We start from the raw sequence: 72,089 nt of genomic DNA, 5'->3' as shown, positions 1-72,089 counted from the left end.
GAGCAGGGTGTGTTGGATTTCATTTTATTTCCTTAATTAAAGCAAAATCTAACCTCAAAAGAACCCTCAATGGTTCAGACAAGATGAATCCGGATGATTTGAAATTCCTTTTCCATGACCAGATGTCATTCTGAGCCCTACCTCCTTGGGAAGGAAGGCTTCAGGAAGGCCTGTAGTGGCCCACAGTTGATATGTGGCCCTAAATAGGACCCTTACTTCAATCAGAGCAGCAGCTGGCATCCTGCTTCGTAAAGAGGGTGGCTGGCCCAGTAAACCAACAGAATGGCTTCCCTCCCATTGCTGGACTTTGTGCACCCACTGAAACTGCTTGGTCCTCACACTCCCTACCTAGAAGAAAAGCAACTGCATCAGGAAAAAATAACCAAAACCACAACCAGACTCCCTGGGCCATCTGTCCACACAGCAATAAACATCTGGTCACCATGGAAAAGTCCTCTCCATCCCCAAGATGATGTCTTACTTACCTCCTCTGTGTACCCTGCTGTAGATCCTAGAGGTTTCAAGGTACATGCTTATAAATGCAGCCAGGTCAATTGGTCTCAACCAAATTTCCAATAGAATATATGACATACTCCATAATCTAACTAAATTCTTCAGTTTGTACCTAAATTTTTGGAAGCAGGTATATCAATGATAATTCATTTTCCTTCCACCTGATTTCATCATAAATTCCACCCACTCTAATAACATACATAATTCAAGCTGGATTGACATGGTATAATTATGCCGTTCAAACTATCTGATGAGAAGTTTTCTCTGATGATGTCAACAATGGACTAGATTAAATGGGTGTGGAAACTGGAAGGAATAAGATTATTTATTTAGTAAACAGCGTAAGAAAAATTGATTATACAGAGAAAAAGAATGTAGCTTCTTATTTCACACCAGACACCAAAATACATCACTACGGATTCAAAAGAAAAATAGATAACTATCATTTTTAAAAAATTTATTTACTTATTTATTTTAGAGAGAGATAGAGAGTGCAAGCGGGGGTGGAGGACAGAGGGAAAGAGACAGAGAGAGAGAGAGAGAGAGAATCTCAAGCAGACTCCGCACTGAGCACAGAGCCTGACATGGGGCTCAATGCCAGGACTCTGGGATCATGACCTGAGCTGAAATCCAGAATCAGCTGCTTAACCAACTGGGCCACCCAAGCAATCCCAAAATAGATAACTATTATATGTGAAATGATCTGATTGGGAATAAAGAAGCTGCTTTAAAGGTAGAAAAGTAAAGAGTTCTTTTTTTTTTTTTTTTAAGATTGCTATACATGAACATTTAAAAATGTTAATATCTGTAAGTTAAAAGTAACTTATGCATGGAGTTGAAAGGTAAGTCACAAACAGGAAAAAATATTTGCAAGAAAGGGTTGCAAATATGTAACAAGAAAGGGTTAACATTTAAATGTAAAAAGCTCTCACAAATCATAACACACACACAAAAAAATCAAGAAAACAGGGCATAGGATGCAAACAGTTAATTTCTGTGAGATGAAATGTAAATTGCCAATTACCATAAGGGAGGAAAGTCATCTATAATCACAAAGCAGCAAATTGAAGTAACAAGCAGATACTTTTTACACCCTAAAGTAGGCCCTCTTCTACATGATGGTAATAGTAAAATTCAGTATATGCCTTGTGGATGTTAGTTTGATAAATGCTTCCGATGGCTCTAAAGTGTACATGCACTTGACCCAACCAAGCTGTGAGTGATGGAGCACATGCTACTAAAAAGGAGATCACTGACCCAGGGGAGGTTACAGCAGTGTCACAGAGCCTGCTGGCTGTCCTGGCCCTGCCTCTCATGCTCTGCAGGATGACACTGCCAGCCTGCACTGTGGGCATTCTCAAAACCATGGGGCTGTGCCTTGGTGTCTCGCAGCTGGACCTGGGGTTAGACTGATTGAGATGTGGCTGAAGGAGCAGGCGGGAACTGGATACCATCTGCCTCTATCCTCCCATTTGATAAATGAGCGAGGGGGTGTGACAGTAACCTGCCCAATGACTCACAGCCAATGCACAGCAGAGCTTGGATCTGCGTCCCAGCCTCTGCGCTTCTAACCCTGGCTCCTGCCACTCTTCAACTCTGCATGCTTTGTTCCAGCTAGTCAATCATCTGAACGATGTGGTTCGTGGTCCATCATCTGGTTTTCATTAATAACTAGCCAGTGTGGTATTTTGTAATGATCTGTCATAGTGTCCATGGCTGTTTCTTGGCCCTAGTCACTTCTGGTGTGGAGTAACAGGGAGGGGCCTGACCAGCAATGGTCTGGAGATGCCACTGCACAGCAGACTATATCTGGGCAGGTCTTCTCCTCGTAGGAAGCAAGAAGTTCAAAGTGACAATTTTAGATATGCTTTCCATATCTGTATTGCTAATGTAAGTATTTTCTGAAAGTCTTGCTATTCTTCAAAAGAGCATAAACTACTTATGCAGACTGCATAGAACGGTAAACATGCAAGAAAACTCAAGGATGCCAAAGCAATTGTCATCCAAATGCAGATTCAGAAGATGACTCAAAGAATAAAGCTAGAGGTTGATGCATTTTCTTCAGCTGATGTGGGGTTCGAGTTAAAACCTTGAACCCTGTCATAGGGATGGCTAGGCCCAGGGAGTGGTCATGAAGCAGGCAATGGTATACTTTAGATCAGTCTTGCTCAATAGAAACATGATATGAGCCATATTTGTAATTTTTTTAAAGATTATTTATTTATTTATTCATGAGAGACACAGAGAGAGAAAGAGGCAGAGACATAGGCAGAGGGAGAAGCAGGCTCCATGCAGGGAGCCCGATGTGGAACTTGATCCTGGGACTGCAGGGTCACACCCTGAGCCGAAGGCAGATGCTCAACCGCTGAGCCACCCAGGCATCCCTGTAATTTTCAATGTCTTAGAAGCCACATAAAAAAGTAAAAAGAGGTGAAACTAATTTTAATAATATATTTTATTTCACTTGATATATCCAAAATATTGTCATTTCAGCATGTAATCAATACAGAAATCATTTATCAAATATCTTACATTCCTTTTTCCTACTAATCTTCAAAATCCGGTATGTATTTTATACTTAGAGTACTTCTCAATTCTAAAGCCAAAACCTTTTTAGAAATACTTGAGCTGTATGTAGAGCTTCATAAAATTTACAGGTGAAACATGATCAAGTTGTTTCAAATATACATAAAAGCTCTCCAATAACTGAAATGCACGTCAGTTCTTAAAATTTAAATTAAGTTAAAAATTCATTCCTCAGTTTCGTTCACTACATTTCAAGTACTCAATAGCTACATGTGGCTGGCTAGTGCTATCATTTTGGACAGCCTTAGACAGAGTCCTGTGATTTCTGAGTCATTTGACCGCCTGCCTCCATCCTGAGAATATTCAGTTCTGTAGCCCAAATCACCAGCTTATTCTAGCAGAGACACTAATGCTGAAAGATCTGAAGAACAAGAAAGAATGATCAGTCACCTTGTGGTGGGGGTAGGGATGGGAACCCTTGAATAAAAAGAAGTGAAGTTTGCATGGCCTGGGAAGAGAGGAGTGAAAGATTAGCTATCTCTCTGCTCCCAGAGAAAGCTATTGTCCCATCCTGCTGAGTAGAAATAGATATGAAGTATTTGATAAATTCGAAAGTCCCAAAGCTCCAGCCCTCTATAACTAACCCATTCTCTATCTGTAGGCAATATACATCAACCTGGTATGTCCCTACTTTCAAGAAATTATAGTCTAAGAAAATCTGATCTCTGAAAAAGAAAAGTGATTTTTATTTTTTTATTTTTTTAAAGATTTTATTTACTTATTCATGAGAGACATAGAGAGAGAGGCAGAGACACAGGCAGAGGGAGGAGAAGCAGGCTCCATGCAGGGAGCCCGATGTGGGACTCGATCCCTGGACTCCGGGATCAGGCCCTGAGCTGAAGGCAGATAGACGCTCAACTGCTGAGCCACCCAGGTGTCCCAGAAAAGTGATTTTTAAAGCTCTAATAGGGGGTGCCTCGCTGGTACAGTCTGTCAAACAGCTAACTCTTAGTTTCTGCCAAGGTCATGATTTCAGGGTCATGTGATTGAGCCCCACATTGGGGTCCACACTCAGCATACAGTTTCCTTGAGATTATCTTGCCTTCTCCCTCTGCCTTTCCTGTTCATGTTCTGTCTGTCTCTCTCTCTCTCTCTAAAATAATAAATCAAAAAATCTTAAAAATAAAATCAAATTCTAAAAGGACTTTGCAATGAGATCAACTACATGGTTTCTTTAAATATCCAGCTTCTCTCTTATATTTAGACTGTGATTAGATTAATGGGGAAAAAAAATATTGACACTCAACTTTTCAAGAACACACCTACTACAGAAAGCAAAGAACACCTGTTGTTGACCTTATCTTTTGAATCTTAATTTCAAAAGTTGTTTTCATAGTTAAGACTCTGCTTATAGAATGGTCCCTCCCAATGCTCTTGGGTTTATGTAGGTGATTACTTAAAAGCATCCTGCCTTGATCTCAGTGTCTGGACAACTACCCTGATTCTCTACTCTCCAGGCCCATGTCAAATTAGCAAGAATATATTTTACCAGAGAAATAATTTCACTTATGAAATGTTGACATTGTGTCATTTTGACTTAAGTCTTCTGTGTATACTGAAACTTTCCAATCTTGTGGAATTTGGAGTTTGACATTTTAAAAAGTCTACTATTTGCGCATTCCCTTTACATTCATCCACATCTAGTCTGCCTATTGAGATAAACTTCAGAAGGTGTAGGACTGGATTAGACTGGCTCACTTAGAACCCCTGGCACTATACTCCATGCCAATGGTACTTTAAGAAAGTTTTCTCAATGGCATGGGAGAGTGAGAGGGAATGCACCAAAAAGATTTGGCATAGTAGAACCTTATTTGTTAAATAAAAACAGTTGAAAAAGGAAACCAGAAGAATGGTAGATGACTCAGAGGACAACGTTTGGGGAAAGAAGGTGGGCAGAAGCTGCCTAATTCACTTTATGTCTTCAATTGTCTTCATGTCAACACTCTTGGTCCCAGATTAGTCCAAGAGCAGCAGCAAAGCCAGGAATGGTGGACGACAAAGAGAGCCAAGTAGGAAATAAGATGAGAATTAACTCACCTGCCTCCCTCCTTAGGAAGCCATTTAGTTCTCTCCCCAGAGCACAGGCTCATTCTGACATACGTTGCTTAGGGTAAGTTTTATAAAGCAAGTGATTCAGGAAGTGAGTTGTCAAATGACTTCCAGACACGGATACTGTGGATTTTCACGATCACCACAGTGTAACCTGGAAAAGCTATACGTGCTTCTCATAGGTGCTTTGGGACGCTTCTGCTAAACTCATACAAGGTAGTAGGTTAATGGTGCAGCAGATGGGGGTAAGATGCAGCAGGTGCCAAGATCGGGGACCCGTACTTCAAATCCCGCAGGCTGCTGATGTTCCCTGCCTCACCCCAGCTCACAACTCTTAGCCAGGCCTCCCTGCATAGATTCCAGAGGAAGAATGAAATCACCAAACAGAGATTGGGGCAGCACTAACTTGAGATAATTGCTAGTTGGTGTAGAGGTGAAGGGAGGATGGAAAGCAGATTAAAAGTTGTCTTGCGAAATAGATAGGGTTTCCATCAGGAGAATATCGCACTGTTGGCTATCACTATGGGCAGCTACACAACAGGAAATGCTATTCATTCGAACAAGAAGAAAGAGGGGTTGGATGAGGAGTTTGGGGGAAAAGAAAGACAATTTACCTGGGAGTGAAAAGAGCCATATTTGGTCCTGGCCATGCTACTGGCCACCTCTGCAGACTTCAGCAAGTCACTTCCTCTCTTGACTTCAATAGCCTATAATATATAACAATATAATCATCTTACTACGTGTTTTAAAAACATGGGATTTTAGAGGTGTTTATTTATCGGACCCTAATGTGGCACTTGAAACCGAAAGCCATTGTTCTAGGCATCCTATAAATATTAACTCTGTTGATTCTCAAAATGACCCTTACCCTTTGGGGTAGATGGTTTTTGTGCCCCCGTTTTACAGATGAAGAAGCTGAAGCACAGAGAGGCTTAGAAATTTGCCCCAGGTCACTCAGCTTGTTAAGTGGCAGAGCCTGGATTCAAAGGGACGGCATACAGAGTTTCTCCAAGTGTCCTCCATGGGTCACCTCCCCTGGAATCATCCGCAGTCTCTTAAAATGCAGGTTCCTGGGTGTAGCCAAAACTTACTGAATCATGCTGTCTGAGGGGTGGGGCTTAGCACTTTTTATTTAGGCTGGTCCCCCAGGGACTTGGATGCATACCTGACTGTGAGAGCCACTGGACTCACACTGAGTCCACCGACGCTGACAGGAGAGCGTCATCACTTGAAGCCCTGCTTCTCTCAAAAAAGCACCCTGAGAAAACAGTTGAGCCTTAAACTCAACTGTGCATCTGGGCCAAAGGAGTAGAAAAGGCAGTGCACAACCACGTTGGGGCCCCAGAAAGGTCTGTGGTCCACATGGGCAGTGAACCCCAGGGGACACCAGCCCCACCCCACTCCATTCCACCCCCAGCCTGGAAGGAACCACTCCCGTGGAGTGCCACCCAGGTAACTCACACGGGCTGTAGACCAAAGGGAGCTCAGGTGATAAAAGTCATTGCAAACTCTGCAGCAGTTGGTGGGGGCTGCTGGACTCGAAATCCCACCCAAGAGGTGACAGCAGGCAGACCCCAAATCAAAGGAGACAACGTCTGTCCTCCTTCCCCCAGGTCTTTCCATCTTCCCAGGTGTTGCTGGTTGACCCTGAAGAAAACAACAATGGGAGGAGTCTGCTTGACGTCTGACCTCCTGGGGGTCACTGCTCAACAGTCTGACTCTCCGTCTCATGCTGTGAGCACGAAGGGGCTTCGTGCCACTGGGCAGTGAATAGAGGAAAGCACCCGATGCTCATGCCAGTTGTGCCATTGGGTGTGGGTTGCCAGGAGGTCACATCAGTCTTCTGGGTGCCTGGTGTCCTATATGTCAAATGAAAGCACTGGAGATGTTCTCTCCAGGTCTCTTTCGTCTCTAACACCATCTGGGTCTAAGCAGCCTGAGCCTCCAGCAGGAATAAAACAACCTTCCAAGGCAGGAGGAACTCGGTTCAACAGACATCTCCTGAATTTCTACCACGGCAAAGCAGTTACCCTCTACTCGGCCTCGGGATCCTCTGGGGTCCAGGCCAAGAACATAGCACAAAACCTTTAGATGTTGCCCTTTCGTCCCTGTTTCAGGGTAAAATTACCACCAGGATCTGGGGAGGAGGGGGAGCTGCTGATGGCATACCTTCATCCTTCAGAAGAGAAGTCGGGTGCAAGGGTGACGGGTGCTGTGACTCTAGCAGGGAGCTTCTCTGGGATCCCGTCCTCCACACACAGCAAGAGCAGGTCCCCCAGGTTCCTATCCACACCCAGCAGAGGTTAAGGGGAAAGGAGCTGCACAAATGAGGAAAAGCAAAGCAGCTTTCACACACGAAAGGGACAGCCTAAGAGGGAAACACATCTATATTCCAGCCTCGTGGCCGCAGTGTCTGGGCCAGGGAGCTAACACATGCATCCCCCAGGAGAGGATCTCCCCCTTCCAAGCCTGCCTGCCTGCCTCCTCCCCCAGCCTCACCTACCAGGGGCTCAGCCAATGCCTCTGGCCCTGGGGCTTCTAGGGAAGTGGGAAAGAAGCACCTGCTCTGGTCATCGAGCCACATGATGCTGTCTCTGGGTAATTCCTCCAACCCTCCCCTCTTTGAGCAATGATTTCTCTACTGGCCGGTTGCAATAGCACCACAGAAACCGTTTCATCTGCCAAGTATTTATGTTGTCAAATGTTGACTGGGCCCTTCCTTTGTACACAAGACCTTCCTTTCTTGGAGGGAAACATGGGAAATGAAAGCATTGTCTGGAGTCGAGAGAACCTCCGAACTTCTCAAGAGACCCCACAGATCTCTTTAAAGGCCCCCACCTGCTTCACTCCTCTCTCTCCTACCCGGGGCCGGGATCCCTCTCTGTGGCGAGATTGTGTGCCGCTTCCTTTCACCGTATGTGGTGAGGGTAATTCTGTTTATCTCAAAGACCCCAACTTCCCTGCCCGTTTTCCCAAAACAGTGACAAATCACTAGACGGCCCCAGGTGCACCTGTTCCTCTCCCCAACTCAAGCTTGGGCTAACTCCTGAGGAGTCTGCAGCACGGTGTGCTTTGCAGGATGGTCCCCATCTTTCAGCGGATGACAGAAGAGACACAGATGGGAAGCTGTGTTCTTGCAGAGCTTTGTGGGCGTCGTGGAGAAGGGCCCTGTCCTTAGAGGACAAGGCTGTGAGATCCTTTCTCAAAAAAGAGCTGTTGGAGGACTCTGAGGTGAGGGGAAAGGTAGACGAACATGGCGGAAAATGATAAACGAAGGGAAAGAAGAAGAAGCATTTTCAAAAATATAATGAAGTCAAGGAAAACAGAGGGGTTGACCCTTGTGTCCACTTCAGTGCCTGGAAAAGGAGAGTGTGGAATTTCATACGCCTGTGCCCTGGGAAATCTGTCTTCAGCACGGCAGAGAGTTACTCAACTGGCTACCTCACAGAGCCAATCTGTACACTTGAAGCCAAAATCAGTCAATCCAACAGTCGATATAAATCATATTGTCCCACAACAGCTGGGACAGATTCAGAACTGAATCACCAGGGTATTGGTTATAAGCCTGGAAAGCATTTTGCATCTGGGTAGGCACCATCGTACACTTGTTATGTTTACTCTTGGCCTCTGATCATACCCAAAAATTCATCCAGATCAGTCAAGTACATACACAGCTGAACCACCAGAGACAGCATCCAGTGTTTACCCATGGAGGCCCATGATCCTATCTGACTCCCCGGAAATTGTGGTTGGCCCAGGAAAAGGGTTTGGAGACATACATCTGCTTGAAGAAAGCTTGACCTTTGGGGCCAAGTCATGGCAGCACGTATCATGAATATGCCTTGTATTCATTGTGTAGATCCCTGTGAAACAACCCTGAATGGAAGAAATAAGTCCCTTTAAAAAATGAAATTAATAAAGAAGACCCAAGGAGCAAAATCCAGAGATGCCTAAGTGAGAAGGTGTGGGAACTGATAAAAGTCTAAAGAGAGGAGAGAATCCTTTACCCAGGCAAGGGTAGCTGCTACCTAGAAGCAAAAATCCAGATTAAATGCCTTCCGAAGGCCCCTTTCTGTCCTGGGGTTTTAGCTCTCTGATTAATTTTCCAGAAGAGAGGTGATAGGAGCAGGATAAGTGGGAAGTGTTTATGAGGAGGGGTGGTAAAGAAAGTAAAAAGGGGGGAAAAAAAGCAATAAAACATTTCCTTATCCGACAAGAAGCATGTGTGTTGGGGTGTGGTTGGGAAGGAGAGAACCTGTCATCTGAGTGTTGAGCAAAGGTTCAAGGTCATTTCTGAATTCATCCAAACAACCTCTCCCGGCACTTGTTGGCACATGGCAGATCTGGGATTTGGGGTTTTGGCAAAGACAAGCGCATCAGGAATTCAGAAAGAAAGAAAGAAAAAAAAAACCCTTCCAGTTTCTGAGAGAGAGAAGATGAAAAAGGCTGAATTTCTTGGGGTGGCTGCCAAGGGCGAGGCTGATGAAGAACAGAGAAAGGAGGAGACCTAGCAGCCTGTGAAAAGCAGGAAGGTCACCAAAGCTCAGGAGGCGTGAGAGCTGGAACAGTCTAGAGCTTCAGTGGACACGGAGAAGGGCAGCCTTGCCCACAGCAGTGTCAGTGGCCTGGGCTGGAATCGAGCTGTCAAACAGCCGCTGGGGTTGGGGGGCAGCAGCCTTCAGGTTCATTAGTGACCCCATGAGCCGGCCAGACAACAGGTCCTACAGGCTGAAGGAGCCCCAGTTGGAATTTTGATAGAAAAACAGCCCCTGTGTGCTGCCCTGGACCCTAGAGAGCTTTAACTTGGTTCACCATTACCCCCAAACCTTCCGGAAACTTCATCCGTGAGAAAAGGAGAGGAATCCTCATTTCAAAAGGCAGCATGAAGTGATTTTCAGACTTTACTTGAATGGCACACTATTTGGTTGCTGCTGTTTCTTTTTTTATGTTTTTAAGCAGAACCCTAGTTCAGAAGACAGGTCAAAGGAAATCTTGTCAAAGCAGAATGTGAAGCACTAAGAACTGGCCCGCCCCCTCCTGCCCCCCAACCACACGCAGTTACACAGTCTCGTGGGCCCCGAGACCCTGGCCAATTCCTGGGCTATTCAGGACACAGGCAGTCTGAAGGCTCTTGGGGTAGGGAAGTATCACAGTACAATTAGACCACCCTGAGTTTAAATGCCAACTTTACCACTTAATTTCCTATATGACCTCACCTAACTGCTTAATCTTTCATACCTTAGTTTCCCCATTTGCAATTAGAGCCCCACCTCATGGGCTTCTTGTAAAAATGAAACATCTTACAAATATAACGTATGTGAGGTTCTCATTACAGTCTGAGTTCCCCTTCATGTAAATGATCTTATTGTCGGGGAAGCCCTAGTAACTCTGCTTTCAGGTGGCTTAGATTCAATGTAAATATTTATTCTTCCTAGTTTTAAACCAGCAGAAAAGGTAATCATCCTGAATATCTCTGTGTCTGTGCTGCATAAGCTGAAGCTCCATCCCAGGACTCTAACCCATAGTATAAAAACCAGTCAAAAGCTCAGAGAAATGAGTCACATTTGATTCAATATCATCACAGGTTTTTTTGTAGGAATTGACAAGTTGAATCTAAATTTCTTTTTTTTTTTTAAGATTTTATTTACTTATTCATGAGAGACAGAGAGAGAGGGGCAGAGACACAGGCAGAGGGAGAAGCAGGCTCCATGCAGGGAGCCCAATGTGGGACTCCATCCCAGGACCCTGGGATCATGACCTGAGTCAAAGGCAGATGCTCATCCCCTGAGCCACCCAGGCGCCCCTGATTCTAAATCTCATACATAAACACAAAGGACTGAGAAGAGCCCAAACACCTTAGCAAAAAACAAACCTTATTTTAAGCTTTATTATAAAGCCACAATAATAAAGGGAATAAGGCACTGGTACCAAGATAGACAAGTAGATCTATAAAATATTGAGTCTAGAAACAGACCCCATAGCCATGGTCAGATGATTTTTGACAAACATTTAAAGATAATTCGGCATAGGAATGACATTTGTCTACGAATTTGTTGTGGAATAGAGGGAGTTCTGCCTCAATACAAGAAATTCAAAAGTCTCAAAATTACTACACAGCTTAGTCATTTAATCTACATGGACCTCAATTCCACTTTCTTAGTAATGAAAAGAGTTAATCATGTTTAGGGTCTACTGAGAACTTGATGACCTTCTTCCAGGAAATATGGTCCCGGGTTGAAATACCCTACAGGACAAAGATGTTACTCTGTTTCATTTATACTATTCCCCTGCCTTCCAGATGTGTGTTCTGAGCTGCTCTTCTGGTCAAGAACTTGGAACTGAAGTGACTTATCCACACCTTGTTCCCACATCCCCATGGAGACCATGATAGTATGCCATATGCATCACAAGACATCTGGCCAGGACTTAGTGCATGGGTTGTGGCCACAGAACAGAGCAAAGCTGAATGACCACACACAGGGTCAGAGCCTCTGACCACAGTCCCTTAGCTCGGCCTGCAAACCAACCCCACTAAATGAAAGCTTCCTTTCCACCTTATGCACGTCAAATGTGTTCCAAAGGAAGCTTCTCACCACTTACTCCCAAGTTGCTGCTGTGGAAAGAATCCTTCACTTCTTGCGTATCCCCTTGCTTAAAGAGGGCAGCCAACTTAACCACAGCCTGCTGGACTGCTTATGGTGACTCTGTACTTCAGAGCGAAAGACAGCTGTGATGGTGACAGAAACTCCATCAAACACCAAGGTCAAGTACAAGCCAATTGAGAGAGAAAGTGATTGTGTCAAGTTTGATTGGTGTTCTCCACCACCTTGCTATCTGTATCATGGGTCTCCTTAGCTTTTCTTTAAGACTAATGAATAATCCATGAATGTTCCCAACATTAGCTGCCCCTGGTTCTTCACCTCGTCCCTGGCTGCTTGCCCTCTGTCCAGGTGTGAGAGGATTGTGCATGGTGGTAAAGAATGTAGGCTTAGAACAACTGTCCGGGTTCATATTCGGGCTCTCCAACTTGCTGGGCAACCCTAAGCAGCTCACGTGATGTCTGTTAGCTTCAGTTTCCTCCTTCATAACAGTACCTGCCTCCTGGAGTTGTGATGAGGGATAGACGAGATAGTAAGAGAAAGCCCTCAGCACACTGTTTGACACTTACTTAGTACTCAAAGACTAGCTGATATCATTATTAACATCATTATCACCATTGTGGTTGTTGTGATGATAATGATGATGGGGATATGTGTTTATGGTGATGAAACAGGCTGCTCCTCCAAATGGAATTGTTGGTGTAGGAGAGATCCCAGGGAGAGGCTCTTGACAAGGGGCCAGACTGGCCTGCATCCAAAGCAAAATGTGAAGCACTAAAGACTTTTCTATGTAATGAAGGCCAGCGGGGAGCTGATCTGAAAAAGCAGCTGTATGCTGTGTGATCACGAAGGCGGGGCAGGTAATGATACTTGACAATATCCAGGATAGTTAAATCCAGAAGGTGAACATTTATGCAGGCCAAAGGTTTGGGAGGCCACTGAGATTCGGTATCTGGGGAATCACGAGGGAGACACAAGCAGTGGAAGAGACAGTGAAAACCCCTCAAAATGGAAATAGATGGGAAGCTCAAGAGAGAGAGAGCCTAGGCTTTGAGTTTCCAAAGTGGTTGGTCCAGAAAGAGAGGAGAGGGCTGGGGGAAACATGATGGGAGAGCCAAAGGGACACAAAAGGCAGTGGGCTTTACCAACCCAGCGCTGTGCCTTCTTAGCCCATCTTTGCTGCTGAGGGCAAGGAAAGAGAGTGAATAGATCCAAGATTTCCTAAGACTGAACCCAGAAGTACACCAGATGCATCCTAGGCAACTGCCCAAAATAGTATCAGCTCAAAAATGAGCCAAAAAAGTAAATTCTGAGACAAACTAGAAGAACAAAATTGATGAAGGTGTAGGGCATTGGAAAAGACAGATCAACCTAGGCTGAACAAAGGAAGAAAGATTGATGAAAATGTGGGGAACTCAGGCAGTTTAGAAAGTGTGTTTCTAAATCTCAGCAGCATGGATGAGGAGCTTCACTTTCATCAGAGGATCGATAAGAAAATAAGAACCTGGATATTATTTCACAAATGTATATATTCATTCCCCCAAATTTTCCAAACCTCAATAATCCATTGATAATCAGTTTTAGTTAAGCATGGAGACGGAGTGTGTGTGTGTGTGTGTGTGTGTGTGTGTGTGTGTGTTTGAGAGAGAGAGAGAGAGAGAGAGAGAGAGAGAGAGAATCTTGCAAAAAAGCTGGGGGACAGGGATACTGTCAGAGAGGCTAGAAAGTGTCAGAGCAAAACATTATTTCCCCTTAAAAAAAAAAGATTATTTCCCCTTGTTACTCCCATGGCCCTGCCTGAAAGATCTAGCCCTGAATGTAGAATAAAATTAAGAACTACCTGCTGTGCTGGGTGATACAGTACTTCAGCTTCATTGCACATTATTTAGTGATCACCCTGATAATTTTTCAGAGAGATCAAAATTTGGTTTGGAGACCAATCACTGTCTCTTTTAGTGATCATAGCAATGGGTGCTTTAACCTCATATTTGCGCAATGCTTCCTGAGTATAGGAAAATGGAGAAATTACCTTGGTAAGGCTCTCCCAGCCCTCTATCTGATGGCCATGAAGCAATTCATCTGCCTTGGAGATTTCTCAACCCTCAAATTTTTACTTGAGTTGCAATTAAATATGATGGGTAGGGTATATTTGTGGTCTTCACAAAAAAAAAAAAAAAAAAAAAGGATTTCATTGCAAATCCCAAAGAAAGGATTCTTGAGTTATTCTGTGCATGATGTCCTACCCTCTGCCAGCCCAACTCCATTGGCAGTGATGGACAGGGCAGATGATAGGTTTCTCTGCTAGTAAAAGGTTCCTTGGTGAAGGGACATTTCCTATATTGTATCCCTTGGCACAAGACTGACACTACCCCTCCCTCCCTGACATTATGCAAAAGGACATTATGTCCTACTTTCCTCTCTTTCGCTCAGGTACCTCTTCCATCTTTAGGTTGGCAAACAAGTATGATTTGGTGGACGGAGACTTGGCCACCAGCAAAGAATTATGTGATGTTATTCTGTGGTCAATTCTGTTCTTTCTCTAAAGTGCCACATGATCTCCAGTGGATAAGTCTATTTTTTCTCTTCTCCTGGCTCTTTTTCTTCACCACATTCTCCCTCCACCTTCTATCCATATAAGCATCACAGTGAAGAACTAGCAAAGAAGTTAAGAAAGTGTACCAAGAGTCAGAGCTGCCATTAGGAATCTGTTCAGAGAGGCATGTGTGGGGCAGGGCAGCCTCCTCCTCCTCATCCATTTATAATGCAATTTCTATACAGATGGGCCGGGGGTAAGGACCTCTTATGGTCCTCCATGGCTGGGGATACTGACTCAAGACTGAGGTAAAGATAGGCAAAGAGCTACATGATACGGGGAGGACAATCCTGGGAATTAAAAATGTAAGAAAGAGGAAAAGAAGGAAATAGGCATAAAGGAAAGAGAAGCAAAAAAAGGGAAAATCAGTTCAAAAGTGAAGAGTGGTATCATCCATTGAAAGTTTACTATCCATTCTTTCCATCATTCACTCAATGAGCATGTTGAGTGCTACTGTGGGCTGGGTGCTCCATTGGACATGTTGAGGCACATCATTCTATTTAATTCTACTAACAACTCCATGAGCTAGCCATGGTTCCCCTTCTATAAATGATTCAACTAGGACCCAGAAAGTTTGAGAAGTGAGCCCCATTTGCACAGGTAACAACAATGGAGCAGGTGGACCTCAGATCTTCCCGGCTTCATGACGTTGGCTTTTTCGTCACGGAGCTTCCATGCCCAACATCCTAGCTAACAAATATTTTGAATATCTCAGGATAATGGACAGTGGCAAACCCCAATTTTTGGAATCATCAGTTCTATCTGACCAGTTCTGTCTCTTCTTCTTTTTTTTAGCTTTAAAAATAATTTTATTATATTAAGAATTCTAAAATTACTATATGTTGAGATAATATGACAAGTCCAGATAATGAACACATCTCTCAAGCTTCCTTTATCCATATTCATAAGACATCCTACTATTTGGTTATACTATATTGTGCCTCAAGGTCACAGTATTTTATACTTGTTACTACTATTACCAGTTATATAACTATTGAATTATTTTTCTTTCAAATATTAAAATCTAATTTTAAACAGTAGCTTTATTGAGATATACACATGCTATGAGTTTCTTTTGTTTAAATAATAAATTTATTTTTTATTGGTGTTCAATTTACCAACATACAGAATAACACCCAGTGCTCATCCCGTGAAGTGCCCCCCTCAGTGCCCACCACCCACTAACCCCCACACCCCGCCCTCCTCCCCTTCCACCACCCCTAGTTCATTTCCCAGAGTTAGGAGTCTTTATGTTCTGTCTCCCTTTCTGATATTTCCCACACATTTCTTCTCCCTTCCCTTCTATTCCCTTTCACTATTATTTATATTCCCCAAATGAATGAGACCATATAATGTTTGTCCTTCTCCGACTGACTTACTTCACTCAGCATAATACCCTCCAGTTCCATCCACGTTGAAGCAAATGGTGGGTATTTGTCGTTTCTAATGGCTGAGCAATATTCCATTGTATACATAAACCACATCTTCTTTATCCATTCATCTTTCGATGGACACGAGGTTTATCATTCTCAATGGGGAAGCACTGGGAGTTCTGTCTCTTCTTGACACAAACGAGATTCTTGATTCCCTCACAACTAGAGCAGCTTTGGATTCTAACTACTGTAAGAACCTTCTGCATCCTTCCTTTCTCTTCCCACTTCTCCACACTCCTCAAATCAGAACTCATTTCCATTCCTCTCCAACCACATCCCTGAGCCCAGCTTGGTTCCTCTGAGCACGAGAAGGGGAAGGCTGTACCTCCTAACACTTGTCACGTCCCCAAAGAATTCAGAACATAGCAAAATGAAAGAGAGGGAAGTACTGTTGGGTGTGTCCACCATGCTGTGCACTGTCTACAGCACTTGACGTGGGTCATCTTCTTGAACCTCACATTATGAGGTAAATATAAAGACCTCCGCTTTTCAGATAAGGAAATGCGAGACATTGAGTACATTTGTTAAGGTCACACAGTTAGGAACTAGTGGAGTTCAGACAGGAATCCAGGTGGTCTGCTTCTAACTCGTTTCCTTCACCCAAAGTAAGTGTGAAGATATTCAGGGGGTGAGAGGCAACCCCTGGGCCCAATGAGAGCTAACTCTCACCATTATTAAGAGATGCAGCAGGCAGCAAGCCATCATCCAAGGATAAGAAGGCTCAGAGGAGCCTCATGATGACCCCCTGCAGGGACCTCTCATCCTGTGCTCTGTGCATAGCCCTTAATGACCTGACAAGTCCTAAAGCACTGCCTACCACCCCGCCTTTCTACATATTTCAAGCCACTTAGCCCCAAAGGTTAGAGAAAAACCTCTGTGAAAAGAACAACTGTGATGACCTTTTCGAGAGTAGAAACTAGGGAGAGAGCAAAAGAGAAAGAAGGAAAGAAAGAAAGAGAAAGGGTGTGTGTATTTTCCTTGAGGCTGGGAAGGGACCCAAGGAGCCTGGAGATGTAATGGGATACGGTGCAGATTACAAAAGTTTTGCTACAGCTGTAATAGCCTTTCACAAAGGCATGGCCCTCCAGAGGGCCATATTTCATCTCAGCTTTCCCCACCACATAAGACAGAGGGTGAGGAGTTGGAAAGCAAGATTGGAAACTCATGCCGGATCTGAGCGAGCCCTGACGTCCCCGTGACACTCCCATACAAACCAAAGTGAACTGGACCCAAACGTTCTTATCCTAGCAGGCATTGGATCTCACCCTGTCATCTGTTTATTTTTTTTTTTCTTCACACTCTCCTTTCTGGAAATGCATCACTTAGCAACCTGCTGTCTTATTCTAAACAGTCATGCACACAATTGTACGCACGCGCTTGGAGACATTGGATAATATTTGAGTGTCTCTTATGGCCTCGCTAGGACCAACGGATCATTTACTTGGAAGACTTAGTTCCTAGTCTTTTTTTTTTTTTTTTTTTTTTTGCGTTAGTCAGAGTTGGTCCTTGGGCAGTCCCTGTGACCATCTTAGTCCCTCGAGAGACGGAGGAAGGGCATGACTCTGTCTGATGGTAAGTGGGTAGAGACAGCCACAGAGGGGTTCATGAGAGGAAGGCAGGCACCAGCATTGATCTGACGGAGAAGATCATGAGCTCCCTCATGCAGGTAAGTTACCCATCAGCTACAGAGAATGTTCTGAAGGTGTTCCGTTCGCTTCAGACAAAGAAGAAGAAAACTCACTGGAATCACTTTCCAGTTCAAAGGGATGGGGAACAGCCTTGCTTCCTCTCTGCTTTGCCATGCCTGTGTACCCCTCCTCAAAGGGTTACCCTTGCCAAAGTCCGGGTGGAGATACTGATGTCCCCATGAAAGCTACTATAATGACATGGCTATGTCAACTGGGAAGAGGCACATGACAGGGATTCGCATCCCAGGAAACTGGTAAGTTATTTTAACCCTTTTATCTAAAAAGAAAGCACAGGTACAGAAAACCACGCAAAGCACATGTATAACCTAATGGGTTACTACAAGGTGCACTGTACTGTAGGCAACACGGAGGTAAGAAATAGACCCTCTCCATAGGTCCCATCTCACTCGTGACCCTCCTCCCATCCCTCAAGGTCACCACTCTCCTGGCTTTTATAGTAATCACTTTGTATCTTTTCATCATGTTAGCACCAGGTTAGCATTCTCAGGTACTATGTGGTTTGATCTTAACACTTTTTAAAAAGGTGATGAGTCTGACAGATGAATGGATAAAGAAGATGTGGTACACACTCACACACACACACACACACACACACACACACACACACACACAGAGACACAAGAATATTACCCAGCCGTCAAAAAGAATGAAATCTTGGCCATTTGCAACGACGTGGATGGAACTAGAGGGTGTTATGCTGAGCAAAATAAGTCACTCAGAGAAAGTTATCATATGATTTCACTCATATGTGGAATTTAAAAACCAAAACAGAACATAGGGGAAGGGAAGGAAAAATAACATAAGATAGAAACAGAGAGAGAGACAAACCATAAGAGACTCTTAACTCTAGGAAACAAATTGAGGGGTCACTGGAGGGTTTGGGGGTGGGGAGATGGGGTACCTGGATGACAGGGCATCAAGGAGGACATGTGATGTGATGAGCATTGGGTGTTCTATGCACTGATGAATCACTAAATTCTACCTCTGAAACTAATACTATACTATATGTCAATTAAATTGAATTTAAATAAAAAATGTTTGAAAACGTGATGAGTCTTTTTCATCTCTTTTCATCTGTGGTTCCCCCTTTTACCCTTTTCATTTCCTTACAACTCAATTGCTGAAGAATCTGAGGCATTCAAGCCAAGGGTTTGAAAATGGGCAATTAAAAACATGACAGACAGGGGCAGCTGGGTGGCTCAATCTATTAAGTATCCGACTCCTGATTTCGACTCAGGTCATGATCGCAGGGTCCTGATATTGAGCCCTGCATGGGGCTCTGCCCTCGGCACAGAGTGTGCTTGAGGGTCTCTCTCCCTCCCCCTCTGCCCCGCTCTCCACACTCTCTCTCTCAAATAAATAAATAAAATCTTAAAAAAAAAAAAAAAGGAAAGAAAAACAACAGAATGAATGGGCTGGGTTTCTCCTTCAGCTTTCCTTGGAGTTCATTTTCCAGGAGATGTTAGGGTTGGGGAGAGAAAAAGTGTATGAGTGGAGTAGTGTTAGTAGGGCCACAGGACATTTCTTAGGCATGTGACCGTATTTTCCAAGGTCCAGAGTCCCCTCCTCCCCTGCCACTCTGTTGGCAGGGCTGTATTAACAGGTGTGGCTGGGGAGGCAGGGGAGGAGGGTGACTGGCCCAGCCCCCACCCCAAACAGTTAGGGAGCTTCAGCTTCAGCTTGGAGTGGCGGATGGGAAAGCTACTACAATCCAAAGTGAAAAGCCCAAAGGCTTTATCCCTGTCAGGAGCAGGGCTGACAAGACAAAGGCAGCCTAGTAACCAGAGAAGCCAGTGGGGAGTCAGAACACCTGCCTGCCCTTCCGGCTCCCATCATTGGTTTGCTAGGTCCTGAAAGCCTTCCTTCCCCTCTCTGGGCCTCAGTTTCTCCCCTTGGCAGCATGCAGATGTGAGCATCCATCTTATGGAAGCATGTGGTCACGCATGTTTGCAAAGCCCCACTTCCCTGGGGAGGGAAGACACCTGTGTAAATAGAGCAGCGAGGCGCCATGTGCTTGTTGGCTGTGTTCTAAGGGAGGCACCGGTCCCAGGCTGCGGCCTTGATGCTGCGGGGGGAACAATGCAGGCTCTGTTTGCCCAGCTGCAGCTCTCACCTTCCCCTCTGCTGCCCCATTCTCCATCCTCACCCACTTTCTCTGCCAGGGGCCCTGGGCAAGGGACTAGGTTCCTATCAGAAAGCACCAAGGCACCTTTGGCAGCTTTTGTTTGCCTAAAGTTCAGTGTGATGATAAAAAATTTTAAAACACCAAGTTGGTGTTTTTAATCCCACCAAGTGGGATTTTTCTTTTCTTTTAAATTTCCAGGATCACCCACCACCATGTGTGCTTACCTGGAAAAGGAGAGAGCCAAGAGAAGACAGTGGTCCACCTGATGCTAAGCCAGCCCTATATTTCCCAGTGATGCTCAAGAACAAGGCATCGCCCTTTCTCCCTACTTCACACTGGCCAAGAAGCCCACATTGATGGAGAGGAGTCCTTCAAGCTCATCTTAACTTCCATACATTTTGGCGTATGTACTCAGCAAAGAGGAAGAGAGACCTAACTGCCCCTCATTTGACTCAGCCAGCGGCAGCTTGGGAGGAATGAAGGATGAATTGGGAAGCCACGTTTCCTTAGGTCAGCTCAGAACTGCTTGACTCTCAAACTCTTATCTGGCTGGGATGGTTTTTTCAATGTGATCTCAAACTCGGACCAACATAACATAAAGCCCTGAAGATCAGCCTTTTTTTTTTTTTTTTTTTTTTTTTTTTAGTGTTGGAGCAGACCACTGCTTCTGCTGAAACACTTGAAGTAACTGTGCTGCAAAATGTTATCTTTCTAAGGAATTTTTGAGAATAATTTTGATAACATACTGTCAAGCCTAAGTGGTTTGGCCTAAATACTTCTCCCTCACCAGCTGACTCTTGGCTGGGCTTGCTCAGATCTATTTACTTGGTTTAAAGCTCAGGGAGTTCTTAGGAGAATTATCATTACCTGTTGACTAAGTGGGCTGGACACAGCTGGAGAGCTGATAATAGCTAGCAAGTATTTTCTGCTCAGTGTTAATGGAGTTATACTTGATCTAAACTCCAGAGTTTTGGAGTCATTAGGGAGGCTGTGTCTGTGGATCTCTGGAAAGAAGACGGGGTGCTGAATAAGGGGGAGCATATTCCAGAATAAAAACCTTAAAAGTTTTGCTCTTATCATTACTGACTTTAAGTCAGCCATGCCTCCGGGGGAACCATTCCAGCTCTAGTCTCAACAGTGTGAGGAACTCAACCATTTCCTGGAGAATCCCTCTCACTCTATTCTAGATAGCATAGGGAAGTCTACTATTTTCTGGAGAACCCCTCCAGCTCTATTCTAGACAGTATGGGGAAGTCTATAATTTTTTGGAGAACCTCACCAGCTCTATTCCAGGCAGTACGGGGAAGTCTGCCATTTCCTGGAGAACCCCATCAGTTGTAGTCTAGACAATGTGGAAACATCTATCATTCTCTAGGGGCCTGAGGGAGATAGGAAGACCCCCTGGCCTGAATGTTGTCCTTTGGAAAGCTTAGAAGGTGGGAGAATCAGCGTTCCCCATTTCAGCAACATGGACTTGAAAGCCAAGGGTTTAACAGGCCAGATTATGAGAATTTTTCAGGACTTACAGAGAACGACTTTGAGAAGTCCAACACTGTGAGCTTCAGACTTAACCTAACGTCAGTCCCCAGCTAGCCCTCCACTCCATTCCAATCCTCTGCTCCTGCTTATCTGGCCTCGTTCTATACCCTGACTGTCTTTCCTTATGGTTTTTTTACTACAGTTTTCTGGACTGTCTCCTATGCCCTTTTACTACATGCAGCTTAAAGCTGTCTGCTTGGGTTTTCATGGTTCTTTCCATTTTCACTCCCACTTCTACTGTTGGTCTTGGATGGGCTCTCCTCTCAAGTTTCAGTAACTTCCTGGCATTTTCCACTGCTGCCTCTGAGATGTGGTTTTTCCCTCCATGTCCTCTATTCTCTTCAAATCCCCAGTCTCTCATCTTTAGCTCCATCTGCATGAACCATGGGGGCCATTTAGATTACCAAGGAGTGAGTGGAGCAAAGGCCTGAGAGAAGCTGAGATCCCCTCAGCCAGCAATTCAGTAGACTGGCCAAGAGAAGCACTAGAAAGAAGCATTTTTAAAAAGATTTTATTTATTTATTCATGAGAGACACACAGAGAGAGGCAGAGACACAGGCTTCCCATGGGGAGCCTGATGTGGGACTTGATCTCAGGACCCCAGGACCACACCCTGAGCCAAAGGCATACACTCAACCACTGAGCAACCCAAGCATCCTGAAAGAAGCAATTTTTTAAAAGGTTTTTTTTTAATTTTTTAGAAATGAAAAATTAAAAACAATGGACAGAAGCAGCATAATTAAGAGGGAAAAGAGAAGGTGATGATAGGAGAAGCAGAAAGCAAAAGGATATAAAAATGTATATACCAAGCAAGTCAAATTCTCTTTTAAAAAGGAATAAGGGGGGGCACCCCAATGGCTCAGTGGTTTAGCGCCACCTTCAGCCCAGGGTGTGATCTTGGAGACCCGGGATCGAATCCCATGTCGGGCTCCCTGCATGGAGCCTGCTTCTCCCTCTGCCCGTGTCTCTGCCTCTGTGTGTGTGTGTGTGTGTGTGTGTGTGTGTGTGTGTCTCATGAATAACTAAATAAAAATCTTTTATAAATAAATAAATAAATAAATAAATAAATAAATAAATAAATAAGGAATAAGGTTGTAGCCATTGGTCTGAGCTTGAGAGTTTACCTTCAAAGGTAGAATTCAGAATAGATATCCCTATACCCTCCTGGGTTTACGCAGATCAGACATGGTTTTCATTTAATCAATGGAATTTGAAGTTTAGACTTTCTCCTGTCCACTAAGGATCTCAAACTCAGACCAACATAACATAAAGCCCTGAAGATCAGCCCTTTTTTTTTGGGGGGGGGGGGGTTGGAGCAGACCACTGCTCCAACAGTGGTCTGTGGATGTGTGGCGTTGTGAGTACCCTTTCCTGGAGATCTTTAAGAAGTGATGAAGAATCTATTTGCCAGGGTTCTATTGCAAGAGGGCTTAAACCTTGTACTCCTGGGACATCTGCCAGTGTGAAGAGCTTAAACAGAGAGACTCCAAGACCACCGACCTTCCCATTTGCCTAAGTATTCTGCTAAGCTGGAGAAAGGGGATAATATACTGAGGTTAAGAGAGCAAAGCAAAGGAAATTTTTTTCTCTAGCCCTCATTCTTCCCTGACAAAGAGGCACGTAGGGTCTCTACTGGATTAAATAATGTCCCCCTCCCAAAAAATCTGGGCCCATCCACAACCTTGTGACTGTGGCCTTATTTGGAAATAGGATCTTTGTAGATATAACTATTAAATGAGGTCATATTGGATTAGGGTGGGCCTTACATCCAATATGACTGGTGTCCTTACAAGAGACAAATCTGAACAAAAAGACACAGACACATAAAGGAAATGCACATGAGAAGGCAGGGGCTGAGATTGGCCCTACAAGCCAAGGATCACCAAGGACCTCGGTGAGCTCCAGAAGCGGGAGTTGATGAGGAAGGATCCTCCACTACACCATTCAGAGAGCACACGACCCTATCAACAACTTGATTTCAGACACTCTCGCAAGCACCCAGAGGAAGTTTCTGTACCAGCCTCCAGAATTGTGAGAGAATAAATATCTTTTGTTTTAAGCCACTTAGTTTGTGGCACTTTGTTATGGCAGCCCTGGAAAATGAAGACAGGATCCAACGCCTTAGTGTTAGCCGTACGAAGGCCCACAAAGGAGCTTTAAGACTTGGTTGGCCTTTGTCTGAGGACATCTTTCTGGCTGCCCCCTAGGTCAAGGCCCCTGAGGCCACCAAGCCCTCATCCTTCTCTGAGTGACCCCCTGACCGCTCCTTTCCACTGTCTTGCCTTTCATTAAACAGGCCCTCGTGGGGGGTTGCCGGCTAGTGTGTCTGTTGCCTTTTAGTGCTGCATTTTATTTCTGTTTCACATAAATATAGAAGCCCACTTGGACGGAAGCCTGCCTTGGCAAGGAGGCTAGGGCCGTTCTGCCAACTTTGCATATCTCTCAAATGAGTTATGAGTGGATGGGGACCGGGAACCAGGCCTGGCTGCCTCTCCCCTGAGCCCCTTCATCCTCCCAAGAAAGTGACCCAGCAATTCCCCCAAACTCCCTTTCTTTTCCAGGAATAGAACAGCCACTGGGCCGCAGCATGGGGAGAAAAGACAGGGTATCACACACATTCCCCCTAAGCTCCCCTGATCTTCACAAAACACTTCTTCAACAGCAGTGGAGCGTTTCGAGCTGCTGTTCTTTGTGCATAAGCAGATTATGGAGAAAATCTCCTGGCACAACCTGGCTCAGGGCTACTGGTTCATGACTTGAGAAGAGGCACATGCCAGATGTGTGCTGGGAAATTTGACCGGGAACCTGTAGAGACTCTGCAGGTGAGAACAGGGGAGAGTCCCGGGCAGAGGCCTGAGCCAGCCGAGTGGGTCTGACCAATGGAGACATAGGACAGGGCCTTGAGTTTTTAGTGGAGTGTGTTTCCTCTCCCTACTGTGGCCACTATGCTTTCATTCTCCCAAGTACCCAGAAAATTGCTCCTTCTGTGAGCAATAAACACGGCTGGGAATTACTAGCACTGTTTCTGTGCTCGAGGCACAGACTTCTAGAATAGCAGGGACTGGAAAGAACCTGAGGATCCCCGAAGACCCACTGGTGCACTCAAATGCAGTGCGGGCACTTGAGGAATTGAGCAAGACAATCAGTTAGGGTGTGGGAAGAAAATGTTGAGCATCCCAGCAATGTGTGTTTTGTTCTTCAAAAATAAAAAAAAAAAAAGAACTTTATTAATGGCTAATACAAGGATTGACTGGAATGAAGGTATACAATTTGTCAATACGTACAAATTGGGTATAAGCCTCTTAAAATTAGTTGTAATTGGTTATGCATCATGATCAGTAAAGAATATAGAGTCTACCCTTCTAGTCCAGAGGCTTTCAAAATACGTGCTGGGGGTGAGGACATAGTATAAAAAGAGAGGGTGTCTTAAGCAAGTGAGGAGTCTACTTAATCCTCTCTGGGCTTCATGAGGCAGTTCAGCTCTGCTTCTATATGCTCAGCATTCTAAACTTTTGCATTTTGATTTATTTGATAAAAGAATTTTACTAAAAAAAAAAAAAAAGTTGGACAAAATGAGCTATTTCAGCTCCTTTATTTTTCAGATGGGAAATCTAAGGCCCAGAGGAAAAATGATTGCCTTGAGTAACACAGGTCATTAAGGCCAAGGCCAAGGTTACAACTCCTTTTCTTGACTCTTTTCTTGACTCTTAGTTCACTGTGTTTTCCAAATGAGCCATGAATGCTCCAAACCATGAACCCTGTTTGGGTGACCCTACATTAAAAAGCCAAACCAGAAAGAGAAGGACCCTACCAACAATGATCAGGAATCCCAGAATGGAGCCTTGATCATAACGACTTTTCAAACTTAACTTTGCTGCCTATCCAGGACTCTTCCTGGGAGGTGAGCAGCCTGGACACCCTCACTCTTGACTAGACCCTCAACCAATAGGCTACCAACAGGCTTGACCACTTGGTCCCTGTGACTGTCCCTTTTGTTTCCAGAAGGTCCTCGTGTTCCTGGAACTTTGGAATGTGGTGAGGACACAAAAATTAGAGATTGTCAGGAGCTTTCCTCATTGACCTGTATTGATTTTAAACAGGGAAAGCACTGATCTTTTTGTGACTTTAGGCCCCAGGAATCACACAAAGTGATTTGTTTCCTCTGGGGAATCATCAAATCTCCTATGTTGATCTATCCCCTATATCCCAGACTCACACGTGTGTGGCTACCAGGCCACTGCTCTCAAGCTTTCCTAAATTCTTTATTTTTTTAGGGAGTTTAATATAGGCAAGGCTGTTTGGAGGACAAAAACCACTGCCTTTAAGGAAAATATTTTATGGATTAAAAAAACAAAATCCAGAAAAACTCACAAAAAAATACAACTAGCCAAGAATACTTCTTCTGAGTGGGTATTATAGAAATTGAAAATTCTTCCTTTCACATGCAGACTCCTTGAGGGTGGGGAATGTGTCTTAAATCAATATGCCTAGTGCCTAGCTAATTTTAGATGCTTATTAAATATGTTCAGCAGGCGAATGAACAAATGAATAAGTGAATTCCTAAACAAATGTACACAGAAACAAGAAGAGAGGGGAGTCATTTTGAGTGATCCAGGAATCTTCGTTGTTTGGGAAGACTTTGAAGAATGATTGGAATCAGAAGAAGACAGAGCATGTTTCAGGTGGTGAGAAATTACCCAGACAGTTGGGTATGAAACCAGAGAACCACTTTGCTGGTGTTAGTTGGATAGTCAGCCTGGCTTGAGAGGCTGGAATGTAAAACTAAGGATTATGCTTGCTCCTACAAACAAAAATTACTGGAGGAGTGCCTGGGTGGCTCAGTCAGTTGGGCATCTGGATCTTGGTTTCAGCTCAGCTCATGATCTTACGGGTTGTGAGCTCAAGCTTCCGGCTGGGCTTCATGCTTAGTGGGGAGTCTGCTTGAGATTCTCTCCCCTTCTTCCCCCTCCCCCACCCCACACACACACTCTCTCTCTCTCTCAAATAAATAAATAAGTCTTCTAAAAAAAAAAAAAAAAAAAAGAATTAGTAGAGGCCATTAAGCAAGAGGAAGGTATAATGAAAGCAATGTTTTAGGAAGGTACATTCGAGGTGATGTGAAAGGTGGATGAGAGCAGGAAGGGATGATGCATCCCTTTCCTTATAAATCCTGTTCTTCCACTAGAACATTTCTCCCTGACCTTCAACATGACTCTAGCCTAAGGCAAGCTAAGAAAATCAGGGCTTATTCTTTTGTCCTCATTTTTCTACCACCTGTCCAAGGGCCATCTTTTCTCTGTAGGTTTTCCATGTGGCCCAGTATGATTTAGCACCTAGATCTTCCTACTGAAACCAGTCAATTCAATTTTTAAAAGGGCCAAATTAGCTAAAAATCCTACTTTTTTGATGAACTTGCTCTCCTATCATATCAGCTCTTATAATTGACCTGCAATCTGAAACCCCTTCTCTTTATTTTCTCTGCCTCAGGCATCCTTGCCCTGGCTCTGTCCCCACTTTGGTTGCTTATGTCATGGTTTATCTCTCTATTTCTTCTCTCTTACTCAGCAGTGTGCCTTCTCTTTAGAATAAAGCCATAATATGCACCCTGAGCTCTAGCGAGGCAATGTTTTTAAATAGGCATTATTTCTTCTTGCATTCCCACTGGGAGTTCTTTTAGATCTGTCAAAAAATTCTGTCCAGCAGCTTGAATTATAGCCACCATTTTCTCAAGGCCTCTGAGCAACTTTAACCAAACCCAAGGGTCCCAAACATACATTTCTCCCAAATTATGTTCTACGAAGGCACATCTACCCACCAGTAGGAGTCTTTCCAGAGAAACCTATTTAACTTGGCCACTCTCCTTCATATCTTTCATCTATTTTTATTAGTAATGATAAATATTTCCTTTCTTGCCTGATAGCATGCTAAATCAGAAGGCTTAAGCAACATCACTATGTCAGGCTTAAGCAACATCATTATGTCTTCATAGCATTGTTTCAATGTAGTCTTTGGAAATCAACTATAATACCTTTTGCTGAGAGTGATGTGTATACAAGAAACTACTTTTTGGATTTAGGAAGTCACCGAATGCATGGACTACCAGACTTTGGATAGGAGTCGAGAAGGCAAGCACATGTCATATTTTTTTTTGTAGTATGAGTGCTTACTGAGCTATGGGCTCAGTAGATGTCTATTAAATAAATGGATTAACTCATGAATTATTTCAAGATGTAGTTCACTTAATTCCAGTTGTTTTAACCATCCCAGGCCTTTTTAACTTTAATCTATACCACTCTCGATGATTCTTATGTCTATAGCTTTATCGAAGTGCACACTTGTATATTTTTGTTTTGAAGCCCTATGCATTTTTCCCATAGGACCAACTCCCCTCCACTGCATGGCAGATTAAGGATAGTCACGACTTCTTTGTCACTCTTTCCATTAAAAGGTGGAGTGTATTTTTCTCTCCCCTTGAATCCAGGATTAGCAGTGACTGTTTTGATCCACAGAGTATAGCAAAAGTGACACTATATCAGTTCAGGCCTGACCTTTAAAAAGACTAATTGGTTCTACCTTCATCTCTTGGAGCCCTGCACTGAAATCGTGCCTACCATACTGAAGAGTCCAGGAGCCCAGATGACCCAGCCTTCTAATTGTCCCGAACAAGGTGCTGGGCATGTGAGTGAAGCCAGCCCGGATCCTCCAGACAACACAGCCACTCTGCTGTAAAAAGCCCACATAACATGAGCCACATGAGGACAGTCCATTTGATAGTCCCAGCTGAGCTCCCAGACAGCAGCCACTATCAATCACCAGCCATATGAGGGCACCATTTTGGATGCTGGGCTCACTAAAACCTCCAGAGAATCGCAGCCCCACCCAGCCAGTACCTGACTACAACTCCATAAGAGATTGCAAGCAAGAACTACCCAGGAGGGCCCAGTCAACACAAAGAACTGTGAATTATAATGATGAATTACTGTTTTAAGCCACTAAATTTTAAGGTCATTTGTTATACAGAAGTAGATAACCAGAACACACTGCCATGTAAATGGAATTGGAACTAAAGGGCAGGAATTCCTCACCTTTTCTACAATGCCTCCTCGATGGCTTTGTCTTCAGCTGAGGGAGGATAGTGCATCTCATTTTACAGACAGAAGGACCAAAAATAAATAGGACCTCCTCCTCATAGGGACTATGAATAACTCCATATCAGCATGGTTGGCATGCATCCGCCACCTGCCTTCATGGTATCCTAGCACTGGAGAGACTGTGGACAGCACCTAATCCATCCCCCTGCCTCCTAATACAACTACTCTCTAAAATAAATACTACTCAAAAATTCTGCTTGCGTTTCTTCCTCCTCCTCCTCTTCCTCCTTGTACTCCTCCTCCTCCTCCTACTTCTGTACCAAGTAAAAGAGCTCTTGTAGCTACCTCCTCCTCCTCCTTCTCCTCTTCCTCCTCCTCCTCCTCCTCCTCCTCCTCCTCCTCCTCCTCCTCCTCCTTCTACTTCTGTACCAAGTAAAAGAGCTCTTGTAGCTACCTCTGGGAATGCATTCCAACAGGTCATAAATCTTAATTAAAGCATTCTAACAGATGCTTCACCTCAATTCCTCCAGATGCAGCTTCAGCCCTTCCTTCTTGCTTCTTCACCTTGTCTTCTGCCTTTACTTTACCAAATATCGAGGAGTAGTGAAGGAAATATGACCCACAAGCCCCTTTTTATTTTATTTTTTCATGGACGTGAAGGGATGCATCACTTCATTCCTTTAGGGAAGCTGAAATGTCATTCAGAGACATCCCAGTTTTCTGATCTGAAAAATGCAAGATAAAACTACCTGCCCTGCTTACTTGAATGAGTTGATGAAAAGATCAAATTGAGGGGGCCTATGGGAAAACATTTCATAGGCACTAAAGCATTCTATAAATTCATGGAATCCTGGGCTGAGTTTGCTGTTGGCTTAAGAAATCTCACTAAGTTCATTAGTTCCTGCCTAGGGCTGGTGGGAATGGAAAGGTCGGGGAATGATAGCTAAGGAGTGCAGGATTTCTTTGAGGAATAATGAAAATGTCCTAAAAGTGTGGTGGTACACAACTCCGAATATACTACAAGTTTTTGAATTGTACCTTTGGAATGGGAGAACTGTATGCTATATGAATTATATCTTAATAAGGCTGTTAAAAAAAAAAAAGGCGATCCCAAAGTTTTCATCTCTTTTCTGGGTTTGCATTATTCTTTCTTCTTGGGGATCTGCTGCCCTTTGTCATTTCCTAAGCCTCATCAACCACATGCCTTGTGTCCCATCTCCAGCACTTGGACTATTTTAGTATTGGGTACGCCCCATGAAGAAGGTCCTCCACCAAAAGCAGGGAACAAGAAAAGAAATGAATTAGCATCAAGTGAGCAGCAAACATAGACAAGACAAAATGGGGTGGTTAGAATCTGAGCTATGACATTATAAAGTAGGTTATAGTCTCTAGCAAAGGCTGCCAAAATGGGACCTAAAAAGATATTCAGTTGAGGAAGCCTTATAAATCTTACAACTGGGTTATGGAGCTCAGAGATGAGGGGCAGTAAATCCACCTTCGTCTTATATTTAAAGACACTCCCCTCCCACCTTGCCTCTTTTTCATCCCCTGGCGATGCTGAAGAATGAGGAGAAAGAGGTTGGAGGACACAGCTCACGGCTTGCCTCAACTTCTCCTGTCAGCTTCCCTAGGTCTGTCTTGTTCTAGAGAGAACCTTCTCTGAGGCAGCCATGAGAAACAAGTCAGAAGGAGGGAGGCCAGGAGGGCAGTGAGGCCTCCAGAAATCAAGGGTGATTTTAGGTCACCAGTGGGCTCTGGCCAAAAAGCTGCCCCTCCACTGGCCCTGGCCTGGTGTTTCCAAGGCCCTGACAATGATGGAACACTCCTGAGGGAGGCCCTTCGGAAGGACTTTGTATCCACAGTACCCAAGCTAGCATGCTGTTTTAGGGTCTCAGCCTGTCTCAGAACAGTCTGGTCTAGGATCAGCACTCCACAAACTATAAAAATAAAAATGAACCCCACTCTTGGGGAGCACATGGGGCAGTGGTATCACTCACCCTGGCTCATGACAGCCAATACCCTGACCCTCAGCCCCTCCCCCATGCCCCCTTCCTCCCCTGCCTGCCACTCTCGGCTCTATCCAGACCCTCATCTTGCCAGCACGAAGTCAACAGAACGGGTTTTGGACAGCTGGAATAATCATCATCCCTCACTTGATGTCTCCGATCCCTGCGGAGCCTGCCCTGTGCCCTCTCCCTCCCACCCTCCCGTGGCCTCGCACTCAATTCGTTCTTCTCCTGGCACCCACAGCTATTTTCCACCACCCTGCCTGGCCCTCATCCAACCCACCGCCCCAAGGGGTTTTCACTCCCCACTTCATCTGTCTCCTTCATGCTCCTCCTGCTGGAACTGGATCTTCCAGCTCTATTTCTGGATTCTTTCCACTGCCCGCTCTTTGACAGGGAGGCTTGCTTCTTCAATCTCCCTTGCATCTCCCTGGCCTCTAATGAGCCTCTCTAAAATCCTCCAATGTCAGGTGTAGAACTACAGTCAGTAACTATGTTCTTGTTTTCCCCTGCAGTGGATTCCTCCTCCCTTTCCTCCTCCGCCTGGTCACAGAAAATAGAGCTTTGTGAAATGAGGGCTTTGTGGTACCTCCTGTGTCTGAGAGAGGTCTTCAAATACTCCCTGTGATGCCACTGTCACTAGGGAGAATGGGGGAGAAGTCCTCTCTTTGTTGGACAGAAGCCTGTACCCACAGCCTTCTCATCCATTCTTTCACCGATTTTCCATTCCCATCTTCTCCCTTGGCTCATACACTGATAGAAAAAGCATAGTCCTCACTTCTATTATTATAATTAACATTCATCCATAGGGCTTGACACTAAAATTCCTCACAGGGAGTAGCCACTCTGGCTACTGACCAGTTTCTATCCTTGGAGGACTCTGTACCTTAGGGAAGAGCCCTCTTTTTCCAAACCTGGGAATGCTAGGTCTTGGGCCTTCTGTATTCAGATGGCCTCTCTATTCTCCTGTCATATTCTTTTTGAGAAAGTTGTGCTTCATTCTACCTGCACTAAACCTAATTTCCCAAAGTCCCATTTCTAAGAATCATGAAAATCATCTTTACTCAACATTCCCTTACAGGAAACTAAAACATTTTTGACTTCCTAAAATGGCTTCAATTATCTCTCCCTTCACTTTTGAAAGTAGTTAGCCCACATTTACAACTTCATATATATATATATATGTCCTGGAGACAGAAAGTACAAGTTCTAGTCCCAGCCACACTATAAATCATCTGTATAGTATTGAATAAATTGGATCACCTCCTAGAGCTTTAATTCCTACATTTAGGGGGCTGAATTAGATAGTTATCAAAGGGCCTTATAAGCTCTAATTTTCTGTTATCCCTCTCTGACTTCTTCAAGAGTATTGATTATATTTTTAGCAATTATTTATCAATAAAACCCCAAAAAGAAGAATTACGATAGATCTTGGTTTTTCTTTGAACATAGAAGTTAAATTCTGGGTTTTTAAAAAGATTTTATCTCTAAGTAATCTCTACACCCAACATAAGGCTTGAACTTACAACCCCAAGATCAAGCATCACATGCTCTACCGAGTCAGCCTGGTATTCCCAACTCCTGGATCTTAGAGTCTGCCTGCCTGCATGGATTGAGCAAGTACTTAAGCTCTTTAAATCTAAGTTATCATACTTTTTAAATGAGTATAACAGTACTCAGGTTATAATATATGTAAAGCATTGAGCATGGGGAGTGGCACATTATAAGTGCTCAATGAATTTCAATTATCATCTATGCATTTATCATTCATTTTCATTGCTTCTATGATCCTTATTAAGTGTAACTAAAAATGCCTCTGCGATAACCAGTTTGGTCATGATCATAAGAGCTAGTATGTTTGGCAAATGAAGTCTACTTCCATCATCTGTGAATCTCCTTGGATAGTTCCCATTCCCAAATTGGGGTTCCAAATGTACCATCAAGGTTGGATGTTTTCACCTGGATGGATATGTTCTCTGCCACATTCTGAAACTTAATGAGTTTTAGATTACCAGTCAAACCTATATTCCCTACTATGGACTACTGAGAGCTGACTAACAATATTCATTCAAAAATTTCCTTGGATTTGTAGCTTAGGTTGAATTTTTTGTGTATATGCAAGGCACTCTTGGAAATCAACACAAAGAAAAAGAGAGAACACCCAATAGAAAAATGGGCAAAGATGTGAATAGGCGATCCAGAAGAAGAAATTTAATGGCGTAAACAGGATAAAATGAGACAAATTCATTTGTAACTGAGATACACAAATAACATAACAATAGCATATCATTTTACACCATCAGATTGAGATAGTATCAGAAAATTGGGTAAGAATGGGAGCAATGGTATCCCTGCACTCTCCCATGAGAGTGTAGGCTAATGCAGTCAATATAAAGAAGATCTGCTGGTACTCAATCAAATCAGGCTTATGTTCAGATATTCTCTATGACCAGCATTCGCACTCCTGACTAGTATCCTAGAGAAATTCTGTACAGGTCTTTAGTGAAAATTTGTGAGATTATGTCACCAGATTGTTGGGTTTTGTAGCAGAAAATTGGAGGCAATGTGGGTACCCATTCCTAATGTGGTAGATGCACATTACAGAATACAATACAATCCATGAGAACCACAGCAGAGAGACAATAATGTGTCTTTTGACCCCACCCCCACTCACCCCAGACTGTGAAAAACAACTCTTTTATTTTTCTTATTGCAAACGTAATTCATACTTACTGGGGATAATTTTTTAAATCCACATAAAGAAAACAAGAAAAGAGAAAAGTCGTTTTTAATCCTACCACCCAAATGTAATTGACATTTTTATGTGTATATCCCCAGAATTTTTTTTCTATGCAATTCCACATATATAACTACCTAACATACTTAATTTGGAGCATACTATCACTCTACTTTGTAATCTTCTTTTGTCATTCAACAATATTTAGTGAACAGCCTTTTATCCCTCTGTATCTGCTAGGAACCCAACAGGAAACAGATGGCACACTCGAAATAGGGATGAGTCCAGAAGGGTTCGCTCACAAAGGACTGTTTACAAAAGTGTGGGTGGGGGTGTAGATAAGGTGACCATGCATGCACATTTGCCTGGGATAATCCTGGGAAAAAATCTGTCGTTTGAGTACCGTATCCAGTGTGACATTTCCCAGATTCTCCACTTTTTAATAAGTCTTATTATTCACGGTTGGACTGAAATCATGTGGGATGGGTTTGGAAAACTCCTTTTTATACTTTCAGTATCTTCCATGATGTCATCTAGTAGTCTGTGAGATGTGTGTGCATGGAACAGGTAGTTAGATCTGGAAGTCTACCTGTGATAATGATCTCTTTTTTCTCTACAATTCTCAGACCCAATGTAATTAATGCCTCTTTCCAAGAAAAGTATTCCAGGTACCTACTAAGCATAATTTTTAAAAAAAATTAGACCTGGACACAGGCACGTAGGGACAGCAGTTCCTAGTCCCAGGTGTAGTGTTAGAGGTTTTTGGTGCTGCTGTTCCTACTTAGTCACTGGAGTCTACAGCCGTTTGGTAATAAAATGTCCCAAAATTGAGAAATGCTGACACTAATGGATAGCAATCAAGTGGCAATATGGTTATGAAAGGTGAGAAATATATATACATGATAGATATTTAATGTATATAATATTATAGGAAATACACAAGGAGTAACAAAATATGCTACAATAGATTTGTCGTTTCTTTTGGGTACAACATAAGCTGCAATTATTTATTTATTTTTATAGTTTGGTAAACTTATTTCGCAATAAACTCTTCCACCACCAGTGACCTCTGAAAAGACCCAAGTTCACATGTAATGAAAAATTAAGTTTCTAATTTTCATTTCTCAAGAAAGTTAATGATGGGCATGGAATTTGCACACAATATTTACTGACATTTATTGTCTACCACAAGGAATAGTCCTATTCACATGAAATACAAAAGACACAAATATGGTGAGGAAGCACTGCCATCTATTTCATTAAGAGATATTTCTTTAAGGGCCATGACCTGAAACAACAATTTTACAAGTTATAGGTGTAGAAAGTCTATTTACATATCTGTAAACAATGATTTTTTTATGACTTTGCACTTAGATCAAATGTTCTCCTAACATAAGTTTACTCTTTTTTAATTTCAGATTTTCTTGCATATGAACAAAAAGTTCAGTGACATCTTTTAATCTAGTGACTCCATTAGCTGGAAAAGAAAATGGCAAACAAATAATTCCAAGTTTACATCAGTATTTTTAGATAATTCAAATAGGAAGTCAGTTATCTTAAATTTTTTTTAAAGACTCAATTTTGAAATTCAATTCATACCATCAAACTAAAATTTTTGGAAATTTTATCTGACATGACTGTAGATACTTAAAGTTCAGTGAAGAAGTCCCACATTGAAGATAAAATTGTTCAGGTAATGGTAACATGAATACAAATTCTGGTAAAGAATAACATCACAGTAAAAAAATAGTGTCTCTTCAAATGAAAAAACTCACGTAGCAAAAATATACTTAGAATTGGTTAGAGTACACACATAATTCTTAATTATTTTTAAAAAGTCTACAATTCAAATAGAAGCTGTAGCTGTCAAAACAAGCCTTGTCTAAAGTAGAAGAGTGGATCTGGAGGGCGAACAGGACATATCTGGCAACTCCCTAAATGCTCTTCTCCCAGAGTGGTTTTTAAACTATTTTTAACTATGAATCTTTGGTTCAAATTAAATCATACGTGGAAGCCTAGTTTATAACACAGAGCCTAGTATCGCTCAAAAATGGGAGACCCAGAACCCAAAACCCCACCCCCGAGAACTTCATGGAAAATGGCTTAAAAACCACTGGTTTACAACATGAGTTTAAATGTCTGCATTGCCCACTGATTCTTGTGCCACCATTCACTAAGATAATCGTGAGACATAAATTTCTAAGTTTCAAGTTTTTTGTTATAAGCAGTGTCGTGATTAACATCTTCACAGCCAAATCTTGGCACAAAACATTAACTATTTGCTTAAAAATATTACTATAAGTAGAATAATGACTCTATTGTTTCATGACATTTTTGTTTCTTGAAGTGTGTTGCCTCATTTCCCTTTCAAAATACCGTACATTTTAACACTGCAATTTACGGTGCTTGAAAGGCCCAGTCTCTCTACATTCTGCCCACACTCAGTAGCACCTTTTTAAAAAATATTCTTGTCACTGTTTTAGACGCAGAAAAGTCACAACTCATTGTGATTTCGATTTGTAAAACAATTTTCTTTTGTTACCGTTCAACTTGATCTTTTTTCTATTTTTATTGGCCCTTTAAATTCCTTCTTTAATTAGGTTTCTCTGTTACTGCCTTGTAAGAGCTCTTTATGTAAAAGATATATGGAACACATATTTCCGGCATGTGTGCTTTTTTGTGCAATTGTGAGACATACAAAAGTTTCGCGAGTTACAGAATCACATCATATCAATGTGATTCTTGAATTTCTTCCCTTGATGTGGTGCTTGGATGAAGTCCTTCTGCACCTCAAGATAGGCTGTCCTTAAATGAGCTACTCGGATTTTTTCTTCCTTTACTAAGAAGTAGCCTGGAGAAGCAGAAAGAACAAAGATTAAACTGTGAGAATAAGAACCAAAAAAGGAGGGAAGGGAGTAGAGAACTCTCAAAGCAGCCAGAAGATGCGGGTGAACTTGAGATACTTTGCTGTCAGGATTTAAAGCCAGAACTAAAAAAAAAAAAAAAAAAAAAAAAAGCCAGAATTTAGGATGCTGAGGAGTAAAAGATTCACTTCTTTCTTCTATTTGAATTGAAACTTAGTCTTCACCTGCCTGGGGTGAAGGCAGGAATAGGATAAGTTGGCTTCCAAGGGGGATGGCTCCCCAGAGCAGCAGGGCCCTGGCCCGGGGACGGAGGGACATGCAAGCTTGCCTACCTCGGGAGGGGCTTCTCCTCTCTGAGACCTGGGTGAGCCCCATGTGATATGTTCAAGTCCCAGCAATGTCCATATTCTAGCTAACTGGAGTTCTTGTTGTCTGATGCAGGAAAACTAACAGTTTGGCTTAAAAGGAAAAAAAAATAGAGGTCTAGAAAAAAGTTGGGTGGGGCAGGACCACCACCCCCCAAAAGGGAGGGAGGAGTCCTCCCACCCCCTCCCCATGCACCTGGCGAAGCCTCTGCCCTCAAGGGACCACTCCTTCCCTGGCCAGCTGGTGTTTTCCCATCCGCCCCAGGCCTGGCCCCAGGCCACAGACTTGCTCAGGAGTGATGTCTCTCCTGGAAAGATTTCTGCAGATGCTATTTTGATAAAACCCTAATCCCTCTCCCCACCCCTTCTCCCCCTTAACCTCTCCACCTCTAGCCAAGGCCTTTGTGTGCTTGTGTGCCTGTGTGTTTGGGGAAGGGAGGTGGGATGGAGGGCTGGGTAGCTTCATAACCCACAAGCACAGGCTCCGGTTTCCTGGAGGGGATTAATGCAGTGAAGTGGCTGCTCGGTCTCAGCTACTGGAGCCAGGTCGCCGCTGCACAGAGAGGTTTCCTGGTCAGGACTTCAATCCACCGGAAACATAACATGACGAGGGGTTGGATGGAATACTGCTGTCAATGCATGAAAAATGTTCGCTTACGTATAGAGATTTCATTTTAACTTCCCTTTCCTTTCCCCACTCCCCCCAGAGCTGCCAGACAAAATGCAGCTTTCAGAGTTAAATTTGTATTGCAGATAAACAACAATGCATGGACACATTTCTCAATGTATCTAAATAAATATGAACATAAATAGGTAGAGTAAGAAACTCTTACTGCCTACCCCTGTTCCCATCCGCTGGCAAACTCCACTCATTCACTCACTCTTGGAGCTTTTAAAAGCCTTGGTGTAGGAGCTCCTTGTTGGACAATTCAAAAGGTATAGAAACCAGAATCCCTTTGGCAGCTGTCTCGATTCCAGCTTTCCAGGGGAGCTGCCCATTCTGAGGAGGTCATGGTCCTATCTCACTCCTGACTGCAAGGCTAAGGGAAAAGCTGGGGTGAATGATATATGGGGCTCCCACACTCTGCATCGGTAGGAGTAAAGAGCAGGAGCCAGAGGTACCCATAGAAGCTGACACGTAGAGAAGAACAAGCAATAGCCCCAGACTGACCGACTGCACAAGGGCTCAGTACAGCCCACAGCTAAGCTCCCCATGAGACAACTGCAAACTTCTTTGCCCTTCTGTCTTTTCACCTATAAAATAGGAAGCATTAGTGTACCCAGCTCACAACCCGAGGTTGTGGTGACGATTAAGTGAGATAATGTGATATATCAACATAGCACTGGGCTCTTGGGAACTAGGTTCTGACATGCTTTGGCATGTGCTAACTAGAACTCTGGTTGGATTTTTTTTTCCCAATTGTCACTAGAAGCAACAATGAATCCATCTAGGATCATTCATTCTTTTTTTTAATATATATTTTTTTATTGGAGTTCAATTTGCATATGGGTCATTCATTCTTAAGCAGAAGTAATATTCAATTTGTGAATACAAAAAGTGTCCAAAAAATTTTTTTTGAGATTTTATTTACTTATTCATAATAGACACAGAGAGAGAGAAGCAGAGACATAGGCCTGTGGGAGCCTGATTCAGGACTCGATCCCAGAACCCCAGGATCACGACCTCAGCCAAAGGCACATGCCCAACCACTGAGCCACCCAGGTGCCCCCAAAAGTGTCAAAATTTTAATTAACTGTAGACTGATTTTCCTTCTGTGTTTTCAGTAAACACTTGTTACCTGCCATGGCCCAACAATAGGTTGGAGCTGTGGAAAAATAGGCATGAGCATCACTGATTCTTTGCTTGTATTTTATCGAGTATCCAGAACTCCAGTGGAAGGTGAATTAGAATCCACTGGCACTTAATCTTGCACAAGATCTTGTGATTTTTCAACAGCAATCACAACACAATTAAGTGCACAGCTGTAATCGTTGTGGCATGCTGAATAAATAGCCCTGCGAGGATGCCCACATCCTAATTCTGGAACTCATGAATATGTTATCTTACACAACAGACGGGATTTTGTGAAGTGTGATTAAATTACAGATTTCAGATTGAGATATCCTGGATTAGTCAAGTGAGCCCAAGGTAGTCACAAAGGTCTTACAAGAGAGGGGGGCAGGATGATCAGAGTCAGAAAGTGATGCGATGATAGAAATAGAGAGAAAAAGATCTGGAGATGCTGGGTGGTTGACTTTCAAGAAGGAGGATGATGCCCTGAGTCAAAGCCATTGGAAGCTAGAAAAAGCAGAGAAACGAATTCTTCCCTGGAGCCCCCAGAAGGAGCATGGCTCTGCTGACACCTTAATTTTAGGACTTCTGACTCCCCACCACCCCAGAGAAATGTGAGGAGACAAAAAAAACTGTGTCATTTTAAGCCACTAAATGTGTGCTCATCTGTTACAGCAGAAATAGGAAATTAATACGGTAGCAAAACAAGAAGCAGAAAATTGTGAGGTTATTGAGTTTCACAGAGGAAAATATTAAAATACCAAGAATTAGAGGAAATGGAAAGGAAAAATCATTATCATAGCATGAATTAACATTTCATATTATTTCAGAACACCTGGCCAGCATGACAGGATGAGTGTGTACCAACGGTGCTTAGTAAACACCAAGGAGACGGCATTACCTGCCCCCCCCAAGAAGTATAGGTTGAAACACAGTCTCTTGGAGTTTACTTACGCCCACAGGTGTCAAGGCCACGTAGAGAACTGCGGAGACAGTAGCCCTGTGGTCTTACCCAATTGGGTGGTGCTTGTGAAGGCTCAGATGGAAAGTTAATGGTCAAATACGGCACGTTAGTCCGCATGCCCGGGGATCTGTGTCAGCAGCAAGACGTACAACCCCCCACCCAAAGGAGCCATCCTGCTCACCTCCTGCACCAATACGAGGGATGTCACATGGGTGAGTGTGATGTGGGACTGGTGGCAAGTGCAGGGCGCCTCAAGAACCTGCTGGAACAGGTTGTAGGATGAATCTCAAGGCTACTCTCACTGCCCGAAAACTTGGAAGAGTCCTTCTTGAGGGTTCAGCCCCGAGTCCATGGCCTCCAACTCCTCCTGGCTCCCACTCAAATCCCCACCATTATCATGAACGCTACAAATAACTGCACTGCAGGACAGAGAGATTTACAGGGGTGTAGACGGTGCCCAAGTCGCAGCCCCAGGCACACAAAACGTCCCGGCATACCAGAGGAGTCTCTTCAGAAATCGCTCCGTATGTTAATCCTAATCCTAATCCCCACATTCTAAATCTCTCAGGGTTCATGCCTGGCCAGTCGAGAGAGCTTTTCCTCGCTCTCTTCAGCTGTTATCTTTACTCCAAAGCAAATGATTCTCGACTCTCTGGCTATTTTGAGTCTGTAGATTCTTGTCAGTTCCCTTCTTTCAAATTTCGGGTGCACACTTCACCCCAATAAAACACGAGAGCTCCAGGCCAGTGTCCCCGACAGAGGGACACTCCTGGGGCAACCTTGTGTCCAGCTGCCACAGCAGGTGACACCATTCTTTCTACCATCACTTGTCTTCCGGTAGCTAGCACGCTCGTATGTCCCCGCTGTCACTCAGCCTTCTCTCCTCCCCTTAGCACCCTTCCGCACAATCTCGCTGTCTTTGGTCTGACCCAAAGCCATGTTCACTGCCAAGCCACACCCGGATGGAATAGACGGAGCCTTGAAAGGTGCTCCAAACCTACCCACAGCAACACATCCCTTCTGGTTATTTCTGTTGACCCAAGCTCCTGTTAACCAGTGACTTTTCATATTTTTCTCCTAGGCAATTAATACACACGTGCTAATGAAGACGATCTGGTCACCAAGGAGACCCCGTCCTTACAGCGCTGTGTGCTCCACTGTTCCGCCACCACTTATTCACTCGGGCTTCCATTCGTTCAGCAAACGCGCAGCATGGCGGACCTACAATGCAGCCATCATCTGAAGGAACCATTCACCACGTGCATACACACCCCCAATACCAGTGAGGAGACAATGAGCCCATGAGGGTCAAAGACACAAATGCCATCATGTCCTTTCAGGCCTCCTGGCTCCATTCATGTCCTTCTGTCTACCTGGAATGTCTCCCCCCCCCCCCTTTCAGCACACAAGGACTTGAATTTGTCCTTCCCAGGTTCCCATGGTGAAAATCCATGGGCGTCTTCTGTACCTGGTTCCACCCAGGCCCCCGGCACTCGAGGTAGCTGTGCTTATGTACCTGCCCTCCTACCATAAACTCCCAGAGGGCACAGACCATATTGGATTAAACATTGGACCCCCAGGAATCCGTATAGTGCCTGATATACAGGGGCGTCATAAATATTTGCTGAGGGAATTTTTTTCCATCGTGGAGTCACTAAATATAAGTGTGTGTGTGTTCATGAGTCTCTGAGTGTATATGTGTGTGTGTATAAACCTGCAACTTAACTAGCTATAGGTCCTCGGGCATGTTACTTCTCTGGGCTTCAGATTCTAAGGGAAAATACTAGTACCTCTTCGTTAGAGTGGGCAAACGAGCACATAAAGGGCTCATGCATGGAACCTCTCAATAAATATAATAAAAGCAATAATAGTTGTTATTCATATTATGCTAATATACGTTATTCCCTCAACCCTAGGCTCTTTATTAAAAGTTAAAAAATGAGGGATCCCTGGGTGGCGCAGCGGTTTGGCGCCTGCCTTTGGCCCAGGGCGCGATCCTGGAGACCCGGGATCCAATCCCACGTCGGGCTCCCGGTGCATGGAGCCTGTTTCTCCCTCTGCCTGTGTCTCTGCCTCTCTCTCTCTCTCTCTCTGTGACTATGATAAAAAAAAAAAAAAAAAAAGTTAAAAAATGAGCCAGGCCCTCGCCCTGCGAGAATGTAGAGTCTATTTCTCTGTTTGCTTGCGTTTCCTATCGTTCTCTGAAAGAGGTAGTCTAGAAGCAAAATATAAGGTTTTAGGTTGCAGGGCTGGTTGTTTCCCATGAGGCTGGCAGAGGCAGCTGGGAACCAGGACAACGGGGGAAGGGGAAAGGGATGTGTCTGACCATGGGGGAGGAGCAGGAGGCTGTGACAATGGCCTGTGGCCGGGGGATTGCTGAGATCTTGGTCCAGAGCAAGTGGTCTTCATTTTAAGGGAAAAGTAAGTTCTGCTCTTATTTGTAAGTTTCCTGGGACAATGTTCCCCCCTTTCCCTCCTCTCTCTCCTGGTCAAAAGTTTAGTAGACCCGGACTCTAAAAAGGCCCCGGTCTGCGCTATGCCTGCCTATATGCCGCAGGAGCACTGGGAGGTAACAGGAGGCTCAAGGCTGTGAAGGCTTCTGTGAAACCGCCCTGGCCATCCTGGGACTGGGGGGCTTGTGCCCCTTCAGCCTGTCCCATGCCTGTGGGCCATCATCAGGCTGCCCCCCTGGGAGCAGTCCCATGGATCTGGGGGGTCCCGGCATCTTGGGGCCCCAGCCCCGGTGACTGGGATAAGGGGCCAGGGCCTCTGCCCTGAACAGCCAATGGAGGGGGTCAGAGATGGGGTCAGAGAGCACAGAAGAAGAGAGGTACAAGGGGGGCGGAGCAGGAGGGGAAGAGAGAGATCGATGGAAGGCCACAGCGGGTGCTTGTGAGGGAAAGCTCCCCCATCTGCCCTCCTTCCTTGGAGACTTTCCATTTAGTCAAAACAGAAATTCGGTTCCAAGGGAGTGCAGGAAACTTGTGGTTGTCAAAGAAAAAAAAAAAAAAAGCAACTTTCCCATCGCTCTCTCTCCTCCGGCTCTCCCCCAGCCCGGGGTAAAGTTTCCTTCCAAGGGCTTCTCAGGATGGACCAGGCGCATGGCCCCGATGGGTGTCTGCTGCTTCCAGAGGAAACCCTCCCTGCCCGTGTGAAGCGTTAACGCTGTGAGCAGGTCACTCTGCTGGGGCCGAGGGAGGCTCGGCTGCTTCTCACACCCCTGGCCAGTGGCACCCCCGGCCCGGCCTCCTGCGGCAACTTGGTCGTGGGAACCTCAGCAGGAGGGTGAGGCTTGGACCCCAGGACACAGCTCAAGCCAGAGGGGTTACGGGCCCCTGAGCCCTCTGGCTGGGAGCGAGGCAGTGACGGAGGAAAAGTCTACACTGCCGAGCCATTCACACCTGCCGGAGTCCCAGCTCAGCAAGTGGTGTGCCCCTGCTTTGTCCTCAGTTTCCTTAACTGTATAATGGGGGAGAATCAGCCAACGTGGGAAGGTGTGGATAGGGGTGATTGTGGTGGAGTACAGCAGGCCACGTGCCTGGGCTTCCTCTCCGAGCCTCCCCAAAGCAAGAGTGAAGGAGCCGAGGGGTGCAAGAGGCAACACAGAGGCTGAAAGGCCCACACACATGCTCGTGGTGGAAGACCAGAGGAGGGGGAGGCCTACCTGCAGGAAGGGCACAGGATGCACCAAGGGAGGGAAGCCAATGGGAGCCAGATCCCTGCGGCCCTGGGGAAACCAGAAAGGCTCTGAGATTTGGGGCCCAGGTACTGTGGAAGGGAAGGGCGAAGCCTGGATCTGGGAACAGCAGTTACTGGAAATCCATGAGCCCCCAACAGACTCCAGGTTCCCTCCTCCAGCCCACGCAGAAGGCAACTCTCTGTCCAAGGAGCGCAAGGCAGAGGTGCAGGGTTGGGTTGGAGTAGAATTCCACATACACCGCCCCCCACCCAGCTCCCAACGCCACCAGTCCCTTCCCCGCCAGGAGCTCTGGATTGCTGCGAGCCAGGGAGTCACATCCCATGCCAGAGGCTGGAGAATTATCTGGAAAACTGAAGGAACCCAGAGAAGAGGTGTGTGCCTGTTGGCATTTGGGGGTGGGGGTGTACCCCAGTGGAAACTCCAACTCACAGCCCAACCACCGCAGACTCTAGGGAAGTAAAGTCCAGCGATCCAAAAGCCCTGCCATAAAACACAATTCCAACCAGTTTTTCTTACATTGTAAAGTATAAGGTACATGAAAAGAGCACACATGATGCACGTATACAGTTAAAATCATCGTATTAAAAACACCTGCATGTCCCACTCACCTTAGGAAGTAGAGCCCCCCACCGCCCAGCTTTGAACCCCATGTGTATTCCTGCCCTACTGTGTCCTCAGTCTCAAAGCAACCACCACGCCAGATTTTGTTTTAATCATCTTCTTTGCTTTCCTTTGTAATTTTGCCACACATGTATGTCTCTCTAAACAATGTTCTGTTTAGCTTTGCCTGGTTTTGAACTTCACATAAGCGGTGTCACACTGCATTTATTCTAGGCCTTGCTTTGTTTGCCCGCTGTTATGCTTTTGAGGTCCATCCCCACTGAAATGTGTATGAAAATTTATCTTTTCATTGATGTATAGAATTACATTATAAGAAAATCCTGTAATTTTGTATCCATTCTCTTTTGGGCGGATTTCTGGTTCTTTCTCGGCTCGGGTTATTGTGAGAGCAGTGACACCCTGGCCGATTTTGTACAATGCTCCTCCTAACTACATCCGTGCCGTGGATTCCTTGAAGTATATATGGAGAGATGAGCTTGATGGGACATAAATTTTATTCATGTTCAACTTTACTGGATAATGTAAAATAAGTCCCCTGCTGAGTCTGACCAACTAACACTCCACCAGCTGCATGAGAATTTCCTGAGCTCCACATTCTCACCAATATTTGGTACTGCCAGTTTCATTTCTGCCAATCTAGAGGATGCAAAATAATGTTATTTCCACACTAATCCACATTTCTCTGACCACTAATGAGGTTGCACACTATTTCAAATATTTATAAGTCATACATACATCCTCTTTTGTGAAATTACCACTCATTTTGTTTTTATTTTTTTAAAGGAAGAGACTTTATTTTATTTGGTTTAAGTAAACTCTATCCCCCACGCGGGGCTCGAACTCGTGACTCCAAGACCAAGGGTCACGTGTTCCACCAACTGAGCCAACTAGGTACCTCTGCTCATTCATTTATTTGCCCATCTTAAAAAGTGCATTGTTAGTCATTTTCTTAAAGTTCTTTAAATATACTAAATACATTTTTTATATTTTTTTTATTTTTTATTTAAATTAAATTTGCCAATAATACCCAGTGCTCATCCCATCAAGTGCCCTCCCATCAGTGCCCATTCTCCAGTTTCCCCATCCCCTCACCCTCCTCCCCTTCTGCAACCCTCTGTTTGTTTCCCAGAGTTAGGAGTCTCTCATGGTTTGTCTCCCTCTCTAATTTTCCCCCACTCAGTTCCCTTCCTTTCCCTTATAGTCCCTTTCACTATTATATTCCACATATGAGTGAAACTATATGATTGTCCTTCTCTGATTGACTTATTTCACTCAGCATAATACCCTCCAGTTCCATGCACGTCGGAGTAGACAGTAGATATTCATCTTTTCTAATGGCTGAGGAATATTCCATTGTATACATAAACCACATCTTCTTTATCCATTCATCTGTCGATGGACACCGAGGCTCCTTCCACAGTTTGGCTATTGTGGACATTGCTGCTAGAAACATCGGGGTGCAAGTGTCCTGCCGTTTAACTGCATCTGTATCTTTGGGGTAGATCCCCAGTAGTGCAATTGCTGGGTCGTAGGTTAGCTCTATTTTTAACTCTTTGAGGAACCTCCACACAGTTTTCCAGAGTGGCTGCACCAGTTCACATTCCCACCAACCGTGCAGGAGGGTTCCCCTTTCTCCACATCCTCTCCAACATCTGTGGTTTCCTGTCTTGCTAATCTTCACCATTCTCACTGGTGTGAGGTGGGATCTCATTGTGGCTTTGATTTGTATTTCCCTGATGGCAAGTGATGCGGAGCATTGTCTCATGTGCTTGTTGGCCATGTGGAGGTCTCCTTTGGAGAAATGTCTGTGCCTGTCTTTTGCCCATTTCATGACTGGATTGTCTGTTTCTTGGGTGTTGAGTTTGATAAGTTCTTTATAGATCTTGGAAACTAGCCCTTTATCTGGTATGTCATTTGCAAATATTTTCTCCCATTCTGTAGGTTGTCTTTTAGTTTTGTTGACTCTTTCCCTCACTGTGCAGAAGCTCTAAATACAAATCTATTGTTGGTTGAGTTGAAAACATCTCTCAAATTCCCAAATCCAAAAACCTCTTGGTGAACATACAATACACACTTTCCTCTTCTACCTTTGCTGGTTAAGCTTCGTCTTTCCATGCCTGCTTATCCCCATTGCACATCAGGACTGTACTGCAGATGGCAAGAGCCACATTTGCCTTTGCCCTCTGGTCTGGCACCCACCATGACTCTGTGAGACTAGACTATTCAACAAAAGCTTTGTGCTGGAAACATGGAGGAGGTGATGGTGACCCACACTGAGGCATGGTAATCTGAAGGCAATTCTCTCCAACACGGTTTATCCAATCTAATGTGTACATATAAATAGGCCTCTCTCTGCACCATCATTTTCCACTGGTGGTAGACTTACCACTATCTGTTGATCTCAGTTTTCTAGGCTCTCTCTGTCCCTAGGACCACAAGTAGTAGATATTGCTGTACAAAGTACCTTATAGGAATCAAAGCTCTTGCACAATACAGAGGTCAGGGAAGCACTGATGGGAAGACTGTGGCAGCCATCATCTCTCTGTCCTGTAGTCATGTGTACACAGAAGCTGCCAAGCAAATACTTAAATATTCCAATTAGAAATTGAGAAATTGAAGTCATTAATCTCTTCCCTTTCCACAGGAGGAGTGTTAAGCAAATTATAAACTCTTTAACATAAGAATGATTAATAGCATTTTAGGAATGAAGGATTGAAAGAGGGCCTAATACAGTGGTTTTCAGACACTAACAAAGTATAGTGCCTGGACCAGTGGCATTAGCATCATGTGGGGAGGTTTGGGAATATAGAATCTCAGGCCTCACCCAGACTAACTGCTTCAGAAACTCTGAGGGTAGAACCCAGTAATCTGGGTTTTAACAAGGCCTCCAAGTGGCTCTAATACCTGCTGAAGCTTGAGAACCACTGATCTAAGGTCATCTGGCTCCCTTTTTGGTAGATGAGCAAGCTGAGGGCAGAAAAGCGAAGTAAGACAGTCAAAGCTACACAGCCAGGAAACAACGGGTCTCAGAAGCAAAGCACGATTTTATGCAGAGCAGATTCTATTTTATGGCTTTTTCTTCTGTCTACTGATCCCTACGGATACATTTTCACCTTCCACCATGTTCTTAGAACAACCAGCTTGTGTGTAACCAGTTGCAGCAGTTCATTAGTGAGGGTAGCTACCAGCCAAGGCTAAGGATTTGATCTCCAATTGGAATCACTTTCCCTTCTATGACCACAAATGATACCCCTACCCCCAATAAGCCATCTCATAAATACATCCAATAGGAAGAGCAGGTATAAAAGTTGAGAAGATGTAGTGAAAAATCTCATCACTTCTACTGGGGAGATAATAGAAACACGTTCACGTGTTGGTTCTGTGACACCATCTCTGTACAAGGGAAGCAACATTGTGTGTTCACTGCACATGGAACAGTGTATTAAGCCAGGACATCACACCAGTCACCCAGTTCCGGTGCCTTCAGCCAGAAATGCTTTATATGAGGCCAGTCTACCTCCTAAACTTGAAGCTTTCGTGGATCAGCAACATTTCCAAAAATTTTTGAGGCAAGATATATAATTGCCCTCTTTCATTTTATCAGATAAATATATAGACACAAAAATAATCATTACTACCGTGACTGTACTTACCACCTAGTATCACCATCCTTTCTTAGGACCCCAAAAAGATATGGCACCTCAGAATAAAGGCCATATTTTCCAATAAATAAGGATTCATGAACTCATATTACATTGTCCACATTTTTATCATGTCTCTTCTAGCCTATGAAAAGATTTTCATGGGATGGCACAGACCTGAAGATTAGGGTTTGGGAGCCACTTCTGCTTTAAGCAAAAGGCCATCTGCACAGCCTGGCTTGAGGTCTCCCTGGGGACCCCCATAGCACCCTGTGCCTATCTCAATGGTTGTCTTTTTCATATTCATTTATAGTTACCTGCTTATATGTATATTTGTCCTACTCTAGTGTAAGTTCCAGAAAACAAGAATTGAAACTGCTTCAAAGTTTGACTTTATTTCTTTGGCACTTGCCTTGTACAAGAGAACCAGGCAAGAAATAATTGTGGAAGGCCGGGAAGAGGACGGAAGTCAGGAAGACAGGAAGGAAGGCAGGAAAGAACAAAGAACTGGAGTTTGCCATGGACACAAATCTCTCTAATATCTAGTATTTCTGGCTTTAATTCTTAGAAGTGAAAGGGCCCTTTAGCATGGGCACCTGAGCCAGATGATCTCGTTCTGGCCAAGAAGGCAGCATCAAGAGCCAAGTCAAGCCCATACTTGACTTGCCATCTTATCAGATATCAGGCATGACTTCCCTCTCACTGCTCATTTTAGAGACTGTGGCTTCCAGAAGGGAAACAGAGACAGTAGACAGCTGGATGGGGGAGGGACTTATGGGAGGGGTCTGACGGGAAGCTGTAGTTTATTAGAGCCGTGCTCTGTGGAGCTACCAGGCAGGCCAGGGGATGGTTTAGACAGTGAGCCCAGAAGACTGTGAGTCGATGAGCTTCCTCCTTCACACTGTATCTTAAAGGCCACATTGACGCAAGACACTTATGAGTGTGTCTCTGGAACAGGAGCCTCTGGAGAATTTCAGAAGCTGCCATGGTCTCTCAGTTCCTGGCTTGGATGAGCCGTTGGTTGGTGCACCGTGATGCAATGGGGTTTGATATTTCAGAAAGGGCCAAAGACGGGACAAAACCACCTCTTGGCCAGGAAAGGAGATGGTAGGAGAGGGAAGTGGGCCACATGAGAAAACCCAGATGGGGAGGCAGTCTTTAGTTTCACTCACTGACAGCCAAGATGGCAGGAAAGAGCATCCCCCACCAAAATCCCTCAAGTAGGGGCCAGGGACACTGTCACCTCTTACCCACCCATTTCCTTGCCCCAGTGCCCAGGGATGTGTCATGGAAGACAGAGAAATGCCCTCATGTCTGCAGCCCCGGGACTTTCCTAAAGGGAGAGAGAATTTGTGTTTGGGGATTTTTTTAAGTCTTTGTGTTGGATGTCTTCCCCAGGCGCCGCTTCCAAGTTAAAGCAGAAATTAAATGGGTGTCAGAACTTGCTGAAAATAGGGGACTGGATTTCATGACCCCTAAAGGATGAAGTTAGCAGAGGAACTCAGAAAAGGAGACGGAACAGAGACAAAAGAGGCAAAAGTTACAGGAGGCAGTGAGTGGCAGAAGCAGGAGTGGAGGTGAATGTGGATCTGAAGTTCTTGCAGGGATATTTGAAAGAAATGGGAAGTGATTGTCATTAAGAAAATATTTAGAGCAGCCTCCTACCTGCCAGCCATTACGCTGAGCCCCTGCCCTCCAGGAGCTTACAGTCTATTAGGTGAGAGGAACAAGAGCCTGCAGGAGCAGTTCCATCTACTGGTCACGTAAAGGCCTGCTGATGCCAGGCAGGCTTCTAACCACTGTGCATTTAATCCCCACGACAACTTGGGAAGCAAGTCCTGTTATTAGCAGCACCCTCATTTTACAGGTGAGGAACCTAAGGCACCAGTAAATTAAGTAACATGATCTGTATCATCCACGTATGAGTGGTAGAGCTGGAGTTGAAAACCTGCATTCTTACAATATTGTGCTGGGTGGTGCCCCTGGGTGGTCCATCAGTTAAATGTCCAATTCTTGATTTTGGCTCAGGTCACAATCTCAGGGTTGTGAGATCAGGCCCCACATCCAGTTCCATGCTGGGCATGGAACCTGTTTAGATTCTCTCTCTCCCTTTGCCCCTCCCCACCCTCACTCTCCCTCCCTCCCTTTCTAAAAACAACAGCAACAATAATAATAATAATATTGTATTGAGTACCAGTATTACCATGGCAGTCAAGTTCACAAGAAAAAGGTAGGAAAAAAAAAAAAAGAAAAAGGTAGGAGAGGACAGTAAGATTTCAGAGAAGGAAGCTCAGAAGCCCTTTCATTATATCAAAGATGAGTTCTGGAAAATAGTGGACAAATACCCAGAGAAGACCATTAAAACATGAACTGACTTAGAAAAAGAATCAGGACATTTAAACTAGGAAATATAGAAAGGAACAGAAATTAAGATTTGGCATTTTTAAACTAGAAAGATACAAAGATTCAGCTTGACAGGGTCTTAAGCATTGGCTTTGGCCTTCTTCACAAAGGCTCCCTCTCCACCAACCTCAGAATCCCTACATTTCCAGCCCCCGCCCCAAACAGAAAGGGCTGCCTGTGTCATCTCTTCAGATACTCCTTCAAGCCCAGCGCTGATTTAAACCCAAACTAAGTGAAGCCTTTTTAAAACATTAAATAAATTAAAATAAAACAGGAGATGAGCAAAAGAAATTGGGAATTAGAGCCACCAAATGAATCCTATGTGTACCAAGCCTTTACGAAGTTAAGTCGGTAGGAACAGAAAAGACAAAAAAAAAAAAAAGAAGAAGAAGAAGAAGAAGAAGAAGAAGAAGAAGAAGAAGAAGAAGAAGAAGAAGAAGAAGAAGAAGGAGAAGAAGAAGAAGAAGAAGAAGAAGAAGAAGAAGAAGAAGAAGAAGAAGAAGAAGAAGAAGAAGAAGAAAATAATAAGTCAGACTTTTTTAGGTAAGTGCTGTTCACTAGAACTCTCTGAAATGATTAAAATGTTCTAGATCTCTGTTATCCAATATAATAGCCACTAGTCAAGTATGGCTATTTCAGTTTAAATTTTTTTATTTAAATAACATTTAAAATTCAGTTCCTCAGTTACACTTGCTACATTTCAAGTACTCAAGTATGGGGCTCGTGGCTACCATATTGGACAGCACAGTTCTGGACTAGAACATTCCGTTGAGGCTTCTTTGTACAATAAAACACATAGAAGGGAAATTCGGGGGTCCAAATTCAGGATGTAGTTCAATAGTTCTATGATACATGGGCTTCCTTTAGGAAAGAGAAAAGTTTTTCTATTAAAAAAGTAAAAGAAGCCGTAGAGGAAATGAGAACATAATTTAGATGTAGATTTGATAGGTTTACATCAGATATTTCTTTTGATAAGGAAACTACCCCCTGAGTACCCCCTGAGTCAGGAGACCTACCTCCTAGTCTCTCACCCTCAAGCTGACATTTGCTGGATTGTGAGCTTCACAAAAGAAATCCTCTCTGATCCTTTCCTTCTTCTCCAATGAAGACTTGGCCTTGCTCGTGCAGGACCGGTAGGAAGCACATACACCACCATCCCCTGTGCCCATTCCCACCGCGGACACGGGAGCTTAAACACAGCATTCTTTCCCACGGAGCTGAGGTCAGCTTTGGACTCCTTTACAATTTATCAGACCAAGCAGGCACCAAGAACCGATCAAAACTGTCACAGAAAACGAAACCTTTTTGCTACCTCGGTTTGAGCTACTCATCAGATCAATTTGTGATTGAGAACTCAGTCGGCAAAAAGAAAAAAATAATAATAAACAAAATGAAATAACACTGAAGAGACCATTATCCAGACAAGTCTCTTGTTGGCCACTGGCCAGGGCCATCCAACAGCCTTTCTCAGGCATCAGATCACTGGTTGTGTTGTTTAGGACACTTTGACAAGAATTCGCTCTGAGAGAGTAACTCTGCTACGATGATTAATTTTACGTGTCAACTCAGCTGGGCTGTGGTGCCCAGGTTTTTGGTCAGGTGCCAGTCTAGGTGATGCTTTGAAGATGTGATGTAACATTTAAATCAGGAGACTTTGAGTAAAGTCTATTACCTTCCACCTGTGGATGAGCCTCATCTAACCAGTTGAAGGCCACAGGATAAAAGACTGAGGTCCTCGGAGGCAAAAGGAATTCTGCGTCCAGCTTGCCCTCACACTCAAGACTGCACGATTAACTCTTCCCTGAGCCTCCAGGCTGCTGGCCTTCCCTGAAGATGTCAGACTTGTCAGTTCCAATTGCATGGCCAATTCTTTAAAATCTCTCTTTCTCTTTCAATCTGTTCCTCCCCACATATGTATTTGTGTGTGTGTGTGTGTGTGTGTGTGTGTGTGTGTGTGTGTGTACACATTTGTACACATCCTATTGGTTCTGTTTCTCTGGAGAACATTGACTAATACAGCAGTCAAGAGCACAACGCAATACACTCATGTCCCTACACTCTCACAGGGGCACTGAATGCACAGCCGTAGGATAAACATAAGCATTTCATCTATGGAGTAGATGCTGATGTGTCTGCAATTTGTGAGGTGAAGGGTTCTGGGGACTCCGAAGCCCTATTCTAAACTTTGTGTTGGCCCAGAAATCTCATTTACTATAGAAAATATTTCCCCATATCTCTTTCTGCCCCTGGGTGCAAAGGGGAAAGGGCAGAGGGAGTCCACCCCATTGAAAGCCCCAGCACGCAAGTGCGCAAATGCACGTGTCCACCGCTCCTGTGTTGACTTGGTCTTTGTGATGAAAGTTCCAAGGGGATAATTATCCAGCTAATTGCTGGGGAACAAATAAGGCCTGGGCCCACCCTGAAGACGGGGAAAAACAGTGGAACAACCAGCGTACGCACAAATAAGGCAACTTCCAGGAGCCAGCTCATCTCACTCCTTCCTTCTGAACCACTCAGCAAACACGTCTTCAGGAATCGAGCAGGTGCGTGAGAAAGAGGCGTGAATGTCTCTAACCCACAGTCAGGTTTTATTTGGCCGTTTTGCCGTTTGTAAAAAATGGGAAATTTCACATTCAAATCCAGATTCCAGTTTCTCTTCACAAAGAGGAGCATGGGGAGCATTCAGCCCCCAGTTCTGTGAGGCAGGAGCCAATTCGACGGGGCAATCCTTAAAATTCAACGAACCTCTTCTGTTCCCTAGTTTCTCGCATCAGGTCCATTTGGATCACCCCCTGGACATGTAGACATGTGAGGTGTAGGGCACCTTAGCTACCCCGTCCCGGGCCACAGGCCTCTTGAAAGAGGCCCTTACTTATTCATCTGGGGTGCCCCACAGGGCTCTGCACACACGGGATTCTCCAGGTCTGTCGTTCTGCGTGGTTAAAGCACAGGCTCCACTTCACAAGATCTAGCCCAAGTCACAGCTTGACCTCATAGTGGCAGGCAGCTGCCGGAGAGAAGCAGGGGGGAGGCAGCTCCAAGGGACTAATCCAGCCCCAGAAGGAGAGCCCGGCGGGGTGTCAGGGCCAAGAGTGCTCCCCAGCAATTAGAGACAAGAGCTTGGGCGCGCCTGCTGACCCGGCAGGGTGGCTCTCCGTGCGCTGGGACGCGTTTAAAGTGACTGAGGGGGGCACTTGGAGGGATGAGCACTGGGTGTTATGCTAAATGTTGGCAAATTGAACCCCAATAAAAATATTTTTTTAATAAAAATAAAAATAAAAGCAATTGGAAATATTAAAAAAAACTTTATGAGCACTTTAGATGCTGTAAACTTTCCATTCTCAAATAGCTTTTTAAAATATATAATTACATATGTTCATAGCATTAAAAAAAACAAAAATAAAAAAAATAAAGTGACAAAGGCATAACACCCAGTGCTCATCCCACGAGTGCCTCCCTCAGTCACCCCAACCCCCTGCCCACCTCCCTTTCCATCACCCCTTGTTCATTTCCCAGAGTTGGGAGTCTCTCATGTTCTGTTAGTGTGCTAGATGTTGGCACATGGAACTCCAATAAAAAAATATACAAAAAAATAGGGTAGCCCGGGTGGCTCAGTGGCTTAGTGCCACCTTCAGCCCAGGGTGTGATCCTGGAGTCCCGGGATGGAGTCCCATGTCGGGCTCCCTTCATGGAGCCTGCTTCTCCCTCTGCCTGTGTCTCTGCCTCTGTGTGTGTATGTCTGTCTCATGAATAAATAAATAAAATCTTTTAAAATATATATATATATATATACACAAAAATAAATAAATAAATAAATAAATAAATAAATAAATGAATAACAAAGGCTAAGCAGAAAATGCCTCGTGTGCTGTCAGCCCTGGGGGCCCAACACCCCCCAGCCGCCACCACCATTCCCCTCCCCCCCCCCCCCCCCCCCCCCCCCCCCCGGCCCCAGGCCAGGAGAAGGGAAGGAGCTGGAAATATTAGACCAGCTCAGAAGAAGCAGTGAATACTTGGCAGAAACAAAACAAGCATCAGGCATCCTCCATCCTCGTCTTTGTTATTCTGGGGTTTCCTGCTGTCCCGTTGCTCCTGGGGTTTCAGAAGGGTCCCCTGAACATAAAGAGCCCCCTTCCTCCTCCACGAGGCCTTTCCTCCTGCTGTTGCCCGAGATCCTGCATCTGCGCCCTCTGCCTTCCTGTTCTCCAGGCCCCACTGTCTCCTCCAGAACCAGGGTGAGGGCCCCCTCCTGCCCCCTGAGGCTTCCTTAGGGCCAGCTCCTTCCCTCGCAGGGTCCTTGCAGAAGGCTACGATGCCCCAAGCTGTGAAATGTCTTTCTCAGAGTGTGCTGAGACACAGCCCTGATGGCCAACCTGGTCTGAGCCAGTAGAAGCACAGATGTCCAGAGCCGAAGAGGATCTTGGGATGGACACTTCCAGGCCCTCTTAGCCACAGGCGAGCCAGTTAGCACCGAAGAAGGAGCAACGACTTGTCCAGGGCCACAGAGCTGTCCGGTGGCCGGGCCAGAATTAGAATCCAAGTCTTAGACATTTTGGTAAAATCAGACGTACTTGCTAAAGCACAGTCTGGGGTTGGGTGGACCATCTTTGAATCCTGTCCCGGCACCAACTGGCTGTGTGACTTTGGGCAAATACCTGGATCTCCCCCATGTCTGCCTTCCTCGTCTGTAGAACGTGAGTAATGCCAGCACCTCCATCCAACTGGTGCTTTGCGGATTAAAAGAAAGAACCCATTTACGGAGCTCCTTACCAGTGCCAGCTGCTGAGCTATTTATTAAGAGGCCTAAAGGAAGTGGTATTTGTAGAAGTGGTTTGTCAAATGCCCTATTCACTTAAGGGGTTGGTACTGTCCACCAGGTTCCCCTCATGTTTCAGAACTGCTCAGGATGGCACCCACCAGCCACATATGGCTCTTTAGACTTAAATGACTTGGAATTAAATAAAACTTAAAAATCAGTTCTTTGGTCACACTAGCCGCATTTTCAGGGTGCGATAGCCGAGTGTGGCTAGTGGCGACTGTATCGGAGGGTGCATGTACGGACCATTTGCACTTTGTAAAACACTCTGTGGACAGGTTATAGTTTTTTTTAAAAAAAGATTTTATTTATTTATTCATGAGAGACACAGAGACACAGGCAGAGGAAGAAGCAGGCTCCATGCAGGAAGCCCAATGTGGGACTCGATCCCAGGACTCCAGGATCACACCCTGAGCTGAAGGCAGATGCTTTAACCGCTGAGCCACCCAGACGTCCCAGGTTACAGTTTAAGAATCTAGAATGGAACTTTGGAGTCCAGCACAACCCTGAAAAGTAGGGGCAGCTGAGTTCTAGGCTCCTTTGAACAATCCTTTCCCTTTCCTTCCCTTCAAGGGCAGCTCTGGATTCTTGATCTGGACCAAGAACAGGGTAAATTCCCGGGGGAGATGTCTGGAACTGTTCTGACTGCAGCCTGCATCCACGGGGTGCATGATCTGGGAGGGAGGGGACCCAGACAGAGCCAGGAGAGACCTCTCCTAGCATCGCCCTTGCACCGGCCGGTCTCCCAAAGACCCATGACTCCTGATGAGGAGATGGGTAACACCCCAGGCCTCAGGCTTGGCTCACCCCTGGCTCTCCAGCCAGGAAGACCTGATGCCAAGCAGGTGCCTCAGGCCCGTCTCTCATTAGCACTGGCTCCCTGAAGGGTCCTGCCTCTAACTTTGCACTCACTGCAAAGGCTGAGCGAGATGGAAAAAAAAAAGAGGGAGCAGTGGAGAAAGATGAAAGAAATGGGGAGGGGATAGGAGTAGCAGGGGTAGGAAGGAAAGAAGAAAGAGCCCAGAAGGTGGATGAACAATGAAGAGATGGAGAGAGCGGGAGACTGGGGAGCAGAAATGCCCCAAGTTCACAGTCGATGCTATGACTGTGCTGCTGGCAGACGTGGGCTCCTCCCGCCTCACACCATCTGCTGGGCTGACTCGCCCCTGGTGGCAGCTGGTCAGTGGGACCCAGCGTTGACCAGGCCAGAATGGAGGGGAGGGGGACAGGGCGGAGCTCGCTTTCCTTCCTCAGGCCCTAGAATGGAATGCTCCGTCCCAGGCCTTCCTGCCAGACCCCAGGCGCCGAGCCTCACTGAGCTCTAGCTGGGTGGAGCGGGCGCAGTGTAGACCACCCCTCTGCACGGCCAGCTCCTCGTCCACTCGCTCTCCAGAGAGGCCCGACTCAACGAGTCAGGGCGACGGGCTGCTGGTGGGGGTCGAGGAGTCCAGAAAACGTTCTGAGGCCCCAGCTCTCCCGCAGTCTGTCTAGGGTGAGAGGATGACCTTAGGGCGTCCCATGTCCATGCGTGCTCAGCCCATTGCAAGCTGCCCGTGGTATCTGCAGGTGAGCAGTCTACCCGAAGCAAACTGGCCCAGGCTCTTCGCTCACCTCCCCATGGTCCACGGCCACCTGTGCCTAGGGGACCTTTCTGTGTCTCCACAGGGCATCAGATCACACGTGGGCCACAGTATTTGTCCAGCGTGTCCCGGCTGGAGGATTCATTTCTGCTCTTTTACAAATAGAGGAACTGAGACCTGGAAAGGGAAGAGGACCAGGTGAGGCCCGCTTGGCCGGTGGTATCAGGCCAAGGTTGGAAGTTGGGGCTCGGGATTCTGGGTGCAGCTCATCTTCCCCTGTTCCTCCAGGGCAAAGAAAGTGACAGTCCCTTCCACATCCCCATAGCATAGTCTATGGGTGCAGAGTGCATAATCACAGACTTCGGGACCCCCACCACGGCTTCTTAGGGGTCTATGTCTTTCCCCTTTGAGCCAGACACTGCCTCTTTTTTTGCTGGTCTTGTTGGCTGATTTGTGTAATCGTTTGGAATCTCTGCCTCCCAGGGCTGTTGAGAGGCTAAGAGGCGAGGGTGGGTGGGGGCAGGAGGAAGGTCTCACAAACTGTCTGCCATGGCCCCTGGGACGTACAGTCCTTTGAGTACCAGGAGGCAGGGGGGCTGCCAATGGCTCCCCCTCCATCCACCGCACCCCCCAACCCCGCCGGCTAGGACCTGCTGATGAAAATCATTACATGGGGCCCTCGCAGATTCCTGGAAGGGCTGAGGCTGCAGGCATGCTTAGTGGGAAGACACCATTTCCAATCTCTAAACAAATTCACAGCTCAATTGTGCTGCCTGGATGGTGCCAAATTCCTCCTGCTGAGCCTGATTTCTCTCCCACTTTTTTTTTTAATTATTAAAAATACAGGCCATCTGCCATCCCCGTAGGAGGAAGGAGGTGGCCAGAGGGCCACAAACAGATCCTACGTGACTCCAGGACCATCACATTCACCTCTGCCAAACAGCCTCAACCATCCAGTCCTAGAAAATGCCCAGAAGATTCCAGCTATTTCTTCCCTGGGGACTTTCTGTTTCTGCTCAGAAGATTGGTTTCAAAGGGCAGATGCAAAGTGCACGCAGCGAGGAGCAAGAGGTCAGGATGTGGGATTAGGGGAGACGAGAGGCCTTGACAGGAATCCCATAGCAGCTCTTTCCTTGGGAAAGTCTGGGTTTTGCATGGTTTCTAGTTCCTGCTGACTCAGAGAACACGAACCTCGGATTTCCACACCAAGGTGCTCAGCATGGCCTCACACGCCCACTGGATCCCCTGTAAGACTATTCATTTGACTTGACATCAACAACCCCAGTTTGTAATAAGATAGTTATAAGGTAACCCAGACTTATTTGGCTTCATTTTCGTAGGAGCCCTAGGGCACTCTGGGAAATGAATGGTGTGGCCAGAACTTACAGAGGTACCTGAAGGTGAGACCTCTTTGCCAGCACAGAATTCTGGAGGATCCACGTATCCAAAAAGGGTGCATTTGGTTTCCCAAAGACAGTAAGCCAGCTTGGTGATGCTGGTGACAGGCTGCTGCACCCCCGTAGGTGAGCGGGAGCCACAGGCTTATTGTGCTACAAAGGCAACTACTGCTAGTCTGAGCACGTTGCTAGGGTGCCACGGCCTCTGGAGCCTGGCTGCCTGGCTCTGAGCACTGGTCCCTCCCTTTCCAGAAGTATGAGCCCAAGTCGGTTACTTAACCACTTTGTGTCTCTGCTTGCTGGGTGTCATTAGCGTACTTGTATCGCAGGGTTGTTGAAAATATTTTGCAAGTTAATGAAATGAAAACCTTTTATTTTTTATTTTATTTTTTGTTATTTATTATTATTTATTTATTTATTATTATTTTTTTTGCAATGAAAACCTTTTAGAATGAGGCCTGGTATAGATATCAGCTATGATCTTTGCTGCTGACTTTAGCTAGATACCACTTCCAGAAATGGGTCCCGCCCTTTTTCTTACCACCCCCTCTTCCCCTGCCCACCTCTGTCATGTGGGATTCCCTTGTCCTGTCCTGTCCATCCATGGAAGTCCAGAACACTGTTTCGCTCTTTGGAGTCTAGATTCCTGCCTCTAGGGGAACTGCAACAGCCAGAGCAAAATGGCCAGGACAGCCGGCAGTGGGCAGGGCAGCAAGGGCTCGTATCCTATAGCCTCTCGCAGAGAAGGAAAGGCTCCCAAGCTCATAGACCCCACATGGAAACATCACGTGGCTGGAAAAGATCTGTGGCTCGTCGAGCTAGCCAGGACCAAGAAGGAAGGTCTCATTTCCCTCTGCTTGAATCTGGACTGGCCTCCTGACCTGCTTGACAATAGAACATGGCAGAGGGACACCCTAGGGCTTTGGGGGCTAGGTCTTGAGAAACCTCATAGCTTTGTCTTGGGTTTCTTGGAATGCTCTTGGAGTGGCTTTGAGCCACCACAGAAGAAGTCTGATTATCCTGCTGCAGAGGCCTCGAGGAGGAGCTTGAAATCACATGGAGAGGAAGAGGGCCCCATTGAGCCCAGACTTCCAGCAATACACCCAAGGCACCAGACACAGCGTGACTCGGATGGATGCTCCAGCTGAATACCATTGAGCCATCTTACTTGCCACTCTCTGGGGCAAAAGAACCACCCAGCTGAGCCCTGCCCATATTCCTCACTCACAAAATCATGACATATAAGAAAGCTGTAACAAAATTCCTGTTGCAAACAATTAAGTTTGGGGATAGTTTGTCACACAGCAATAGACAATAGTGTCTGTATCAGATACCAGCATAGCCAAGAGCAGCAAAATCAGACATGTCTGAATCATCCCATGAGTTAGATGAGAGGATTTTTTTCACAAACCTATTCTGAATCCCTTCCTTTGGGAAACCACTCCTCTCTCGTTCTCTAATAATGCTGCCAGCGTAATATAAGCATGACAATTGGTGGCAGAAACGGTGAGCCATTCAACAAACCAATTTCTTTTCCTGCTGAGCTCACAGCTAGTTTGTATTTCTCAGACAGTGTTATAGTCTATACATATGGCCAAGCACCAGCCAATGAGGTGTGGGCCTGGCCCATAAAAGAACCTCCTGCAGCCTCATCCAGTTTCTCTTCCCCTGCTTGTTGGTTGAAAGTTGAAATTCTTGGTGACCTTGGAAGCCACATATTGAAGATGGCCAAACCTCCCTCAGCCTGTGCACTTGAGAATGTTCTCTTGATTCAGTTTACATGATGTAAAGATAAACTTCTATTGTGTCAAGCCCCTGGGACTGGCAGGGTTTGTTGTGACAGTGGCTGGAGCGTCCTTATTATTCCATTGTGGTAGGGACTCCAGCCTGCCCAATCAGAGAATCTCTTCCTTCTGGCCATGAGATGGTGCCAGCGATATATGTAGAACTCAGGATGGACTAAGAGAGTCAGTTCCTGAAATGTGCTGGGCACTCTCTTCTCTGGAACCCATGGGGGCATTTTGCTGAGAGAGAGAGAGCATTTTGATGACATTAGTGACTCCTGGGTTTAGCTATACCTGAAGCTAGACCACTCCTTGGAATACCCAGTAACAGGAGCCAGCAGATGCCCTTCGGGAAAGAAGAGATAATAATTGGTGACATATCTCTATGCCTTGCCACCAAGAGTCCCAACTAACACTGGAAGATCATCCCAGATTTAAGAAGAGTCTGTGGAGAGCAGGGCATCCTGAGCCCAGTGTCCATGGCAAATCAGACACCCAGAGCGTCTGCTTACACGGAGCCCTGCTGATAATTCAGCGGGATCTTGTATTTTATTTTAAGATCATTTCACTACATTCCTTACACAACTAGCTAGGCAAGTAGCTCTGATCTAAGAAATGAACCAAAGGTAAGAGACAAGAGTCAGCTCTGTCTCTCTGGGTAAAACAGACTATTTATCTCAAATATGGTGTCCCTTTGTAAATTTCAAACAATTTTAGGAGTTCCCAACTCTAAAGTACAATGCTATTGTCAAAGCAAAGGGATAGTGTCCAAGAGGCAATGGAGGACAGGTAGCAACATGTGAGGCCTGAGGAGTAGGAACCAAGAATTAGGCAAGAGGCATAAACCTTAAGTTAAACTTCCACTTTTTGAGGGAAACACCTGAGCCCTCACACACTTTTTGTCACACTCGTCTGTCACAAACTTGTTCCTTTTGCTTTTGTTCTTATGTTTTTACCCCCTATACATTCCATAGATCTTCATTGTAGTGGGGTCAAATTGTGTCCCCCAAAAAGATATGTCAAGTCTAACCCATAGTGCCTGTGAATGTGACCTTATTTGGAAATAGGATCTTTGCAGATGCCATCAAAGGTAAAGTCATTCTGGATTAGGGTGAGGCTTTGGTCCAAAGATGGGTGTCTGTGTAAGAGGGGGATTTAGATGCAGAGACAGAGACCCAAGGGAGGAGGGCAAGTGATGAGGACAGAGACTGGAGAGATTCAACTGCAAGTCAAGGGACACTGAGGCTCAACAGAAGTCACCAAAACTAGGAACGGGCAAGAAAGAATTCTTCTCTAGGGCCGTCAGAGGGAGTATGGTCCTGCCTGTACTTTGTTTTCAGACTTCTGGCCTCCAGAACCATGAAAGAATAAATTCACGTTTTCCTTTTTTAAGCCACAAATTCGATAATTATTTAACTCATTTTGTGGGGGTTTTTTTTTTGCGATAATTTGTGACAACAGCCCCAGGAAGCCAATATACCCAAGTTTTTTGTGTATAAATGCTCCCTCATAGTGGTTAAGGCAGAAAAGAGGCACCCAAGCTGGTGGATGCAGCCATGGATTGGAGGGAGCGAAGTCTGTCCAACCAGGGATATGCAACGGGTTTCAAGATAACTGGTTAGAAGGAGGATGTGTTTGTATTTCCTGCTCTGCACCCTCTCCCTGTGCCCACATTCAGATAGATTCAGAATTCCCTGTAAGGATGATACTAGGTTTAGGTAATACCAACCTGCTACAGTTTCTGCGCTCATCAGTGGAATGAGCCAAGCCTGGAAAGTTTTGTTCTCCCAAATGTGACCGCCAATTGGGATGGTTAATGGCACAGCGTGGGAAGTAGACTTCTCTACCACTGTGTGACTTTGAGTAAGTTCCGTCAGTCCTCTGAGCTTCACTTACCTTTTCTATAAAATGGGCATAATCAGAGCAGCTACCTTGTGAGGTTATTGCAAAAAGTCAAAAAGCTGATATCTGCAAAGCACCAGCTCAAATCTTGCACAGAGAGAGTTCTCCAGGGCTGGCTGTGGATTTACCAGCTGTTCTGAAGGAGACAAACAGATACTAGCAGGTCAACATGAGGACAGATTTCGGCCCTCTGTCCTCGTCTCTCTTTTTCTGCTTCCTTTTCTTTCTCTGTCCGGTTTCTCTCTGACACACTCACAGTTGCGTGGGCTCCCCCATCTCCACTCAGTCTCTAACCTTCTGTCCATATATCTCTTCTCTCTTGTCCTTGCTCCCAAATGGTGTGGTCTGTCTGTCTCTTGGCCTCTCGCATCTTTACGTAGGCCTCACTGAGGACATCCTCTGCATCACCATGTCTCAGGAGATTACCTGCTCCATTAGTGCATGACATTATTTATTACAGACTCTGAAGACTTCATTTAACAAACAAACTCTCCAGCCCCTCACCCTCCTCCTGCTTCCTCAATTTGAGATGGAGACATCTGGAAACCAATTTAATAAGGTGGCTGACAGGCAGCTGGTTCCTGGAGCTTCTCAGTGGGAGCTCTAGGGAGCCATTCCACAGAGGAAGCCACAAGCCAGTTGGGTTGATGGACTGCTGGTCTCAGCGAGAATCCAGTCAACTGCTTCAGACAGGAAGGGTTGCTTCCCACCTGCACTCCCAGGAAGAGTCTACATCTGTCCAAAGAGGAAGGCATGAAAGGATGGAAGCATCTGCATAGGAAAGAGTCCTGCACTCCCTGCTGGGCCCCCATGAACTGTGTGCCCTTGAGTAAGACACTAGATCTTTCTGAGACCTCTTTATCCAAAAATGGATTTGACAAGATGAGTTCTGAGATCTTTTCTTGCCTTATCATTCTAGAAACCTTGAGTAGAGCAGAGCCCTACTCTAACCCTGCTTGGTCAGACAGAAAGGGTGGAAGAGCAGAAAAAGACCAGCCATAGTTTATTGAACTACAGCTGACAGAGTCTGGGCTTAGTGTGCTGTAGGGTACCAAGATAAATACAGGAACTTGCAGTTGGGAAGAATATAAATAATCGTCTCCCCTATATCATAGTGCTCAGCTGAAATGGCATCTCATCTCCCCATGCCCCAGTGAGTTCATAACCAGATGGGAGAAACAAAACTTCCACTCACAGAAAGAGAAGAGTCCAGCAAAGGCAGAGAATGATCAATGTGACTAAGAACTGAGTGGCATGTATGGGCCATAACTCCTACGGCGGTTGAGGAGGGGAGACTATCCAGAAATTGGGAAAGAATCACGATGGGCTTCCTGGAGGAGGTAGGACTTGAGTTGAACCTTGAAAGAAAGACTTATACCCATGGAAAGAAGAGGACGATGATTACCTGGGTCCAGTGCAACACAAAACTGTGCTCAGAAGTTAAGAATTTCAACACAGCGACAGAACATTCACCAAGTGTGGAGCCCCCAGCAGTGCTGTCCCAAGACTCTGTAACATCACAGAGAATCCATTAGCAGCATGGACTCAGGAGCTGACCATCCAGGTTACAATCTTGACCCTGCCTCCTGCCAGCTGAGTAACCTTGGGCAACTTACTTAGGCTCCAATGTCTCAATTTTCTGATCTGTAAAATGGAGATAATATCATTATTATTGGGCAATGGCTACTGATCAAATCAGTTAATATATATGAAGTCCTTAGAGCAGACTTGATTTATGGTTAAGTACTCAGTAGATCTGAGCCTTCCTTGTTCCCAGAGGCTCAGGAATTTCAGACTGACCTTGTCACCTTCTGCTGCCCCACCTCCCCAGCGCCCAGCTAGGTTTAGGCTTAAACTCAGGGTATATTTATGAGATAGGTAAGTGTGGCCATGACCACCCCTGGCCCTGAGGTTAAAGCCCAAAGAAGGACAATTTACCCAAGCAAGAACATTTTAGGACGCCCCTAGTTCTGGGACCAGAGGTCGGGGGGCAGAAAGGGCAAGAGGAAAAAACAAAAACAAAAACAAAAACAAAAAACTCCAGTCTGCCAGGCTCTTGGAAATATCTAAGTGTGAGCCTCCCATGGTTTGGCCACATTCAATTAAAAGGATTTCTCCCTTCCAGCCTCCTTCACCTCCATGGCTGTGGCCACAGATGATGCAAGAAAAATTAGAACTGAATTCTCTCCAACTTCGGGAATTTGCATATGGTTTCCGTAAAGCTGTTTAGGTAATATTATTATTTCACTAGACTTCCTCTTTTTTTTTTTTTTACATCAATGAATCTTATTTTATAGGCAATTTTACATTATTACTATTCTCAGTCAGGGACAGCAAACAAAGGCCTGGCAGCCAAATCTGGCCAGCCACTTACTTTTTCAAATACAATTTGATTGTAACACAGCCTGTTTGTTTACATATTTTCTATGGCTGCTTTTGCACTTCAGCAGCAGAGCTAAGTAGTGGCAATAGAGATCTTAGGGCCTGCAAAGGCAAAAATACTTACCAAAACTGGCTCTTTGCAGAAAAAGTTTATCTACCATGTTCTGGGTGAAAACCTATATCACTTAACTAGAGGGGAAAAGCAGTAATTAATATACTGGAAACAAAATATTGCTATATTCTAGCTAGATTCTGTTGTTTTCCCTCAATAACTGCTTGTTCATCTCATTTATTCATTCATTATCTATTGAGTACTTGCTCAAGACACCCTGCAAGGTCCTGGGGGACACAGAGGGCAAACAGGATAGAGAGGTCCCTGCTTTCATGGGGTTTATGTTCTAGTGGGAATGGATAGATACTGAAAAATAAGTATCCAAAGATACATGCCAAAAGAAGATATCCAAATTAATTTGCTATTGATTTTAACAGAAAATAACAACACGGTACATGATGGAACACCTGAGGGTTAGATAGAGGACCAATTCAGTTAAGAGACCAGGAAGTTCTCTCTGAGAAGGTGACATTTGGACACAAATTCCAACATTCCTGGCAGAGAGAACAGAAAGTACAAAGGCCCTGAGGCAGGAATGGGATTGCTGTGATTGTTCTGGACAGCTGAATGCCTATAGACAGCCAACTCTAATAATGCCCCACCCATCAGCACATACTGGTAGCTATTGATTCGATTTGTCAGGTTGTATTTTGGAGAGCTGCGCCCCCACCTTATCGGCACTCAGGACATGGAGCCACCTGAGGGCTGGGACTGGGCCTGAAGCATGGCTCTCAACCACCCCTGGGGAGAACCATGCAGGAATGGGCAGAGGAAGAACTTGAACTAAGATGTAGCCCGACAAGTCCTTGGACACACTGGTGTGGAGCTCTGAGTAAGCACTGCTGCCCACCTGTGGCCTTGGTCAAGCAGGACTGGCCAAGCCTGGGTACCCTATCCTGCTCAGTCATCAGAGTCGGGAACAAGTGGGTGACCTTCGGGGAAATCATTCTCTGCAGCTGACGCTGGCCCTGGTGGAGCTGACAGCTGGAAACCTGCAGCTGGGCGGCAAACCTGTCCCAAAAGGGGCATCTGGGCAGTACATCTAGGTCGTCCTTAAAGGGAAATGCCTTACTGAAGAGCGTGCCCCTCCCACCAGGCTGCCTCTCTTCTGCCCCAGTTCCTGGCCCACTGTGCATCCCCCGGGCTTCCCCTAGAATCTCTTACCAAACCAGCTGCCTAGAAAGAAGGGTGAGAAAGTGACCAGGAAAGCTAAGCCCAGCAAAGATGTGGGCTGGAGCGACTCACAGCACAAAGGTTTTTCTTTGAGGACTCACAGACGGGAAGTCATCAAGTCCCAGTAAATAAATAAATGTGTTCATTAGCTCATCTAATAAGAAATTATGAGTCATGGTACTGTGCACAGCAGTGAAAGACTCAGAAGCCCAGACACTGTGCGCCATTGGGGTATTTTCTGGTGCTCTGGAAACGCTAAATAGACACCCTCTTTCCAAGCCAACTCATGAGCCTGGCCCGCCCTGAAGCCCTCCATGCCTCAGGCCTTTGGACCACCAATGGCTGCCCCATCCCTGGCTGGCTGACCTACCACAGCCAGGGGGAGAGTCATGGTGTGCTTACTCACTGACCAGATTAAAGGTCCTCTTCAGCTCAGGAAAAACCCAGAAATTCCCCCCAAGGAACCCTTGGGAGGAATGAAAACAGTAAGGCCAATAACTGGTCAAGACTCCACTCCTCTCAAGCTCCAGAGGGATGCTCTAGCAGCAGAAACCTCTCTCCATAAAAAATGGTTTAAGAAGCCTTGACTTAGGCCCATCAGCTTTCTTTAAAATATCTATTTATTTATCTTAGTGAGAGAGCACGCAGGAGCAGGGGGAGGGGCAGAGGGAGAGAGAATCTCAAGCAGACTCCCGGCTGAGTGTGGGGCCTGACAGGGCTCGATCCCATGATCCCGAGATAAAGAGCTGAACCAAAATCAAGAGCCACCTGCTTAACCGCCTGAGCCACCCAGGTGTCTCATGGCCCATCAGCTTTCTTTAAAGATGTGTTGTCCCGGACAGCGAGTGCTCATGCTCTACTCAGGCAGAGGCCCCTGGAAGTGAGGTATCGTTTGGGAGACACACAGATGTGGGTCTTGCGGGACCAGGACAAGAACCCCAGCTTTGGGTCCCCCTTCTTCCCATCTCCCTTATCACTGTCCACTGCAGTGTCCCCTCCTTCCCATGGCTGATCCTCTCAGCTGGTCGGCTCCCTCTGGCCTCCATGGTAGGCCCTGTGCCCCCTGACCCTGGGCCCAGCCTGCTTTGGAGAACTGGCAATCTCCTATCACGTGGTCAGCATCAGCTCACAGCACCTTCATCCAGCTGCTTCCCTGCACATGTCTCAGAACTGACTCCCCGCCAACACTGGGAGACATTCCAGGCCCCACACTGCCCTGGGGAGCTCTGGGGATTTGGGGGGAAGATCCCACAGGTGAGCAAGGAACAGAGCCACAAGGCCCTGGGGAAGAGCCTGCATATGTGTGTTAGGTGAGAAGGGCGGGTGTGGACAGGGAGGGAGCAGCTGTCAGTGCCCCCAGCCCCTCTTGGCTGGTCTAGTGGATGGTGTTCATGACTCTCAATGGCCTGTGCTCAGAGGGGCTTCCTCAGTCATGTTGTGGGGCAGGACACATTCTCCTCACTGCTCCTCCTGCACCTACCTTGAGAACTGACTTCACCCTCCAGAGTCTCAAAGGCTAGTGTTTGAGGAGCCACCTACCAAACACGTCTTCACTATTAGTTCATAGGCCTGAGCCCCAAGCCAAGTCTTTTGGAAAATAGAAAATGGACTGACAAATGTCCAGGTGGGGATCCAGCAGCAAAGACTGACCTAGGTGCAGATGGACAATGGTCAGAGCAACGGACCAGGAGCCCCCTGGAACCTGGGATATGTGTTTTAAGTCTAGATTCCTCACACCCACCAGATGGAGTTTCTTAGGAGGGGCCGAGAATCTGCGCTCCCCCCAGCGCCCCCGGGCATTCCAAGCACAATGAAGTGTGAGCACCATGGACCAGAAGGAGCCTCGTCTTCCATCCATCACAGAATGGGCGAACTTCTTCGAACCTGCATGTCCTTCTCTGTCAAACAGATGGTGTAATTCCTTTTATTTCTGGAGATTCTGTGGTTTCTGATGCACTTTCATCCAGATGGTCTTGTTGACTTCTGATGGCCACCCTGAGATGTGGAAAGGGACATTGCTAGCGGAAGAAAGGCAGGCAGAGACGGCGTGGGCTCTGGATGGCTGAAGAGAGGGTGTGCCACTTGCTTGCCCAAATCGTCACAGCAAGATGGGTGCATGAGGAGGTCAAGAGAGCACCTGGTGGCAGGAAGTTACACTGAGATGTTGGGAACCGATAGGACTGAAGGAAGCGAGGGCAAGGGGCTTGCACGGGAAGGGAGAGCACCCACCCCAGAGGTAGATGGTGGACTGTGAGAGGTGGGAGGTGAGAGCCAGGAGGACGATGCCCAGGGCTGGAGTGGCCACAGGGCCCCAGGCCAGGCGGCTCAAAGAAGATCTATGAAGTGTTGTTCTTTCCACCAGCCTGGAAGGGAGTGGCCACCCTGGGACGGGTGTGAAGAGGCTACAGTTCCTGAAGGAGACATCTGTCAGTCCACGTGTTTCCAGCTGAGCTGGGCAGGAAAGGGCTCGGGATGGCTGTGAGCCCAGGGGTCATAGATGGGAAGTGATGACGGCGTGAATCATCTGGGAAGGAGATGGCCACGGCACCATGCTTTCTTTTCCCACCCGACTCCTGGTGATCTCCTCTCTTGTTCCTTTTTCTGCTCTGTCCTAATGACCCAGAGCCAAGGGCGGCTCACCTGACGGAAATCCTCCTTAGGACCTGTTGCCAATCACCCATTCGGCTTGGTCACTTTCAAGAAGAAGGGTGAGGTCGTCTCTGGCCTTTGAAAGCTTTTCAGTTTTTTTTCTTTTAGGGCTAAGAGGCATGATACGATATTGAAGGAATAAAGAATGGGTGGACGTGATGGCCTTAAAGCAGGACTTCAGTGTCGCGTGATAGAGACCCTTACAGGCTTATAGGACAGGAAGCCAGCGCATCTGGACAAAACCCTCTTGAAGATAAAACTTTCCACCTCACAGCTTCCGATCTGGCTGTCCCCTTCTCCCCTTTCTTGTCCTCTCTGAACACATAGCACATCTAACTATGGCTCCTGGCATAACACTATTTCGTGCGTCAGATGGTCTCAATTTGATTGCACGAGGCCACTTTCCTTTCTTCCTGTTTCCTGGGCCTCTCAGAGCAACAGCCAGGCTCGGAGGCTGACCAGTGATCCCAGGAAGGGTGGGAGGGAAAATAGAAAGATCCCCAGAGTAAGGTTTTAGATGACTGTGCCAACCTTGACATGCTCCAGCCCACGGCAGGCGGGAGAGCTCAGCCCCTGCTCTCTTGTTCAGCAGATACAAGGTGCCTGTGAGCATGACCACCCTTGGGCCGGACGCTCTGCCCAACAGCCTGGCAGGCAGTGCGAAGCGCATCTAGCCCTCTGACTCTCTGGTACCCATGACAGATGCTCTGGGAGGGGTGCCTGCTTTATCTTGCTCCCTCTTCCCTCCTAACATCCAAAATTTGAGCTGGAGGTGGGTCAAGTCTGAAGGAGCAGAGAAAGAGCAGTGGAGGCATATCCAGGTATTTGTAGGAGGAAGCGACCAAGCCCTGACCATATTCCTTCCTGCCCCTCAAGGCCAGTACTTCAATAGCTTCTTACCTCTGTCACCATCATCTCTCTGTCCCAGGGCTTTCTCTGGCTTCAGGAACTTGATTTGCCCACACATAGAGTCGGCCAGAAGCTCTAGGAAATTAATGCCCTGAAAACAACCAGTGAGGTGTGGTAGTTGGTAGAAGAACACCCTGGCCTCCTCACGAGGTGGGTTTCCCTCAGGGGGGCCCCATCACGACTGAACCTAGCTGCCTACCTAGGCTACCTGCTTATTAACGCACATACCTTTTATGGACTTTCCTCCTTTCCCCATCATACTTTTCCTCTTCTTCACCCCTGCTGCCTGGAATCACCTCACAAATCAACTCTTGCCCCCAGATCCTGGATTCGATGTATGTTTTGGGGAAACAGAAACTAAGCATATGACACAAAGAGTAAAATCTGAGGACTATTCACATCTTCTGCATGGAGTCTGGGACTAGAACACTCCTACTGGCTTTGCCAGGGCAACAGCCAACCCGCAGAGATGAGGAAGGCAGGAAGGCAGAGGGGGCCAGACCACCCTGCAGACACTGCTCAGCTCCAGGCCTGCGCCCCAGGAAGCTGTGTTGAGCTGCGGAATGCCCAGGTACACAGAGGGGTCATCCCATCTACTGTGGGCCACTCGTGCTTGGCCCAGGAAGGCAGGATGAATTTGTAGGAGACAAGCAAAAGGTGCTCCTAGGATCTGAGGCAGTCCCGAGGCATGGTTTCCATTCATAAATGCCTCATCTTGGAGAATTCAGCATTGCTTGTCCCGGACCCTACAGAGACTTAGAAGCAAGCTCCAGAAAACTGTAGCAACCTGCAAAACAAAAAACTGAGCACAGGTCAAGAGAGTTTCCTGCTGCTTAGAAAGAAAGAAAATATTTTGAACTTCTTTCCAAAGAGCCCCAAATCTGAAGTCAGCCTCAAGCCACAAATGCATCCTTCCCTGCACACAGCACATGGCTGATTTTCTGAGCACTTGGGTTGTCTACTCCCTGTGTCTCCCTTCTTTCTCTCATCTGTCTCTCTCACCAGTTGGCCCTTTCTCTCTTAGCCCATCCCAGCCACTTGGCCACTAAGCCACAGGAGATGAAGCAGGCTGGGTGGCCAGTGGGTGGGCAGTCCCATCAGTGAGTCCATGGAGGGAGGAAGTTCCCAACTCCCAAACCCAGAGCCAAAGGGGAAGGGGATGGGCTGGGGGTGAGGGTGACTCTCTTTGCTTCTGAAACCCTTGTGTATTTCCAAAGAAATTTTCTCCATATGCTTCTGATTCATTTACACTTAACTCATCGAAATGTTATTTGGTAAGAATTATTTGAAGTCTAGGAAGCCTTATAACAGCCTGTTTAATGAGCCCAAAGAGCTTCTTCACTCTTCCTTATTTTTTAGGCATAGGATTTCTTTTTTTCTCTCTAGAAAAACGAGCAGTCGTATCTTGTCTATAATCCCAAAGTTTTGGAAAGACCATGAGATAAGAAGGCAAAAATCAAGGCGCTAGACTCTGATCTACCCTGACATGGGTCATCTTCTCCACATGACTCATCTCCTCAGAGCTTTTTCAGTCACCCAAACTCTTCATGTGGCAGAGAGAGATGCTTAAAACCGGAGAACCCTCTCAGCATTGAAGTTCCTGAATTCTTAATTTCTGTATTTGCCATCACCTTCCCACCATCTATGCCTTGCCCAGATGTCAGGAAGGTAAACTCTGTTCTTAATGAAAATCTTCAAGATAAAGAGAAATCTGAAAAGGCGTGAGTGTGACAGAGGCCAAAATCAATTCTTTAACGGGCATTAAGGCTTTTGTCTCCAGAATCAACTGAACCTCAGACAGAGTAAGGAGACACAGGATGAAACGGGGACCCATTGATGAAAACAGAGGCAAGGAGAGCAGACCACTGGGGACATGAAGTACCAGATTATTGACCAAGCAAACTGGAATCTCGCTGCCTCTACATCCTACATCTGACATGAGAGTCAGCCTCACCTTCTAGCCATTGTATCTCTGACCTAGTAAATTGATAATTAGCTGGCCTTCCTGGACGTAGGAGAATGGACAAGCTGACCTCCAGAGGACCCTTGCTCACCCCAGGGCTTTCACAATTCCCCCATTAGCCCAGCTTAGCCCAACTAAGAACAGAGGGCCATTATGTCATTCTTCCCTTAAGACCACAGACTCTCAGGGATGAAAAGGTCAGATGCCTCAGGGGCAGCCCGCAGTTGCTGGTGCTTTGTCATTCAGGGTGAGCACAAAGCCAAAAGACTAACATGGCTCTCCCAGCTGGTGAATCTAGCCCCCAGCCTTTCTTCCTCATCCAGCTAAGGCGGAGACTGAGCTGCTTTGATTATTCTGGCGACGGAGCAAACAGTTGAGATACCACTTTTGAGGACAAGAGCTTAGACGCTAGATGACTTTCTGTACTTGGGTGGGGGTGGAGAAACTGAAGTCATGTATGTGAATGCTGCCTACAAAGTCCCAGATCCAGAAAGTTCCCTTGCTTTCTGAGGATCTCATCTACCCCCACTGCAAGGTGACATCTAGTCCTGCATCATTTTTCCCTCTCCTACCCAAGTGTCAGTTTATGGATAGAACAATTCCCGTGTCAATCACCACATCTTTATTGAATGCTGGGAGAGGCAGACAGACAGAGAGAGGCCTCTAAAACTGTAGTCTCAGTGTTTTTTTCTAACCTAATCTTAGAAGTGACATCCCATCCCAGCACTGCTTCTACTGTATTCTATTCACCAGAAGTGAGTTGGTAAATCCATGCTGGAGATGAGTGGATTACACAAGGCTTGCATACCCGGAGGTAGGGTGCACTGGGGGCCAGACATCAGGGAATGTGCCTCTTTCAGGGCATAGGGCCTCTGGGACCTTTATTCTATCTGCAAAGGGATTAAATTAAAGATGGTTCCCTAGTTGATAAGAGCCACGACTTTGTGTCTTTGAAGAGTTGCTGACAGACTGCTCAGGTGGCTAAGTTCCTTGGAAAGTCAGCCCCTATCTCCTTATGGAAAACCATCCTCAGCCCATGTACCTGAGCCATACATTGTAACCCTACTGAGGAGGACACCACTTCCTCCAATCATATCCACGGCAATACTTCATCCTTTCCCGTGCCAGGAAAACTTCCTGGAATCTAGCCTTCCTCTCTTCCACTAAATCCTTGTCCCTTCTTATCTGTGCCTGGTCTCTCTGGTACCAGAGAACAATTTTTTCAGGCTTCTTTCTCTAATACCCTTAAGTAGCTTGACATGGAGGACCTGGCCCCTTGAGTAGCTGGGAAGATGAATGTCTTTTACTCAGGAAACCAGTGGTGTCTACTTCCGATGTGAGGAGGTTGTGCTTGGTGGCCCCCTCTCAGGTCACTCATTCTTGTACTGGCGTGCCCCTTGACCCCTTTGTGACCATGAATCATCAGTGCTGAAAGTCCTGAAAGAGACAAAGAAAACCACAATGAATTAAAAGAAGAGAGGAAGAGGAGGAGGTTATCTGAAATTGAACTTGGCACTGTGCTGAGCACACAACACATGAACTCACCAACTCTTCTTAGCCGACAATCATGAAGGTCGTTATCCTCCTTGTGTGGCAGAGAGGACTCAGGCACAGTGTCCACAGCTGCTATGTGTCAGAGTCAGGGTCAGGCTCAGGTAGGTTTTACGTTGAAACTTGAACCATTCTTAAGCCTTGCTTCACAGTTTCTTCAGGTTGGTTTGGGGTAAAACAAATCCTTTCTTCCACCAATAAAAGAAATCACTGTCAGAATCCTACAAGGCTTGAATGGACAAGGGCCACTGGAGGTGACTTCCTCTACCCCATGTGGACAGTTATCCTCCACCTGCCTTCAGTGGACTGAAAATTCCATGATGGAGACCAACTTCACCAGGACCATGGATGCACCAGAAGTAAGAACATTTAGACCCCAGAGGTCCTTGGACTCAGGACCTCATCCAGTTGAGTAGTTCAGTTCTGACCCTGGGCCTCCTCTCCCATGACTGAGGCCTGAAGGAGAATGTAGTCAGTTCATCAAGGTCGGCCAGGCACCGAGACAGTAGACCATTATCCTCACCTGCTGCTCCTTCTCTGG

Source organism: Vulpes lagopus, chromosome 22 (assembly GCF_018345385.1).
Source record: "Vulpes lagopus strain Blue_001 chromosome 22, ASM1834538v1, whole genome shotgun sequence".
NCBI classification, from domain to species: Eukaryota; Metazoa; Chordata; class Mammalia; order Carnivora; family Canidae; genus Vulpes; species Vulpes lagopus.
This window is presented reverse-complemented; position numbering follows the sequence as displayed.